The sequence below is a fragment of the Epinephelus moara genome, chromosome 9, assembly GCF_006386435.1.
Source record: "Epinephelus moara isolate mb chromosome 9, YSFRI_EMoa_1.0, whole genome shotgun sequence".
Classification (NCBI taxonomy): Eukaryota; Metazoa; Chordata; class Actinopteri; order Perciformes; family Serranidae; genus Epinephelus; species Epinephelus moara.
The window spans coordinates 17,687,064-17,759,152 of NC_065514.1; the positions used below are offsets into that span (position 1 = coordinate 17,687,064).

The 72,089-nt window shown below is 41.8% G+C and overlaps 3 protein-coding genes across 3 annotated transcripts in view; all 3 read right to left on the reverse strand.

Annotated features, from left to right (window-relative positions):
• Nucleotides 1-1,400: 1,400 nt before the first annotated feature.
• cdc37l1 (cell division cycle 37-like 1) lies at nt 1,401-16,323 on the reverse strand. The gene is made up of 7 exons (XM_050052862.1): nt 15,910-16,323; nt 13,305-13,607; nt 12,974-13,067; nt 11,493-11,608; nt 10,465-10,587; nt 9,675-9,848; nt 1,401-7,873 (listed from the first exon to the last, which is right to left on the reverse strand). The coding sequence occupies exons 1-7, from the start codon at nt 16,012-16,014 to the stop codon at nt 7,757-7,759; spliced, it is 1,032 nt and encodes a 343-aa protein (XP_049908819.1). The 5' UTR covers nt 16,015-16,323; the 3' UTR covers nt 1,401-7,756.
• Nucleotides 16,324-37,645: 21,322 nt separating this feature from the next.
• On the reverse strand, nt 37,646-41,300 carry nrarpa (NOTCH regulated ankyrin repeat protein a). Its single transcript, XM_050052871.1, has 2 exons — nt 41,141-41,300; nt 37,646-40,937 (listed from the first exon to the last, which is right to left on the reverse strand). The coding sequence occupies exon 2, from the start codon at nt 40,435-40,437 to the stop codon at nt 40,099-40,101; it is 339 nt and encodes a 112-aa protein (XP_049908828.1). The 5' UTR covers nt 40,438-40,937; nt 41,141-41,300; the 3' UTR covers nt 37,646-40,098.
• A 7,431-nt stretch (nt 41,301-48,731) lies between these two features.
• The window catches only part of exd3 (exonuclease 3'-5' domain containing 3), a 58,834-nt gene continuing 35,476 nt past the window's right edge, over nt 48,732-72,089 (reverse strand). The window contains exons 20-21 of the mRNA XM_050052848.1: nt 50,927-50,993; nt 48,732-50,747 (exon numbers count right to left, since the gene is read on the reverse strand). Coding sequence (XP_049908805.1) covers nt 50,392-50,747; nt 50,927-50,993 — 423 coding nt within the window. The 3' untranslated portion in view covers nt 48,732-50,391. The remainder of the gene's footprint in view (nt 50,748-50,926; nt 50,994-72,089) is intronic.

Consider the following 72,089-nt stretch of genomic DNA (forward strand, 5'->3'; position numbering starts at 1 on the left):
AAGATTCTGTCACTGCATTGCCTTTTTCTTTCCTTGAATATGTTCAGAAACATATTTTAGTGTACTGTTTATCTGTGATATGAGAAACTTTGCTCTAGCTTGTGAGTGGTGCTCAGTTTTTGCTTGACTGTTTCCAAAATGGCAGCCAGGTCGCAGTGCATTCTTGCAGGAAGGCCAGGAACTAGAGGCAGAGGAACATGATTTTTTTTCCAAAGATTATTTGTCTCATGTACTACTGTCAGGATATAGTGACAGTTTATCAAATATGAAAGTTATTTTTTATAAAAGTTACCACCTACAGCTTTAAGACTCACCCATTTTTAAATAGTCTTAAACCTGAATCATACTTCCTACTGCTTTTATTGGTAAATGTGTATTTTAAGGACCTGTAGCCACCCTGTTTGTATGCATTAGGTAATTACTAAAGGGATTTGTGCCATGCGCTACACATTACTGTAAATTCACTTTTGCACTAAAGTGCCTTTTGCTGCTGTGACAGGCAGCTCAGTGAATGTAGTTTTTAATGTTTTTATGAACATAAACCACAACCACACTCACTTTATTGAACATTTTTAAAGTTTTTATTAAACCATCATAGTGTAACACCTTATTGAAACCACCTTAAGTCTTAACAGCGTGTGAAATACGCCACATTATTTCCATTTTAACCAGGCGTTTCATGTGGTGACAAGGTCTTTAAGTGTATACTGATATTTGCCTTTTCAATGCCACTGGACAACTAAGAACCTAATTTTAAAAAATGTATTAACTTAACACATTTAAAGCACAGTTTGTACAGGACTATCATCTTGTTCGATGACATCATGGCATTCAAGGCTGATCAGCAGTTGTGTTTTTGCACTTAAGTCTTAAGAATGTTAGATTGTGTGATAAGCAACAGAGACGCTAACTTGCCTCGCGAATGTACTGTAGATTTATGAGTGAATGTTTCCTGAATTGTACTGTGTGTATGTCTTAAAAACTTGAAAGCAATGCTTAAAAGCACATCTCCTCTTCATAGACAACTTACAACTGTGTCGTGAGTATTTATAAAAAATCACAATAAACTTCTGATAGTAGTTTGTGTCTGTATATTACTGTACACCAGAGTTACACAGCTGGGTAGTCGTTGTTTTGACTGATATTGACAGTAATACATCTGCTGCTAAAACAGACAATTAAACAGAGATTATCTTTTATTTACTCCACACATGCTTCTTCCTTGTGCCTACATTACCCACAATGCAACTCAATCTCATCGAGCCTCAAGCAGCAATAAGAAGTGCGTTAGAGGTCTGTAAGCTCAAATTTCCAATCATGTCTCAACCAACGTTTCATAAACTTATCAGATGTTTAACAAAGAGCTGCAGCCGCTGACACCAGACACAAACATGTAGCACTTGTTTTATATTTCAGTTTTCTCACAGCAGCAGCAAGAGAAGCCAAATCTTACAGTAGCTCACTGTGAACGAGAAGTATATTGTTTTCCTAAAGCTCATAGCTTAGTGACAGTCTTACACTCACAAATCCTGTGATATCTTTAGATAATTTAGGACGTTCCGACACCATGGGCACTGGCCACAGGTTTAGGACAACAGCTTAAGCCATACAATATTTTTGCATAGTTGATAAGTCACTGTGGACAAAAAAAGAAAGACAAAGAAACACATTAAAAGGAACGGATCTTTAGAAATGTGATTGTATATGGTACTTATCAAAAGTCAAGGTATTAACTACTGACGACTGGTACGCCCTTAGTTTGGAGAAGCAGACAGGAGTACTGCCACAGACGCTAAGCAGTGCTCTGCTTTGGACGGTGGCAAGAGTAAAATGTACTTAGGCCACCTAAAAAAATGTGCCTATATTCAATGTATTTGTCACTTAACCTTGCTGGCAGCTTCAGTTCCCATCTATGCTGTCTTCACAGCCAGACTCCATTGAGAAAAATTAATTTTTATTAATTAATTAATTTAATTAATTTTACCTCACTGAACACAGGAGCTGCTGGTCTACCACTGCCTCAATTTATTGGTTTGTTCGTGTTATTGTGTGACTTCTGCTAATCCCAACTAACTGTTTTAAACGCCAGAGTCACACAACAACACAAACAAACTATCTGATTGAGGCGGATATAGACAAACAGCTCCTGTGTTCAGCCATGTTAAATTACTGTTTTTCTCATTGGAGTCTGGCATGTAGAGAGCGATAAAGAGAGTGATCGATAATGGCGGTCTGACAGCTAGGTAAAGTGGTGAAAATACTCTAAATATAGCATACACTTAAACTGATATTGATTTTTTTAGGTGGCAATCATGCCTGCATCTCCATCTGGGGGCGTGCTGACCGCCATCTACTGACTATACACTGACTATAGATAGGTACAGCATACAATTACACTTTAAAAAATCTGAACTATCCCTTTAAAACCACCACAGCACATTGTTTTAGCGTCACTGCTTAGAACACATCTGCCTTTGTTTACAGTATTCAAGATACTCGTTATATGTGCACTGCCCCCACACCAGCACTGCAAACATACCACACAGAAAATCTGCGAAATAACAGCTACACTGCAGAAACAACAACGTATCATACAGTAGCTTTAAGTCATAAACACACGTATTGTACTTTAATGCATCGTATGGTGTCTTTAATTCCACAGTCTGCAGTAGGAATCTCACTGATTGTGTCACTCAGCAGATTTTCACACTGATTTTGGCTGGCTGTTAAATAAAGGAGATTATTATCGTGGGGACAGTTAACTGGAAGCCTGTGAAATCTGGCAAACGCTCCCTTGAATTTGATCGACAAAAAAAAGTCAGCAAACAGAATACATGAAATAAAACAAAAAATGTCACACGATTCAAAACACAAGCTCGTCTAAAGTCTGCTTGTAACTTAAAATGTACAGAATTCGTGATTAAATTCTAGATGACTGGGAACACAACAAAAAAAAGGACAAATTCAAAATACGGTAAGGGGAAGAATAACAAAGTCAAGGGCTTCAAACACTCGACTTCGACCTCTCGGAGAAATATAAAGTGCAGGACACATTCAGATGCAGAGAGTTCCCTTCTGCGAACAAACGGTGAAAGTGTCTTTGTGGAGCGTTCAGCCCTTTTTCCCCTCCCCTCCATACTGGTGCTTTTCATCTCGTTCTCAGATGTAGAGCCAGGAACTGTGAACTTTATCTTCTACAGAGCACTTGTTTGAGTAAACTGACAGTTGTGGTTCAGTACAGATGGCGAGAAGCTGGTTGAGAAAAACCAGAGACAATAAATACAGAAAGCCCATTCAAGCTTTGAGGCTTTGATAGTGTGAATGCCTGATAAAATAGCTGATAAAATAAACATAGGACGAGGAGGAGGAGCATAATTCAGGTGATGAATAATAACCAACCAAACTGACAAACGAAGCGTCCTCCTTACACCTTACATTACCATGCCTCTTGCCCCCAGATAACACCTGGCTATGGAATTCACATTTACACTCGACACCCAGATTGTCTTAAATATCCTCATAAAATTGAGCTGACTGTGCCTCTAAAATGTGTGTCAGCATCAAAAGTGCTTTGTCATGTTAATAAACGCTGATCTGTTAAATTGTTTTACGTCCTACAAAGCATGCACTGCCGTCTTTAGCTTATTACTCGTCTTTGTCTTGTGTTAAGAAGCTTAAATCAATGAGCAATTGACTATTGCTCTGAAAGGCTGAATTGTTTCTGTCCCAGAGGACAATACGAGCAACCAAGTGAACAATTGCTGTCATCCTCTGTTATTGTACGTGATTTCAACTGATTCTCCAGTAGGCAATGCATTATGTATACTTGGTGGATTCGTGTGTGCACAGATACATGAAATCTGAACGTCAAAGATGCATGTCAATGGCAGATGTAAAGGAGGTAGTCGGATTACTTGCGCACTTTAATGGCTACTTTAAGCCTCTCCAGACAACACTAGGAATACTTTTTGTTTTTTAGAGAACCGAAAAGGAGCTGTATATGATATTCAGAGCATCATATAAAAAGAAGATACAGTGGAGTAATGGCGTCCTGAGCAGAGAAAGCTTCTCTGTTCTTTGTTGTCAAAGACGGCCCGGCCGTACATGAATATTAAGAGCATGTGAGTCCCTGCACTGCGCTCAAAGGCCAGTTACCGCAAATAGCGCTATCCATAATATCATTGTTGCGGAAGCCTAACGCACACCCTCCAGTCCCCCCCAAGATTAACACTGTTAGCTCTGTCAGCACTGTTACTTAGAGCTGGGTAACTGTACTTGATATCTTTAAAGTATCAACAAAGTTACCCAGTGCCAAGTAGCACCAAAGCTTCTCCAGTTAAACGATACCAGCATCCGATACTTTTTGTTTACCCAAATCTGCTCACAGCCAATCACTGCAAGCATTCTTCAGTTTAACACAACATGTGATTGGCCCACTACCACAGCAGCTACAACCCATACAGTCTGTGGTGTGATGAAATTAACCGCCGTGTGTTTGACAGAGTTTGCAGTTGAGCGTGCAAAAGTATGACTATACGACACACCTATAGCATCTGGTGGCGTTTTACACAACTGAATGATTCCATTCACCTGATGGGTAGTCAATATAAAGGGTATCAAATGAAGCACTCTGTTTGTATCAGTATCACTGTAAGGGTACTGGTATACCCAGCCCTCCTGTTGCTGTTGTTAGCACTGTTTGCGCTATTAGCACCCTTAGCTGCTAGCTGCCGGCTCAGCCACCTCTGTGCCGAGAGCCATGTGCGGGCAATCCCGGCTTAGACTCTCAATCACAGATGTGCTCTGAATATCATGTAGAGCTCCTTTAACATGACTCTTGTGCCATCTTTCAAGAAGCACATACATTACATGAACTGTACCACTCCTGAAACTATCACATGCTCTGACCTTCGTATATCTATCAACCTGCTGTTACTGTTCAAAGATAACCATTCATTTTTATTGACTTCAAGCAACAAGAGAGGCAGCTCTTGATGGCCTTTCCAGTAAAACACAGAGTGGTAACAGTAAGGTAATGACACGATAATGTGTGATAAATGCCAATATTTGCACCATAAGCTACCATCTTGAAGCATCCCTGTTGTCTGCTCATGTTGGAAAACTCTGAGTCAACTAACTGAGCTGCCCACACACTGCATTATTAATCCTCTCCTGATAATGAGCCTGAGAGACCTGTGGGTTGTACACAGCTCCATACATCCATCAGTTGTGAGACTGAAAGCTGTAAAAGCCAAGGCCCGCACGCAGGGTGAATCTGACCTTGTTTTTTACTCCTAGACTGTAATTTGATTCTGGCCTGATGGGTTATAATGTGTAACTGAACCTGGAACCTCTTTCCAAAGCTTTTCAGTCCAAGTTACTAATGGGAACAAAACTTTTTGAAACAGGTCCAGTATTGAGTGAGACTGCGGAACAGGCTGCGATGTAAACACTTGAACATGTTCGCACTCGTCAATTACGTACACTAAAAGTTCTTGTTTTTGCCACTGACAGGCTCAGATTATTCAAAGTGTCCAACAGCACTGTGGAAATGATCCCTACAAAGGCAGACCTTTTTGTTAAAGAGTAAAATCCTTTTTGTTGAACCAGAAAGAGCCCCAAAATCGCTACAGACAAAACCCACCAGACTCCATTTAAATTAACAGTAATTTTAGCGTGTATAGAGGCGGCATATTTTCACATCTAACTGCGTGAATTACGGGTTTAATTCAACCAAACCAGAGTTGGTGATTGTTGAAACAATGGAAAGACAAACCAAGTAGGTTTTTTGTTACGGTCGACTTTGAATGAAGTGTGTTTTACTACCATAAAATTATTGATTATTTAAAAAAGTCTGGTGGGTTTGGGGATACTGATTTCGGAGCGGTTTCTGGTAAAACAAAAAGGATTTTACTCTTAAACAAAAAGGTCTATCTCTGTAGGGACCCTTTCCATAAGCTGTCAGACACCTAAAGAAATAATCAGAGGCTGTCAGTGGCAAATAAAAAAAAGCACTTTGAGGCCCAGGTTGCAAAATGCGAGACCCACCACACTGCTTTTGTTTTTCTTTAGCTGAATGCCACTAATAAAAAAAACACTTGCTGCATCTTTTAACTGTTGCCAGGCAACCACCCCATCACGTCCTTACACTAACCTTTCTGTGTAATGAATAAATCTACCGTCTTTATTTTTTTTTTCTTCACAGTAATTAGTATCTAGTTCCTAAAATGTTCAGGCAGAGGGTACTTGCTGTAGCTCTGGTTGAGGGTGAGAAGCTGTCAGCAAATACGGAAACGGAGATCTGTGTGGGTACATGAGACTCTAAAAAAAAAAAAAAAGGGTGGATCATGGGGAGTACCACCAGTTGGTTCAGGAGCTTCTCCTCGATGATGGCCGTTTCCAGGCATATTTTAGGATGACTGGGGGGGCAGTCTGACAACCTGCTGTCTATCATCGGGGCGTATAGCTCTCTTTATCCACCAGTTTCTCCTCCATTGTGTACCAACTGTAAACTTGTCGTGCTTGGACAATGGGAAAAATGAAGACGAAAAAAAGAATGACGTGGGGTGCTTTTCTGCTTTTTTCAATTTGAGGAGTTCAGAGCGCTCCGGCAAAAACACCAAGTGCTTAGAGTGCAGAAACGCAAGGCGCGGTGCAACACAAAAACTGAGCAAAAAGCTTCAGTCATTAAAAACAATTACAAAAACGTCGCTAGCTGCTAAAACGCTTTCTGTGTGAGCTAAACTGTGAAGTGGTTACATTGCAGCCTGTCTCGCTCAGTACTAGACCAATTTAAAAAACTTTAATCCCTCAAACACAAAAACATGGAACAATATGGTCTAGGTTGAAAAACACTTAAGTCACCCTTTAAATGCTAAAGAAAACACAAACCCAAGTAACCTCAGCTGCATTTGTGCTCTCTGTATTCATTACAGATTCAGACATTAGGCTATAAAACACAGACAAGCTGCTCTTTGCTCATGAGTTTATAGTTTAGCTTTTAGCAACTCAAAGAAAAAATAATAAAAACATGTGAGGCGATAGATGTCTTTAAAAAAAATTCAACAGATCACATCCACCGCACGACCACCGTCTCTCTGTTTACAGTAGTTACTGTATACTGCCACATGATCAGTTAGTTAAATGTTACTTTAAGAAACTTTGCCTTAACAAATGTCAAGCACAGTATAGCAGGCCATCTCGTCTTGTTGGCCATTTCAATAAAATGTTCACCATTAACCAAAATTTGAACCACAAACAGGATACAAAGCCACTGATTTGTCAGTAATGTGTCTTATGATTAATTTCAAGCAGCAATAACGATACTCCTCAGACGTCCACCGACCTGAGTCCTACCTCGGGCATTGGATTTGGTACTTTACCACCCAAACACTTGGTTTAGTATTCGTTGTGTTGTCTGGATTTTGCTTATGTTTTTCAGGAGAAATAAAAAGGAACAGGCTTGAAGGATAAAAGAACTCCATCTGTAAAACCAGCGTTATGGCACAACACATGCATTTAGCTGGCGAGGGACACCGCAGGAACCAACTCATCAGTGGCCAACCACAGCGGCATAAAATCAAACACTGAGAAATAAGTCATCGGTAAAACATTCTTTCCTGCAGCGTAAGAGACCGATCACGTCTGCTTTTATTCCTGCTCTGTACTGGTGTGTTTCAGCCAGGCCTGCTTAGGTGGTTCCTAAATGGGGAGGCGATGGAGATGAAGGAAAAAGCAGAGGCCGATCCTACAATCCCTAGGAGGTCTCCATCATGCGTATATCGTCCGTTTCTGTAGCGTCGTCCTTTGTCCACCTCCCTGAGCTTGTCCACAGTCCAGCCTCTAAACAACGCTTCATAGGATACTCTGCCACCTAGTGGAGGGAGAGGAAGACACGGGGGTCCGATGACAATCAAAAACCATTCACAGGTGAGGATTGTCATGCACAAAACAAAATCTAAAACAGGTTTAAAAGGAGCTGGAGGACTCTGGGGGATTAACCTACTGTTGCCTTGTTAGTGGATTATGATGGTTACGTAACTGCACTTTGCCTCTTAAACATGTAGTGCCCTAATCTGAGATGAAACTACGACTCTGAACTTGGAATTCTGCACACATCTTGCCATGAAGGAAAACAAATCTGGGAGCTTCTCCTGCAAGCATTCTCCTCCAACCACTCCTCAGAGACTGCCTGAGAGTTCAAACGGAGGTGAAGGGGAGCCGCTAGTTGAGGAAAACAGCTCAAATTCAAAAGCAGGACCAGATGAGCCAAACTGCGCTTTCAACAAGCTGGATCACATTCCTGGGTAGCCATCTTTCCTCTGTGGGAGAAGGGGGGGAGCTTTACGCTTTTCTCTGAGTAGATACTTGGCAGCTCGTCAAGCTTTGGGGCCAACTGAGGGAAAGAGGCCTCATTCCGTCCCCAGTACAAAAGGCTCTCAAGCTACAAAGATCACGTTTAGTAGAAGAGCCTGTGGAATATGCTATTTGGCAACTTTCACACTCTACTTAACCTGAATGCTGAGACAAATAAAAATGTCTTTCATGTATGTTATTACAAACAACTCAGAGGTCAGGAGGGGCGTTTGTCACTTATGACACATCTGTCACATGCAACTCCTCTTTCCCTTAAAACGGCGGAGCGGTTAAATTCCACTGATACTTCTAGGAAAAATAATGATGCAGAGAAATGATATCTGGGTGGGGATTTTTTTGCTATACCTGACCAGCTGACATGATGGTTAGGAAGCAGAGACAAAAACTGATGGCAAAGGTAAGGATATTATCTAGTGTTTGGACTTGAAAAAGTACAGTACATGCAAACATGCATACACTGCATATTTAAGGGTAAAATAATTTATTCAACCTTGCAATAAATAAATTAGGCAGCACCCAAAAATCCAAGCTAATTTGGCTCAGCAGTTTCAGGTAAGATTTTAACCAAATTTGCTTTTCTAGTGATTAAAGTGATGCTAGTTTTAGCTGTGTCTGCATAAAGTGCATGTAGCTCAGCACCTTTGAAAGTGATTCTTCCCCTCAATGTGATTTAAAAGGTTTCATTTTAAAAAGAAGTTTGAGACACATGGTTTTTTTAGTAAGGAAAAAGACAACGTCCACTGTGGTGCTGTAAAATAGTGTCAAGGTGACACTGCAGTGTGATTTATGACGCCTGACAAATGCCATTTATCATCTATTCCTTATCAGCGAGCACATTTGACCGAGTCAGGTAAAAACTAAGAGTTAAGAGGTCCTATCAAGTTTCTATTGTGTGAGAGAGGTCAGGGTTTCAAATTAAGGAAGACAACAAAGGCTGCCTGGTCTCATTGATAACATCAGCAACATGACAAACTGCACGTCCTGGTTTGCAGGTAAAGGAATTTTGGCAGCTGCTGCGGCCACAAGTATAAACTCAGGTTTTAATAACTCCCATGAATCCTTACTTCGTGCACTGTCGTGATGTCACCACATGAAAATAGTTTCTTGCATATTTTGTGGGAATCACATAATTAAGAAATAGAATATAAGTGCTGAAGCTTCAATGCCAGCATCCAACTACAGATGACCCTTTTGAGTTCTATATAATCACAGGACTAACATACAATAGCTCCATGGTGCCATCTAACAGCTGTGTGGTGTAACTGCAATAGCCCATGCAAAAGAGAGGCAACACTTACTTGAGGTAAAGAGGCCAGGGCTTCTTTGGGCTCGAGTCTACAGTTTGTGCCAATTTTCTGTTGTTCAATGTTAATAGGTGCATCACTTCTAGACTTGACTGCGTATTCTTTCACTCTGTGTTTGAAGGCCTCGAGCTCTGTATGGAAGACTTCTAGGTAGACGTCTTGTCCTTCCTACACAGCAACCGAAACAACAGTATTAGGAGAACATGCTGCAACATATCTTAAAAGAAACATCTTTCTGAGGGAGAATTAAAGGCTTACTTGGGTATTTCTTAACCTAGACCCTTTTTTCCCATGTGTTTGTGTCTAAGTGACGAAAGGGAACAATAATTTTTGAAAGTGGTCCAGGATTGAGCAAGAGTCTGGGAGGTTTGCTGACCAGGATTTTGGGTCTGCTTCTGGTTAAACAAAACTGATCTTACCCTTCAACAAATAGGTCTGTCTCTGTGGGCTCCTTTTCATAATGTTGTCAGACACTTAAAATAATAATCTGAGCCTGTTAGTGGCAAAAACAAGCAATTATAGTGTAAACTGACAATACACATTTGCCCATTAACATTATATTGCAGCCTGTTTCGCCGCTGTCAGCAAGGGTGATCCTGCTCAATACTGGACCAATGTCAAAAATTGTCTCAATTAGTCACTTGGACACAAAAACATTGAAAACAGGGTCCAGGCTGAAAAAAACCAAAGTAAGAAAATCAATCAGGCAAAGAGCCTTGAACATGCCCCTGTATACAGCTGAATGAAATTCACACACAGTATTAACTGGATGCTCATGTCTTACTTTGGCTTTGTGGAAGAACTGTCTGAAACAGCCTCGAGGATCCTGCTGAGAGTTCGAGGCCATCTCCAAGATGAACTGCATGACTACAGCTTGGTGTGCCACCTGCTCCATCAGCGCTTCTTTCTGCAGGACAATACACAGTTTTTAAAGTCATGTCTCAGATCACTTTTTCTATCTATGTAATTACTGAATTCTAATAGCATAGCAAGTGTGTTTACAGCTACTGAGTGATATAAACTCATTGGGGCATCACTGCGAATGTTATTTGTCAGAATCTCACTAAAAATGACAGCACAATGGTCAAATCTGGACTTCCAAAATCTTTATATTCTGTGACACTGCATTAGTTTAAAATTGGTTTTGACAATTACAACCTACATATGGGACTAACAAAGCAGAAGAGGCCATTAATTTATTTGGAAACTAATCCTCTGAGCTGGCATTAAAAGAAAGAGGAACAGCTAAACATATCTGACACCTGAGTACCAAAGACCAATTTCAATAACCAAAAAAGTAGCCAAAATTGGTGACAAAAGAGAATGTTTAATGATGGATGAACTGTATTTAGCTTCAGTTACATGGTCCTGTTTTTTTTTTTTGCATGCTGCCTCACTGTCACAGCTTACTGGGACGCTTAAATAGGACAAAACCATCATTAGTTATTAGCAACATCTGTGCTTTTCCTACTATGACAGGTCATAATTTCTCACCATGCTGATTACACTGCTGTGAAAATAACCTAAGTCTAAGCTAAACTATCCACAAATGTTCTCTCAGTGTCTGCAAATGTCATTGCACATGCTCAGGCATGTGGCTCCATGTTTACACTGCTTTTCTAGTTTGACGAGCTGAGAGGAACCAAACTGGCCATCATTCATCACGATGTAGCAATATGCCACCTGCTGCAACAAGATGGCTTTTATGCCACGGAGGCATAAACTATATCCAGCTTTAATGACACAGACTATGAGGTTTTGTTAGTAATAAAAAGATAGAATAACACCAGTCTGATTCTTTCAGTACGTTACCCCTTCTTGTTGTAGTCTCATGCACCACAGAATTAAGTAGTTGGCCGTTTCCTCGCAGATGAGCTGAGGCCTCTCTGCAAGGAACCGCTGACTGTCGTCCCATCTATGCAACATACCTGACAAGCGGATACAAAGCAGTTCATGTTATCTGGAGACATGAAAATCACCTGAGAGTAAGAATTGTTTTGTCTTGTTACCTTAGAATGAGCCAAATGACCACCGTAGTCAGCAGCCCTTCCATAATGAGCCAAACAGTGGCAGAAAAGACTGATTTTTTTAACGTGAGACTGCTTTATTCTGGGGGGGTTTTAAGCACCAGCACATTTATTTTGGAGAAGAGACCTCTGTGGACAACTCAGCTCCCGGTAAAAACCATGAACACTGAGGGGAGGCTACAGGGGAGGTCAAACTTGGCACTTCTTCTTCCACACGAAAAGCCCATACATGTAGCCCATATATTACATTTGTCCACATAATGTTTCAAAGCAGTCTGTATGTTTTAAGACTGATTTCCTTCCCTAAACTACAGACACTTTATGCTTTTATGGACACTTTTTTGAGAGAGGCAATTCAATATAATGACTCTACAGTTTTTGTGAAAGTCACACTGCTGCTATGGTAAAAGCTGAGAGTACGGACTGTGACATGGACTCTTCTGTTCAACTCAAATGCAGTACAAACTGTCCTGCTGGCTAGAGGCACTTTTATCAAAAAACATTCATACTAAAGTACTGATAATTTTGACAAACATCAACAGCAACTGAAACCACTCTATAACTAGTCTCGCTCACCAGACCTTTCTCAAGAAAAGAAAGGTCTGGCTGCGCCGACTCTCACTTTAAGATTGGAGAAAAAAACGCCCCGGCTACTTGTATTTCTTTCCACCAATCACAATCGTTCTGGGCGGTGCCACAGCAACGGCGCGCTTGCAAAAATATTGCCGGGTGGAAACAGGTTTTGGTGTAACACGCCCACAAAAATATCACCTACACGACGCGAACCATAGCAGAAAAATGGCTACATCCCCGCAAGATCCAACACCGCAAAAGTTAGTAAAGGACGTGTTGAAAACTGCTACACAACTGGAGGTGGTAGGGCGGGACTTCAGCGGGTGGCTCGTTCCGCCCAATGAGAGGCTGATCTATGCAGCGAACTTCCGCCCACTCAGACTACTCTATAACTAACAAGGGTCAGGGGTTTGTTGAAAACCATAGGGGACCTGCATTCTTCTACCACAGTCGGGTTTAAAGTATGAAGAAGAAATTGCCGCATAAAACTTAATCGTTTATTTATGCACATGACAACTAAATATGATCTCTACCATTAAAACTGGAGAAGAAGTCTTGTCTTAACATGCAACAATATTAAAGCAACAAGTCGAGTAGCTAAATTATGACATTTTATTTAACGTTACTAACTTACCATTAGTCTGAGGACAGGACAGTTCTTATTAGAAACTTCAGATATGGTGCCTCACTTACCAAAATGCCTGAGCTCTTGGTCATATTTCTGGAGAAACGTCTTGCATTTGTCCTGCTCCATTTCCACAGGTTGACTTTGGACATTAATGATACTCTGGAATAGAGAGAAAACATTAACCTACTGCTGATAACTTTATTATATGGTCAGTAGACATTAGGTACACACAGTCAAATAAGAATAAGATAATGTTAACAGACATCAACACAATATAATTTGTCTTTTGGAATATTTCATAACAGAGGGTCAGACATCAGTCATGATTTTGTTTGCTTTTAATTTTTCACCACAATAGCTCACTTAATTAAGTAAAAAGCCAAAGTGTTTGCTTACCTTATCAAAAACGTCCCAACTTCCGACAGCTCCAAGCACAGGACTGCGGCTGGGTCCCTGACTTCCCAGCATGCTCTCCTTGCGGCGCCACTCCTCCTCAATGTGTGTGAGTTCGGTGGGGCAGGCCAGAGTCCGCGCACGTTCCTGCTCCAGGGACTCGGAGCTGTGGACGCCTAGGGAGCATAGCTGGTCCTGGGCCTCAGCCAGCCTCCAGCTGGAGACGATGGAGGCCTTCACACAGCGCTGCTGGCTCTGGCACAATGACGCCATGGGACAATCACAACGGTGCAATGATGATGACGACTGGTGTGAGGTGCGATGGAAGAAAAAGAGATGAGGACATGAGAGAATGGCAAGATACTGTCAGAGACTCAAGTCAAATAACAGTAAATCTTCAACATACATATTTATTACATACATATAACCCTTTGTACAAATTGGAGCATCATACATTTCCTGTCTAGCTACTCCAGTGTTTGGTACATCTCAAAAATTACCTGCTGCTTTCTATTTCCTCCTCCACAGGGCCATGATGGCGAAAGCACTTTGGTGTTAAAGGCCTTTTCGCACCTACCTTGATCGTTCCAGACTTTGACTTTTCAGTTTGATCCGAACTCAAATTACAGGTGTGAAACCTCCCCAGGACCACGGTGAGGACCATACAGCCGAACATTGGTCTGACAAAAGGAGGTGGTCTCAGTCTGGCTCAAACCGGACCATGGTTCGTTTCGTTTCAATGTGAGAACAGTTTTTGGATGATTCGGGCTTTCTATCCAAACACAAGTGAAACGAGTAGTGTAGCGCATCAGTGTATGGCGTGTGTGTGGTTAAGCGACAGAGAGAGTGGCGGTGGCTGTGTTCAAAGCAGACAGGTGTTGGTTTCAGAGCAGAAGGGAAATTAGCAGTTACGTTGTCAAGTAGTAGTACATGTCCAACGTAGGTTTCAGTTTGTCAATGAACATAACAAAATGAGCTGCAATAGCACATGGGAGGAGGAGGAAATTACTTTATAAAGAGTCCACTGGAAAAAAATCTCAAAAACTCCTAATATTTTCAATTATTTTCCAAGAGGATGAGTAAGAGGGGATAGGAGATGATGGGAGAGCCCATCTACAAATCAATCAGTGTCAAGTATTGGGAGACACAGCTCATGTAGGTGATGACCAAAGGAATCAGTAATGTCATGTATAGTTGAATAGTTTATTTTACTTGCTTAATTGCAATGTGAAACCAAAACAACCCAGACCAAATGTATACAGTGTAACAAAAACAAGAATCTTCTCTTAGATTTTCAGGTGTGAGGGGCGTCGGTGGCTTAGTGGACAGAGCAGGCGCCCCATGTACAAGGCTGTTGCCGCAGTGGCCCGGGTTCAACTCCAGCCTGTGGCCCTTTGCTGCATGTCATTCCCCCCCTCTCTCTCTTAACCTTCCTATCAATTAAAGGCAAAACTGCACAAAAAATATCTTTTAAAAAAAAAAAAAAAAAAAGATTTTCAGGTGTGAAAAGGCCTTAAATTTAGACTGATGGAAAGTTGACACTACTCTGTCTGAGATCTTAGGGATGCTTTCCTTTACAAAGGGGACAAAGGGTCTAAACTTTATTAGCAGAGTGTGCACATCTTGAAAGTTAATTAAAACGTTTACACATTGGGCACATGCAAGAATCCTGTGGTAGTGTACTATCATTTGTTTCTACACTGTCTGTCAACACCAAGTTTTGATTGAACATGCAAAAGCACCCACAAGGTGGGGTCCCATTAGCAACACCCCCCTTAGTTTCTCTTTTTTTCCCTCCCCAAGTTTTCTATACGGTCTGAATACATTTTTCCCACAGGATGACTTGAGTCAACAGCTGACACCTATAATCTGCCCCCTCACTCTCAATCACACACAAAATGAAAGCCATTGGCTCATTTGCTCCCATTGGCACAGGGTGGGGCAGAGAGGGCTAAAAATAAAGGCGTGTTTCCATTTTGTTCATGGATGCCAAAACAATTGAATCCCTGTTCTAGCCAACACAGACAGCAGACAGCTGTCAGTGTCTGAGAATATCGAGGGAGGACCTGGGGGAAAAGGGAAAGTGAGCTGCTGCTGCTTCATGTCTTGTTGTGGCCTGTTATCTTACCATACCACATATGGATGATCACTTTGAAGCGTTGATTTCAGCCATGTCCTGACAGGCTGATGACACAGCAAGTGATCTATTTTTTATAGTAACAACGCCTTAAATTAGACTATCTATTTTAACTCGATGAAAGCTGGAAGTTTACATGAGGCATTGAATGCAGCATGCAGCCTGGACACTGAGGTTGTGCACTAAGAGTTATTGGCTAAACATGATAGTTAACTTAGCTAGCTAGCTAATAAGATAATGACAACAGAAGGCGGACACTGGACAACAGAGTTTAAGTTTAGTTAGACTACTGAAACACACACGAGCCCATGCGTTGCTGTGGAAGTTGCCATGAACTCACTCCACTGATCCCCAAACAGGTTTAACGTTAGCTAGTTAGCATGCCTCTAATTCCGTTAGGTTACCTCAGCGATGCCAAGGAAGCTAAAGCTACATGTTCCGCCAACAAACCGACCGCTATGAGCTAATTACCTGCTGGTGAGGATAAACACCGCTGAAGCCGTTAGCTGCTGAAGCTGGGTCACTGCTCGACTCTTCATCGCTGTACACTGGAGCTCCGTTACCCAGCCACTCCATCACTGCTACGCAACTAGCCTGCTAGCTCCGCTGCTATGGGGTCCGCTAGCTAATGCTAGCTGTGTCTTGGGGACCACAAACAGTGTTGCTGTGTGTGGTTAGCTGTCTGTCAGAGTTGTCTATAAGCTAATCACCGGTCTGAGAAGTCAGCAGAGCCGACTGGGGGATAGGAGGCACCGCGGCTGTAAATAACGTTGGCTACAACAACAACAACAGACACTGCTCCAAGCAACCCGGCTGCGTCTGTTTAAGAGGTGACGCTCAGAGCACGTGGAAACACGTTGACCACGTGACACGCTGACGCCTGTCACTAAAATTAAATACTGACAGCTCTACTTCTTTCTCGACGTTTCAGCTTATTACTAGAGCTCAAAGGAGAAGTCGATTAATCGATTGATAGAGAATTAACTAATTAATAACTAATAACTAATTAACTAATACAAACAAGTATTTTAGTAACTTTTAAACACTTATTGCAAAAAGGCTATTTGAGGATTTGTTTTTATTTATTATACATTATTGCATGAGTAGCCTCCTAATATACGTTAAACAGCCACAGGGGCCATTTTTAATGCATTGATTACTTACTTTTAATACTTTAAATACTAGCTCTGACTTCCTGATATAGGTCTGAAACTCTTTTCTTTGCCTCTTTAAAATCTTACTTGATGTTTTGATTTATAATTTTACAACTTTATGATTTTATGAATAAGTTAATCCGTGTTTTAAACTGTTTTAAATGTCCTTTTTTATTGAATTGCCTTGTCTGTTTTATGTTCATCCTGTCTATTTTCATGTGAAGCACACAGGGCTTATACTGCCTTACAGTGTGTCAGAGGATAGTGAGGACAGCAGAGAGGATCACGGGAGTGTCGCTACCCTCTGTCCAGGTACTTTTTCTTTTCAGAAAGAACAGGCCTCTGCCATCAGGCAAATCTAGGACCAGTAGACTGCTTAACAGCTTCCTCACACAGGATGTTAGGATGCTAAACAGTTAAACTGCACCTTTTACATACTCACTGCACATGGTCACTTTAAATGCCAAATGCCAATTGTCAGTTTTTTTGAAAATGGTCACTGCTGATGTGTGATGTGTGAGTGTCATACTGGACTTTAAATTTTTGCTTGATAGTTAGGGTTTTATGTCTATTTTATGATATTAGTATTTAATAATTTAGTGTTGGAGCGACCCCCCCTGCAAACACTGTTTCATTTTACCTGCATTACTGTTGTATGTTTGGTAAGATGACAATTAAAGCCTGACTTGATTTGATTTGAGAATAAACTTGAATTGATGACACATGTCTGAAATTCACTAAAGAAAATGCTGCTGTTTGGGGTCTCCGGTCTCAGAGACCTCAGCTGTGAAACATGTTTAGACATAAAGGATTTCATATGCTCTGTAACTGTGATTGCTGTTGGCAGTCTGGTGTTGACTTTTTACGCAGCACGGCCCTTTCCCAAATCCCAAATAAGTCTTTGTGGATTCATCTTATTATTAGAGTTGCAAAAAAACTGGCACATTTGTCCATGAATGACTTCATCATATGTCGATGGATACATGAGGATTTTGTGTACTGTCTATATCTGTATGTTGCTATGTGTATATCTATATTTCTGTGTACTGGCAGTGAAAATAATTTCCCTCTGGGACAGTAAATCATTTATTTAAATGAAACATTGCCTTATTTGGTTTAATAACAATTTTGCAAGGTCATATCTACAGAACTAATTATATTATTAGTGTTATTATTGTCATTATTAAAATAATAATAATAATAAATTATTTTATTTCAAACTAAAAAATAAAATAAAACAAAATAAAACAAACAGTGTCCGAAAAGGAGTAGGCAGAAGTAACACCTATATAACCCTACCCCTTTCTTACATTTCTTCTTTTAACTCATATATTATTTCAAGAAAACAGTGTTACAAAATAAATATGCACTCCTCTAACACACCCATTCCTCATCTATATATCTGCCAAAACATCTTTTTGTATAGTTTTTTTTAAATTGATTTAAATTTGTGCTTTGTTTCATCTCAACAAGCAGTCCACTCCACAAGTCCACTTCAAACACTGAAATACACAGACTCATCTGAGTTGTATGAACACATTGTTTTTTAAAATTAATTTCTCCTCTTCATAATAATATAATAAGGGTTTTTTTGGGTTCTGTCATCTCCACACCTTCTGTTTTTCATTGAGTGATAGTAGCCAGGAGGGGGCGATATTGCTCCATTTACAGATGGTCCATATGCCTTTAACACCATCTGAATCAAATACAGAGCCACTATCAGCTGAATTTGCCAAGTAAGTGTGCACATAGAAGGAATTTGACTCTGTTTTATGTTACTCTCAGTGTACTTGCACAGAAATAGACATACAGCTAAAAATATAAACATTTGATTACTTTGTGCAGATATAAATATGTATATGAAAATATATCTATAAGAAAACAACACAATGAAATTTGTAGACAGATAATAGTGAAAAGGATGCTGGAATTAATATTGCAGCAGGTTGCTGTATGCATTAAGTACATGTATACAGTGAATCAGTGCACAGCAGCAGCACCACCCTCATTCCTGTGTTATTAGCTGGTGCACTTCCATGTTAACTCTCTCCCTGCTGCTCATGTTTGTTTTGTTTACAGAAAGTGAGTCATTCAATGCTGCTAAATAACCAGATAACCTCACCACTACTCTCCCTCTCTTTCTCTCCTGCGAAGGAGCCAGGCTTCCTGCTCTTAGTTCCCAGAGTTCCCGGCTGCTGGCAGTAGAATGCTGGGAATATCCGGAGAGGAAGGGGAAGTGACATCACAGCGGTGACCTTCCGTGCCAGGCCATATCACCTGGTGCTGGCTGGAGGAGAGCGACCAAACACGCACAAACACACACACACACACATGTATACACACACAGTTCACCAGAAGCACATACTTCTCTTGTTCTCAGCACACACACATTCACTGAGAGACTGTATTGACACACTTTGACACATCAGTTTGCTTTGCAGAGAGAGAGAGAGAGAGAGAGAGAGAGAGAGAGAGGGGGGAAAAACTGTGAGCCAGTTCCCATGAAGAGAGAGAGGAAGCGATAACTTCAAGTGCAGAGAACTTTGCATAGACGGGCTGAGCTAACCGCATGTTTGACAGGAAAGTTCCCGCCGCGCTTCAGCTGGTTCCTCACATCAGCTCTGTCTGTCTTCCTATTTATTTGCCAGCTTGTATTTGCTGACCATCGAAATAAAACAGAATGACTTCATTTAATTACACAGGATTCAGTCAGTCACGCAGTCTACACTGTGCTGTATGAGTCAGCACCCTCAAAGTGTTCTAAGTAAGATACAAAACTTCTAATGAACATGAATTGGGTTATAAGTTCGAGGAAGGAACATCCAAGAAGGCCTGTCATGAAAACTACTTTTGTTGGACGATATATTCTCACAGAAATAGTGGCGATGAATAATATTATCTGTTAATTCAGTTGCATCCAAGACTTATAATGATAGGGAAAACCCTGCTATTTATTCTGACATCGTGTTGGCTAAAGTTTTTGGTGACTTTCTTATGTAAACACACAGCAATATTGTACAATATACAGACATGACCTTGATCCTTTTTGCTGACACATAATTAGCGTGACAGGCCTAAATTCAAGACAGTTAGAAGGATAAAACCACATCTCAGTACTCCCCCTATACTGTCCATACAAAGCTGAAGACTTCCAGATTGTCCACTATGCTGTAGTGAGCATGCTTCACCCTCAGCCAGGCCTTCAGCAGTCCTTTAACACCTGCTCAGGGTCCACACTGCCAACATCCTGAAACTGCTTGTCTCAGCAGCCAGACATATAAAAAGAATGAGTGTGGGAATTTTTCTTTCTGGATAAGTATTTTTAACCAAGTACATCTACTCGACATTTACTAATGAAGTGCAGTTTGATGGCACATGTTTGTCATATTTCAGATCTCCATGAGTTGCTATTTTCCACCAAAAATGGAGAATCTAACTGAGCTAACAAAATGTAGCATCTCCATACTAACAAAGGTTTACACAAAAACCTGGTTCTATAGATCCAAAGAACTTCTATAGAAATGAACAACTTGGCAACCAGACCAGGCGTCTTATTGATTTTATTTATTTGTCAAAATGTGTAGCCACAATGGGCCAGTAAAAGGGACTGGGTGTCTAATTGGGACTAGGCTTTAAAAGCGAAGACTATATAGAAATGAATACACACTTGTGTAGCAAAACTTTGTCATTTATCTTCTTTCCTCCCCCATAAATCATCTCACAACATTGTGATCCTTTAGAGGATCATTAACGCTGCAGTTCAGACTGGCTCCAGTTCAACCAGCTGCATTATTAAAAAGCTGCATATAAGTAACTGCATTAGTATTGACAGTATAATAGTGAAATATATACATAATGGTCTGTCCTATGGGCCATTTGTCTGCATAATAAGTACTTTTATTGTTGATACTTTAAAGGAGTAGGGTGTTGGATCTGGTGGCATGGTGATGAGGATTGCAGACTGCAACCTGCTGAAATGTCTCCCATGTGCCGAGTGTGAACTCCCGGTTAGAATTCCTTCAGTGTTCACTGTTCAGGACGATTTTACCACAGAGGGCTCTCCCTCTCCAAAATGAATAGATCCCGGGCTTTAAATCCCTTAAAACACTGACAAAAGCAGCTTCACTTTAGAAATTACTTTTTCTGGGGAGCCAACTGACTTGCCTTGTGCCGGGGCTGTATCCTTGCCACGGTGGCCGTGGGTTTGGTTCCAGCCGATGGCCCTTTGCTGCATATCATCTCTCTCTCTGCCTCTTCCATGCTGTGTCTGTCCTGTCAGTTAGGGGCTCATCACCAAGGGGCTACTAATGGTGGCTAATGCAAAAACACAAGAATCCCAGAAAACGAATGGCCCTATCTAGAGTCAGTGTTTGGTTTGTCTGTTATGGGCTACCATATAGTAACATGGTTCAGTCTGTGGGCGAGGACCTGCTCCTTATGTAGATAAAAACAGCTCATTCTGAGGTAAGGAACCCACAATTTTTTTTATTTTCAGGTTATTATACACTAAACAAACATACATATTCAATTCCTCCACCAACCCAGAAACAGATCTAAGAAAATCTGACATGCAAAAACACTGTTAAACCTACAAATAGAGTGAAGATCCAGACACGCTGAGCAAAGTGAAATAGACATCAGTACATGCAGGTTGCACACAGATGGGAGCTAGATGTACACACAGTTAACATATGGCCTGTAGTGGAGATATTTGCTGAGTTTGGAGAGTTGTCTCAGAGGTTACATTCTTTAGGAGCAAAGGCTGGAAAACACATATACAAACCCAGATACTTGCACAAACACAGACACATGCACACAGCAGATAATATATAGAGAGAACATGTGGCTCTGAAGTGCAGAATGGACAGAGGAAGACGTAGAAGTCTACAGGGGAGTTTGGGTTGAAAGAAGAGAGAGGGGAGTAAATAGATGCCAGGAAAGAGAGAAAGAAAGAAAGAGAACACGCAGAAGTCCCTTGATGCCAAATCAGGCAGAGAGGGAGGAGGGATGAGTAGTGATGGGGTGAAGAGGGAGGGAGGGAAAGGGAGAGACACAGTGTGTGTGGTGGAGACGTCATTATACAGGATGACAAAAGGCGAAGGGATTCTCTGGTCAGCTGCTGCTGCTGCCACTGTCTTTTGTCCTGCTGACAGAGGACCCCCCTCCACACACACACACACACACACGCACAAATCTCTCTCATCTTGTGTTGGACATCACTTTCTTTCCTTCTTCAAGTTCAACTCTGATTACATGGCCAACCAACTGGCAGCCCCCAACGTTTAAAGACCCCGCTAACCCCCTCCCCTAAACCCCAGCTGTGTCATCTGAGTGCTTTCACTAAGTCTGAGATCCAACAGATGTTTCCTCTAAAAAGGACAGAATCCAGGAAGATTTGCAAAGACGCTCAGTCATGGAAAGAGAGAAAGAAAACCTTAATTACTTTACTTAAACATTACTCAAGTGTAAGTAAGACTGCTTGTGTTAAAAACTAGTCAAGGAAAAGTACAAAAATATTTGTTTTAAAGACCGTAGCCTCATCAAAGTGAATATATTCTATCAAATAATCTATTTGCTTGTCAACACTGCTCTCTAAAGTTGACCCAACACCTTTTTCTAATAAATAACTTAATGAGTGACAGGAGATAAAATAAAAATGGCATATCCTCCTGATTGTGTAAAAAAAACAGCATAATAGTAACAGAAATATTAAGCTCTAGGGACGACTAGTGAGGGTAGGCTTGAGGATCTCATTTCACGACTTGGAGCATCGGTAGTCAGAAGCTCAGCTATATAACTGGTGGCTAAACCACATTGAGCTTTAAAAAGTTATTAAAAGACTCTCTTGAAGTTAACTGGCAACCAATGGAGAGAGGCTAGAATTGGGGTGATATGTGACCTATGATTTGTCTCAGTTAAAGCATGACCTGCAGCATTCTGTACTAGCTGAAGCTGAGATACTGAAGATTTACTGAGGCACGTAAACAGTGCATTACTAAGCTGCACTGATAAGCTTTTCAGAAAAAGACACAGCTGATTTGAATTTGATAATATTTCTTAGGTGGAAGTAGCAGGATTTAATGAGATTATTGACATGTAGTTCAAAGTCCAATTGAGAATCAAAAGTGATGCCTAAATTAGTTGCCAGAGGACCAATAAAAGATGGTAATTTCCTTGCTAAGTGATCAGGGCCAAAGATGATTACTTCTGTCTTGTCTGAGTTTCTCATCCATCTCTTAATAGCAGTGAAGCACTCCATTAAAGTGCTCAAACAGTTAACAGTATCTGGCTTAAAGGACAGGTAGATTTGGGTATCATCAGCATAACAGGATACTCCATTGAAATGACTGTTAATGCATCCAATGAAAGCATGTAAAGTGAAAACAAAATTGGACCAATAATAGATTGTTGGTCAAAACTGACCCCATTAGAATATTAGTTTCTGTTAAATATAAATATATGCTGGCTCATCATTTAGCTAAACATCATTAGTTAAATTCTATACTTACATCATTCAGTGTGTTTACAGTATATTTGTCATTTTCAGTGTCAAATGGTCAAACTTAAAAATATTAGTCTATCTCTCCAAAGGCTGCTCTTTGACGTGATTGTAAGTAAATCAATAACTGAAATTTAAGTGTAAATGTCATGTCAAACCCTCTCAAGTCAGTCAAATGTAAAATTGTCTTGCTGTGTAAAATAATGTTGCCTAGTTGAGTGGTCCAGTGATGCATATGTGGTCAGCAGTAAATGCTGTGTATACCTGACAAATATAATTATTAGACCGAATCACAATGTTGGTTCACAATAACTTTTGAGTAGAAAACCCCGATGTCACGTGTAATGAAGCAGCCCCGGGCAAATGCTGCCTCAGTTGGTTAGTTCCTAGCCACCACAAAAAAGTCCCACTTAAAAAAATCAATATCAGTCTAAGTGTATGCTATATTTAGAATATTTTCACGGCTTTACCTTGATGTCAGACAGCTTTCTCCAACGGGGAACTGAATCTCAAAGCCACCAGTGTCCATTGACAAAAACAATTATTTTACTTGGATCTGGAATTCTCCTCCACTTGAACTACGGTCTGCTACAACAGTGTTCCCTTTTGAAAGCACACTAAAACTTATCTATTCTTCGCAAGCTTTTAGTTAGTTTTTTCAGTGTATTTTTATGGAATTAGTATCATTATTGTTATCATCTCCCCTTTTTATATAATATAATAATAATGATAATAAAAGTACCTTCTTATTTTGTTTGTTTCAAACATTTCCTTCTTGTTTTTATATACGAAATACTTGATTATCTTACATGATGTTTTATGTGAGTCATGTATGATGTATCTTAAGCACATTGAATTTATGCTTGTCGTATGAAATGTGCTATATTTATAAAATTGACTTGACTTTGTGGAACATGGGAGGTGCTGGTCTACTGCTGCCTTGACCAGTAAGTGAGTGAGGTAAAACAGCAAATTTTTTCCAAATTTAGCATACAGTCACACTGATATTGCTGAGTTTCAGTGCCAGAAGATTAAGTTTATCAAAGACGCTAGCAAAGCAACACAAGCAGAAAAGTCACATAGGGTTGGACCACTGGTGTTTAGTTGTATATCTTTAAATGTTACAGTTACAGCTGGAAATTACAACAGAAATAAACAAGTTTGCTGATTTTACATATCTCCACAACTGCCAGTTGTCTCCTCAGAAGTGATTGTTGCTGTTAGCGCGATGTTACAATGATTTAAAAGGAGGAAAGATTCCCCTGAATATCCATGGGACGGGTATATGAAACTACATATGGACAGTTGGGGTAATGATTCAAAACTGCAATTCTCCTAAATAAGAAACAACGTAAAAATAAATAAACAAAATAAACATTAGACTTTCGAGAAATACCATGAACCTTTAATAACTTACTAATATAACTTCATACATGATGTATTGATTGAAAGCCATTAATAAAAAGACATCTGTTCTAATGAATTGCATATTATTTATCCATTAGCATTAAGAAATGACTCATTAACTATTAATAAAGCTATTTACAACTTTACAACTAATGTATGCCTTAGTCGTCTGCCTAATCCAAACTCTACTTCAGTGAATACAGAGTTACTGATTTAAGAAAAAAAGAAGTGCATGAAAAAGCTGTTCAATTAAACGAACAAGAGTGCTTGTAATTAGTTGGTTTCCACCCGTGGAGAAGTTTGATTGTTTTTAAAGAGGGATGTTTTATAAGAAGAGGTGATAAATTCAGCCAACTAATAGAAGCAGCTATGAATGAAGCTCCTTTCTTCCCTTTGTGTGTGCGGCGTGTATGTATGCTCCTCACGTAGTCGCCAAAGGTGCTGAGCTCTGCATTATCATTTATCTACCTCCCTCGCGTTTGGGACACTGTGCAGTGGTGTTTGAGTGTGTGTCATGTTGAGTTATAATATCAGAAAGTGTTCACGTACAGTCAGTGTGAGTTCATAACTGTTTACACGTCATTTTTCTGCTTTCAAATCAACCCAGAGCAAATGACCCTTGACCAGCTGACCTCAAGAATATTTAACCCTCCACTGTCTCTGCACAGTGTGTGACACTCTAGTCCATTCTGCTTTGATTGACCTCTCTTTGACACACACACACACACACTCACACAAACACAGAGGCTATATGACCACTCGGTGACACTCGCAGACAGACACAATAGAAGACCCCAGTGCATTCCTTTCCCCAGGTGGCATAAAAGACGCAGCCAGATCAATGGCCTAATGGGCTCCAAACCAATGGCCGACGATCATTAACCCCCGACGAGTGTGAGTTCCTCATACCCGTAGCCAGACCATTGTGTGGCCACTATGTGTTCGTATACAGACTATTGTGTGAGGGTTTTTTCTGCCGTGTGGAGCTGGTTAACTGCTGGACAAGGGGGTCTAACTTAGGGCATTAGATGGTGACATGTGTTGTTGTGACCTGAGAAAACTGTGAAAAGCCGGACATTAACATGCGCCAAAAAAAGCTGTCACACACAGATGTGACAGACAGAGAGTGGGGGAATGTAACTGAAGTAATCGAGTAAAATAAGGAGATAATTGTACTTGAATGTTTCCATTTTATGTTACTCTGCTACACTTCCTGGGAAAATATTGTACTTGTTACTCTACTACATTCCTTTAACTTTTACTTAAGTCAAATTTTGAATACATACATACCTTTAATGATCCAGCGAGTTTTGCTACACCATGCTGTTGCTTCTTTTACCGGAGTAAAAGGTCTAAATACCACCACTGAGTCATTTATCACAGCGCCAAAACATTTGAAGCATTTGCAATAACACCACTCTTAAAAACATGACGTTCTTGCAGCATAATTACACCAACTTAAGTCTTAAACCTTTATTGGAAGAGATACCTGGGGGTCACAATTTCGTTTTCATCCCTGTCCTCCACACAGCGCAGCTTTCCTCCCCTCTCCTCCTCACTTCAACCCCCAACAGCTCTCAGATTCAGCAGGAGCTCACTCCATCCCTCTTTCTCCTCCAGGCCTCCACTCCAATTCCCTACAGCCGTGTGTGTGTGTGTGTGTGTGGAGGGGCTGGTGGTGGGAGGACAATGGGCAGTAAGGGGGCTGGCTGAATGGGACCATTGAGTCTGCTCAGCCAAACAGAAAAGCATCTTCCATCTCACTTCAAAACCCACAGTTTCACTCTGTACAACCAGGCCTTTATTCTCCATAATTACTCCCTGACACACATGTATACACACATGCTCGCGCACACACACACACACACACACACACACAGACATACGCACATACACATCCATACATATTTATAAATGTATATGAATGATTGCATATGCTAATTGCAAAAATAACACACCGCGCTGACTCTTGACAGTCTAGAAATGTGTCAAGTGTCAGTTTAATAATAATAATAATAATACTGTTAAATATTCCATCATTACAGCTGAACCTAGGAGTTCACTCACAGAAAAATCATACATAGGATGTGTTTTACATCATTTATAATGGAGTTAAACAGCTGTACGTCCTGCTGTTTTAAGTCTATGTATGGATAGGATGACTCTCAATAAAGAACGACAACTGTTGCAGTGTAGGTTAAGAGTTAATATGCAAGCACAAATGGAGCCTGTCCTTTCTTTATATACTGATGAAGGTGGGTAAATACACACGTATCGTAGCTGACAGGAAGGCAATGGAAAACAATGTTACTTGTTGCTTTAAAAAGTTTGTGCTTTACAGTAAGTTCAGTTCAGCAACGATTTCTTAAAGAGCAAAATGCCTTCATTCAAGTCTTGAGTCATTAAATCATGTTGTCATACTGTTTAAAAACTTCTTATGTCACTAACTGCTGACTGGTATACTGGGAGAATTTTGTAAAAAATATACAATCTATAAATGTTGTCTCGTTGTCTGTTTGCACATTGAGGTGAGACTGTAGCCAGAGTACAGAATATACACATCAATGTAGTGGTTAAGGTCCATGTGCAACATCTTACTGTTAGGGCCCTGACACAACAAGCCAACAGTCAGCCATCAGTCAATGTTGTGCTGTTGGTGAGCGTCTGTTAGCCTAGTTTTTGCGGTATGTCCCGCACTGTCGGCACTAGTAGGCCCTTGTCAGACCATGTCAGCTTTTTTTTGGCCAATTCAGCATGTTGAATCGGCGCAGGAGACAACAGTGCTCGTCAATTTATGAAATCACTCTGATTGGCAGTTCAGCTCAGTGCACAAGAGGAGAAATGCAAGTAAAGAAAGCAAACAAATGACTTGAGTCAAGAAGATGTGAGATCAAAACAAACTTGTAATATGAGGTAAGACTGTTTGCGCAGAAATGCTTTGTAATTGTTTTTGTCATTGTTCGCTAGTGCACAGGAAATACTACCCTTTGTTCTTTCAACATCATGTTGTGTTGCTAATGTACTAACTAGCTAACTAGCATCTTGAATCCGTCCTAAAGGTCTTCCAGTTTCCCCTTTTTTACTGATGACTACAGACTACCACCATCTGTTGGCACGGAGAGTTATTTCCTCTCATGCAGGCGCAGAACGTACATGCTAGTTGGCCGTCAGCTGCAGTCCTTGCGGCGTGTTCAAGAGTAACTTTCTGGCCGAGGCACAGGCAACATGAGGCAGCGCAACAGTTGGCCTTCGTCACTACTAGTTCCTTGATGTCAGTTTGGTTTGTCTGGACCTTCAGAGGATGAAAACCTCTGTTGACCCATTCACAAAGATGGCTGTAGTCTCTGTGGTGTGTTTAGGTGCAACTTTCAGCCAAGACACAGACAACGTGAGGCGATGCAACAGTGGGCGTTCATCACCACTAGTTCTTTGATGTCAGTTTGGTGTCTGGGCCTTATGGAGCAGTGTCAGACTTTATACTTGATGACATCACAAATTTGAGTTTTAGCACTCTTGCTTTTGGATTCAGAGGAGAGTTGTTCATGTTCTCATATTTTCAATCTGTCCTAGAACCATAGGAGTAACATGTGCATCTTAAAAATGGGTGTAGTTCCCCTTTAAGGTCCAGCAGCAATGTGTGCAATGTCTTGCTGTTAATGCTTAGAGACCTGTACAGTTTATTTTGGGTGTCTGATGCACTGAAGCAAATTGTGTTCACTCGGGTCAGCTGTGGGGGGGCCTCACGTGTTTCCGTTACGGCACTGGTCTTACTGTAAGAGTAATCAGTTTTATGCCTATATGCACTTTGCTCTTTGTCATAACATGGTAGGGTCATAATGTTGCCTGTTTTCAGTCCTGTAATGTTTGGATGCTATTCCAGTCAGCACATACTCTACTTCCCCCCTCTCTTCACTTGCTGTTCACCTGCACCTGACCTAAATATAGGGTGGGATGCGCTCTCAATCACCGAGCCAGAATGCAGCAATTCAGCCGATGCACACAGAGATTAATCTCCAAAGCCATTTAAGCCTCATTTTCTTCCCTGTAATAGAAAAAATAGCTGTAACAGCTGTGTCACAATATGTATTAACAACCTAATTCACTGTAAGCTCTTTAACAAGAGGTATTATCATAAACAGCCTGTCAGACAAAGGCAGCCGGCCCTGACAGAGAACGTGCTGTCACAGAGTGCGGTATCACCGACAGTTTTTTGTCAGTGTTACACTGGGCCATTTAAACTCCACCGAGCTCGTTAGCCTAGATCCAGCCCTGCGGCCAGCCTGCTCATTGTACACACAGCACACTGAATCATTGTGTAGGAGGATAATCCATACAGGGTAATTGGTACACCCTATCATGCAACACATAAGGACAGCAGGATTTAGGTGTGGATGACACACATGACATTATGTACACAGCTACAAAGGACTTTAAACTCGTAGAAAATAATCTTAAACACAAACTAAGAAGAGTTTCAATACAGAGACTCGGTTTCAAAGAAGTGCTATACAATAACTGGAGTGAATCTATAGCCTTTCACATGTGCTAATATTATCTAGACATTAACTGGAGGAGCTGCACGTGAGAATGCAAATGTCCAAATAAGCTGGATTGGACATGAAACAGACTTCACCCTGCCAGCTTCCTAGTACAAAGTCCAAGTTAAGTCCAACTGAGCACATGTGTGAATAGAGCAGGTAACTGTACAGAGAATTCTCAGCAAGCAAGCGGGCGTGTTGATGATGTTTCTATTATACAGACTTCGCAAAACTGGAAGAAAGGAGGGTCATTTACACAAAGAGTAACAAAAATGTCTAATTGGAGAGGTGACAATATTTGGGAACCTTCGTCGGTAAGGGCCAAGGTTGAAATCATCTGACAAATTCAAGAAACAGCAAGAGACTCTATTGTTTATGACGAAATTATGAACTGGCTACATGACCGCGTTGTAATCCACCTCATGTCCTGGCTCCTGCACGCTCTATCCAGTTCCCACCTTGTACCCAAACCCAATGGAGTATTTCCAGTAGATCCAGACCTGTTCATATGAGGAAACGGCGTGTGATTCAGAGGTTGTCTGCACACAGCTCTCATCATGGAGGTGGCTAAGCTGGTGGCTAGCAGCTAACAGTGCTAACAACCTCAACCAGAGGATGGGTGCTACACTTCAACAATGGTGCCATCCCAAAATCAGTGGTAACTGTTGTATGAGTGCAATGCAGAGCTGCGGCGATTAGCTAGCCATTCGGATACACACGAGATTCACATGCACGAGCCACCGGATTGTCGACTAAAAGACACAACAGAGAAACTTGAATAACAACACACACGAAGGGAGTTTAACGTCATACTCCACTGTATCTTTACATATCAAACAGTTGTTTACTGCTATCTATCTATCTATCTATCTATCTATCTATCTATCTATCTATCTATCTATCAGCAGGTCTGTGTGTTGGAATGGCATGACACACACACAGAGGAACAAAGGGTGCAGGCAGCAGGAGATGTAGTGTTGGAGTTGTGTGTGTGTGTGTGTGTGTGTGTGTGTTAGGGACGGGGGAAGGCTGGGTCGGGTGGGGTGGGGGGGTTGTGGGGAGGTGGAAGCTCCATATGGGCATCCCACCCCTTGTATCCCCTCCCTCCCTCCCCCCTGCAAACAGGCAGATGTCAAATGGGACGTGCCTCCCTGATGGGGCACAGGGTCACACTGCACAGGGGTAAATAACAGAACAGGAGGGACAGAGAGAGAGAGAGAGAGAGAGAGAGAGAGAGAGAGAGAAAATGCCTTCCTGCCAACACCCCCCCACCCTCCTCCTCCCCAAAACACACCAAAAGAGATGTGTACACATGCTACCAGAGAAAAAACCTGCTGACACAAACATGCCAACACACAGCCTTGGGCGATGAATTACAATCAGGCCAACAACTATAAGCTCAAATATAGCATCTTATTGATCCTGACTTTCCAAATTCATCACATTAGAATTGGTTTACATGCATAAGAAAATAAGAAATGTAAAACATATGAGAAATATAAGGAATATTGATAAAATGTATTTACAACCCTTTAAGCATCATTTTCACTGTGATTTAAAAAGCAACATCCATGTCTGATCCCTCCACAGATCGTGTTTTTTAGAAGGTTGTATCAAATTTAGTGGTGCATTTTTTAATATGAATTTCATTTTATTGTATTATTGCATGTTTTTATTGCACTGCTGACCTAGTATTACGCATTTTAAACTCAATCTAGGGACAAGCATCTCAAATAAGTTTATTTAAATGCCATAATATGTTGCATTAGTCCATTCACTTCTAATATTTAAGCCGAATGCCATTGATATAAATGTAGAGAACAAAATATTAACACATTTCAAGTCAAACTACATCCTCAGAAATGATAATGAAGTTGAATGAACACCTCTGAAACAGTTGAACTGAACATAATAACTTAAGATAGCTATTATTGTAGGGCTATTGAGACTGATTTTTTGCTAGGTGTACCTAATAAATTGGCAACTGAGTTTACTTAAGTATAAATTTCTCAACACTGAGCAATGATTGGTGTGAGTTAGTGTGTGAAGACTGCATGCCTGTAGTGAGCCCAGCACTGTTTGACTATGAAGGGAGATGCAACTCGACACAAGGACAGGTGTCAGTGCGTGTGTGTGTGTGTGTGTGTGTGTAGGTATGGGCTGCAGTCCTAAACAAAGCAAGGGAATGGACACGCACACACACACACACACACACACACACACACACACACAGGCTGTTCTCTGTGTATTGAGCCCTGAATGGTTACGCCCGCAGGGCAGGAGTAAGGTTACTTTACATACTGCACTTACAGCTCCCTTTACCACTGGGGTATAAAATGGATTTGAATGAGAAAGAGGGGAACAGAGGGGTGGAAGGAGGGGGGGGGAGGGGGGGAGGAGGAGGGCCGGGGGACTCCCTTTGTGTAACAGGAGGCGAGCTGCTGCTCTGGCATGGCTATGGAGATGGAGGAGCGGGGTCACTCTCCCTGCTCTCCCTCCCTCTGTCCCTTCACTATAGGCTGGCTGCTCTGTCTCTCCTCCTCATCCCTCCCTCCCTCCATCCATCCCTTCCTCCCTATTAGCATAGCAGCTGCCTAATACAGGGCGTAGGGTGGGGAATGGCCAGGTTGCTGTGTGCATATGTGTGTGTGAGGGTGTTTGTTGGAGGGAGGGATGTTGAGGGGGGGAGGACTGAGGGGGGGTCCAGTCAATGGCGGTCCGTCTGGCTGGTGAATAGCAGCTAAAGCAGGCCCCCGCGAGCTAGACAAAGGAGCCGAGAGGGAGGGGATGGGGTCGGGGTGTGTGAGGGAGATGGAGGGAGGAGGGAGGGGTGGAAGAATGAGGCAGTGAATGGAGCGCCTTGTCACTAGCGCTATGGAAAGAAGCACAGAATGAACTGGAAGAATGAAAGAAAAGTTCAAAAAGGAGCGGAGGGCAAGGAAAAGACCGGCCCGACCACCTGTCTCTCTCTCTCTCTCTCTCTCTCTCTCTCTCTCTCTCTCACTTCAGCTCTTTTACTCCCCTTCTTACTCACAGGCAGACTCTGGGGAGGGGGGGTGTTCACTGGTCGTGTTTAGCAACAGACATGTTTTTGTTTTTGGGGAGGAAAGTGTTGGATCAGCAGGATTTCAAGCTCACTGTCATCTCCCAACATCACTGACTCTGTGCTGATTTCACTGCACTCAGCTGGTACTCTGCTTTAGATGAATAATGTGCTGCTTTCTGTGGAATGACTGTGATCAAAAAAGTATGCAACATAGTGCAAACTGTCAAAAAGGACTTTACAAAGGATTCCTCCACAGAAAATGTGCTGACAAGTTATAATAAAAGAAAGCAGGGTGTGACTATGGACACTAGGTAGAGTAGTTGCTGACTACAGACAGAGGAAAGCTCAATCTGTTCATCACATCTTGTGAGCTAGAGTCTGGGTATATGGCCAAGTATGGCTAAGTATTGGTTAACTTTAGCTTAATGGTGTGTAGCTGACAACACTGAGTCAGTTTGTTGACTTTTAGACTGTGTTAAAGGGACAGCTCACCCCCAAACCAAAAACAGATATTTTCCCGCTTATCTGTGGTGCTATTTATTCATCTAGATTGTTTTGGTGTGACTTGCCGATTGTTGGAGATATCGACTGTAAAAATGTCTGCCTTCTCTCCAATATAATGGAACTAGATGGCACTCAGCTTGTGGTGCCCGAAGCACCAAAAAATGCATCTGGAAAACTCAACAGTAATGTCTCTTTTCAGAAGTCATGACTCAAGATAATCCACCGTCGTTGTTGTGAGCAGTTTCATGTGGGAACTATTTCAATCCAGTCTCACTCCGAAGTCATTGAAATCTGGTGCTTGAGCAGTGACTTGCGTTGTCAGACACTGGGGAAAAAAGACGTCCTTTAACGTTGGCTTGATGGCATCAGAGGTAAACGTGGCGGGACAAGAACAAAAGTTAAGGCGGCAAAAGTTCGAGTAGGGCAGGCGGGAGGGATGGTGGATAGGTCAAACACACACCGACTTTCACCCAGGAGAGCGCTGTTCTTGTTCCATAAGATTCTAAAGCCAAACCCTGTTCTTTTTTTCCCAAACCTAACAATGTGTTCTTGTTGCCTAAACCCAACCACGTGCATTACTTGTTGGACGAAAAAAAAAACGTCAATTCGCAGTGCTGTACCGACAAAGTGTGTTTATTTTGAAAGAGACTGTATGTAAACAGTAAATTTCCTGTGAAACCATAAGTGTTTTTTGAAAGAAGACAATGCATGTAACAGGCAGAACTTGACATGGCGTCCCAGAACGTCAACAACCAATGCACCCAGGGTACCTTGCATGTCGCATATGGATGTGGAAGGTCCATAGCCAAACGTCAATATGTGACGAGGTCGGAGTGAAAATGTGTTGACTGTTTTCGTTTTACTGAACTACACCCTGACCAAATCACTTTGCGAAGCTAGCTAGCTAATGTTACAGCTCAGCCGAGGCGGATATCATCAATCTATACATATTGCACTGTCACAAGCAACAGCCTCTTGTCCTTGAGTAGATGCACACTTCCTTCTCTGTGTTGATACAGTTGGTGGCTGTAGATCAGTAAAAGAAAATAGTTCCTACATGAAACTGCTCACAACAAGGTCTGCGGATTATCTTGAGTAACCAGGTCATGATTTCTGGAAAGAAACATCACTGCTGAGTGTTTCAAATATACTTTTTTGGCACTTTCAGAACCACATGCCGAGTACCATCTAGTATAGTATGTCACCGGTAAAGTTTTCCATGATATTATCACGTTCATAAAACAACAAAACAAACCAGAGAATTACCACTTATTATTATCATTATTATTAAATTATTGTTTTTTATTCTCCAGTGTTGGTAATCTGACTTTGCTGTTTTAAACAACTGTACTTGCCGAGTGCCAACAGCAGTTAGACGCTGACAGCAACAAGCTGGTGAACACAGTGGTGCATCTGGCTGCTAAAGTGGTAGATATTTCCAAGACCAAAACAGAGCTAAAAGAAAAGAGAATTTTGGATTTGAATTCATCAGGTGGATATACAACCCCATATGAATTCTTTGGCTGCTCTGTGTCTACGAGATCTGCAAATAAGCAACTGTTTGCTGACAGCCGGAAAACAAAACAAGTTAATGGCGTAATTTGACAAATTACAGGTGTCTGTCGCTAAAAATAAACTAATTACACGTCTGTTAAATAACCTCGCTGTTGTCGACCGAGCAGGTAAAGCACTGTAATGCCAGCCTAAGACACAAATTGGTACTTGATATCGTCATATGAAGGAGTCAAGCACATGCAGGATATTTAGGGCAGACAGGTGTGTTGTGAAATAATCACTTAACAAGTGTAAGCCATCAGTACATGCCAGGCGTGCTATACCTCTGTGCCACAGATCATTAATTACTGTCAACCTACTTTAAGGCCCTGCACTCCCACATCAGTGTTTTCAGTTACTCTGGCTGATTAGATCTCAAGTCAGGTGGAGCTATGATGGAAAATGAGTGACATCACCAAACTGTGTGTACCAATAAGACTGATAACAGTAAAAGTTGTCCCGCCTTAACAGGTGCAACTACACTACTGGAGCGACTGTTTAACGCTTCTTTAAGTTCCTCTTTGTGCGGCCACAGGTTCCTGCAACAACTCTAAAAGTTCCTCATATGTGTTCTCATCCTGAACGCAAAACTCATTCAAACAAGCCGTTTGATTATTACCCAATCAGACAGCAATCATGTCCTGGGGAAGTCATACACAGGTTCTCACAATCAAAAACCCACATTGACATACAGGGGCCGTTATAAAATGAGGAATTCAGTGTTGCAAGAGCAATTAAATTGTGTTTTACACACAGCACAAGATGTTCAGTTAATCTTGTGTCTTACTGATCAAGTGTAACCCTTCAAATGAGGGGTGTAAGCATGGATATGAATATTTTATGAGACGCGGAACAATGGGCTTTTGAATGGAGGTGGAAGATAATCACACAGACGCACTTGATTGCAGCTGCTGTAACACTGACAAACTAACAATGTTATAAGTTGATCTGTGTGTGAAATACAGAAATAGACAATACACACACACATACACACAGAGGATTGTAACCGGTTATGTACGCCAACGTGGCCTGTTCACTCTCTTTCATAAAGTCATGTCGATGCTTCCCCTTTAAGTTTTCTGGACTTTTCCCGAAACAATTCTTTATCTGATTTTCTCCCACTGTCCTCTCTGCAAAATTCCTTGTGTTGTCTGGCTCACTAAAGCAGGCAGCTCCAAGCACAGGCCAGACCAAGACGAGCGAGGAAAGCCAAGGCACATGAAGAACCTATTAGGGGGCCTAGCAGCCAGCAGCAACCCTGGGAGGCCAGCCAACTCAGTGTGTGAACAATAGGGAACCCAGCTCAACAAAAACATCCTGCAGAAGTGAGAGACTGGGAGGGAGAGAGGAAAGGACAAGCCAGATAGCCCGTTTTCGGCCTGCCACGGCATCAAAACACACAGGGGGCTGGTGTTTGGAGGAGCTAACTTTCCTGGTGCTGAGCTTGACAAAGAGATGCATCAGGTCAGCGCTTGGTGCGGTCAGTGCAGAACATTTGAGGTCAGTGATGGTTCAGCTGCAGCTCAGAAAGCAAGTTTAGCAGCCGCTCTGACAATAAAACTTTTCTTCTCTTTTCGAATTTAAGCTGAAGTAAAAACTCTCAAACCACAGCCGCTATTTAAATCACATCTGTAACCCTCCTTGCTCAAACATTTGCAGTTAACAGCAGGTTGACACCCAGCGAGTGTTACAACATGAACAGGTCAGACATGCAGGAAGATGTATTGTCGTCGTCGCTTTTCCCACGACCCTCCCATTGCCGCGCAATATCAGTTGCAACGCAGCATTTCCATGAAACGGAGAGAGCATGACTCAATGAAGGGTTTCATTTCAAACAAACAGGTGCGGAGCCTAATGAGCAAAAGGTAACCACCAGTATGTTGTGTTTTTATAGGCGCTACACTGAAGTACATTGAAGAAGAAGAAGAAAATGATCACTGAAAGACTTCACTTAAGATTTACATTTACATTTGTTAGTCAGAGCAAAATGCACCCTTTCGCCTTTTTGGCTGCAAATGAGTCAGCGTGTTGCAGTTTTTAGACTCATGATCGGTCCAAATTAGATGAGAGGCGATAACAGTTCAACCATTTTCAGAGTTATTTCATGCACCACCACAGGAAGCTTCAAAGTACATATTTCACAAAACAAAAACTCCCCCGCAAAAATAGACATAACAAGTTTTCTTCCCCTCCAACGAATCAGCTGATTGCAAATTAGCAAGTGTTTTTAGAAGCAGAGCTACTCAGCTTATGGGAAGGGGCGAGAGAAGTGAAAGGCACAAAGATAACTGGAGAAAAAGAGTGTAGATGATGAGTGGAAAGACACTCGAGTTTGCGCGAAAGCAGGTTGTTAGCAGAGAGCTGAATCGTAGCACAGGGCTCAGGCCTTATTCGTCAAGAAAAAGAGAGCACAAGAGAGGAGTGTGTGTTGGAAAGTTTTCGAGTGTGTGGGGGTAACATAAAACCAGCTCTCCCACAACACACACAGGGGAGGGGACCCTTCTTTAAACTGAGCCTACCCACAATGCACTGGGCTCTTTTATCCCGGCAGTGAAAGGATGAGGCCAGATGAATGACAAAAGGAGAGAATGGGGATCTGGGTTGGGCCTGGCTTGGAAGACAGGGAGGGAAAAGAGCGAGAGGAGGGTAGGGGTGTGTTTCCCAAACCAACCTTTTCTGTGAAAAACCCAGGAGGAGGGAGGAGGAGGAGGTGTTTGAGTCAGAGAAGACGTAGCTTCTTGCTTTAAGGGATGAGGAAGAAATGTATGCATACACGGAGAATTCGAGTTTAATGATTTCTTTACTGGCTTGTACACAAACGTACAAAAATAATACAGCACTCATCTCCACATGACATCACGTCATCATCACAGTGTTACAAACGTTCAAAAAATAAAAAGAATACAAACAAAATCAAACATGATGGAACATCTGCATCACTCATGAAAAATCAGCCGTTTCCTCTTGCTTGAAATGAAGCAAGACCAGAAACACAACTTGGTCCAAAGAAGTCAGCACTTTTTTTTTTCTCTTTAAAAAAAAAAATCATCTCACTCATGTACACCAATCCGGCGGCTGGCTCCTTACGTCATAAATGTTATGACCCTGGTATGCCAAACAACCACACAACCGTGCAATTTGTTTTTAATCATGTTACAATGATCTTACCATCAAATGTATTATTCCCCTTTCAAAAAAAACAGGAAGACAGCACTTCAGAAAAGAAAGTGCCCCAAGATATCATCATCATCATCATCATCATCAGCGTCGATATATATATCCATATGTATATATACATACACCCAATCACAGAGATACACGCATCTTTGTTAAAAAAAAACATCATGTTTTTTCCACAAAGTAACACACACATTAGGACATTATCACCTGGAGCATATATTTATACAATAGTATTTTGTTGTGTTTGTTTTTTTCTATTCAGAAAAAAATAAAATGTTGACACATAAAAGCCAACGTTTCAACAACAGTCATCAGTGCAATATTCAAAAAAAAAAAAAAAAAAAAAAAAAAAAAAAAAAAAAAAAAGAGAAATAAAACATCAAGTTTAAGACAAAGCGATGCATATTTAATTTGTGGCCTTGATACCAATCTATACCTTGATGTAGTGGATCTATCGCTTCAGTTTGAACTTGTGGTTCCAGGTTTTTAAAAATGGGAAGTTCTCTTGTTTGAACAACAGCAAGCGACACGGGGGCCCTCAGGAGAAGCACACAATCACACAGACACACTTCAATTAAAAAAAGACACACTCTCTTTCAGCAGCTTCTCATGAGGTACACCTGTGAAGCTTCTATATTGGCCATTTGAGCAGTAGGCTTTAAACAAAAAAAAAAAAAACATGAACAAAAAACAAGAAACATACAAGCAGCATTGATACAAATGTTAGGGTGCCATGACTTTCAAAATGCAGCAGGCAAGTTTATGAAACCAATTTTCCTTTTTTTTGTCTGTGAAATCCTGCAATAGTCATGTGTTGTTGTTTTTTTTTTTGTTTTATTTAAAGTCTTCATCGTCCAACAGTATTAGGGTCCTGCTCAGTAGTAGTAACTATTCCAAAGCCTTGGCTCCTGCAGTTACCCCGTACAAACACTGGGGGCGCACAAGGCTCCGCATTTTTGTGCAATAAAACTCCCTGCATTAAAAAGTCATGCGATACAATTCCATTTTTGTTGTTGTTGTATGACTGGAAAATGAAGACAGAGAGAGAGAGGAGAGTGGAGGTTTATAGGGAAAACAATGGCAGTGTGTGTGTGTATGTGTGTGTATGTGTGTGTGTGTGAAAGAGACAGACAGAGAAGCAGACTCCCTTGCAGAGAAGCAAAAACGATGCATTGCTTGACAGGTTTGGTTGTAGTGTAAAAATAAACTGTCCCGACTGAGGATGCAGGAGTGGGTTCATTGCATCTTCTGTACTGAAGTCCATCTGTCTGTTAGGCTACAAAATAAACAAGAAAAGGAAAACATACTGGCATGCGGATGATCACAGACAAATTGTGAATCTCCTCAGACTCCAAACAACGTGGCAGAGTGGTGAGAGAGCTGAACAACTTGAGAATACTTTATAGTCGAGGTAGCTGGCAAAAGGCAACCAAACAAAGTCCTTTTAATGGGAGGGAGGGTGGGAGGAGGGGGGGGAGAAAGTCCTCTTGAGGGTCAACAGGCTTCAACAGAGGGGTGGATGGAGAGGAGGGGAGAGGATGGGGGGGGGGGGGGGAGTGGCAGGTCTACCTCCACACGGGACAGTTTATACTACGAGTCTGAAGCAGCTTGAGTCACCCTACTTATATAGATTTTTTTTCTTAAGAAGAACCACAACATATTCAAAAAAAAAAAAAAAAAAATGCATCTTCTCAATGTACCTTCATAAATAAAAAAAAAACCCAGCCTGCTTTCACAGTGATGACTAGGATGTTAATAAAATACTGAAAGGAGATTATAAAGTGAATTCCAAATGCGACTTGTCTTTTTTTTTCTTTTGATACAAAGCGAAAGCAGCGGTTTTTTCTTAATAACACAATGACCATCGGCAAAGTGGTCGCAACTGGCCTGAAAAAGTTGGACGCCAGCATGGCAAGATCTGCATGAAGAGCGCATTCAGCTACTGTCTCTTTTATTCTTATCTCTTTTTTTAAAAAAAACAAAAAACAAAAAACAAAAAAAGTAAAGCTATTGTGTACAGTACTTCACAACAATGATGGAGCCACTTGTTGTTACATAATGATTACACATCTGAAAGCGTGTTGGATAGCCATAATGCCGCTCTTTAAGTAAAATAAAATAAAAAAAATAATCAATGGATCTATGAAAGAAAACAGACCTCTGGTAGCCAACAGAGGGCAACCCTTCTTCTCTTGTTCATGTGTCTTCCCTTTCAGATATTCCAGCATGCAGCCATGTAGCATCAAGTGCCGTGTTTCATATAAAATAACTTAAAAAGGGTTTTACAAGTGAACAATGAGGAGCAACAGCCCCCCCCACAAAGAAACTATTCAACTGGGGGTCATGGATAGAGAAAAAAAACTGGGCCATCTGCACTCAGGAGTCCAAACACACACACATGGGATACACAGACACTGGCTTCTTTTATAGTGGACGACGAGATCTAGTATAGACATTCAAGAGGAAAGCTTTAGTACCAACAAACTCACCGAAATGGCGTTGCTTTTGTTAAAGATTGAAGCGCTGTGTATGGAGCATGTGGTGCGCCACTCAGGAGTGCAGAGAGGGCCCCGTTTGGTTTACAATGAGGGAAGATTATTGTGCAGGTCTATTTTTATTTCCTTTTTTTTTTATCATTTTAATTTGGCACAACTATGTAGATAATGGCAGTTTTTTATATTTGCTTTGACAAGAGCCTGGCTTTCCCGTGTGTTGCAGTTTTTTTTCCACTTGTTGTTTTCTATTTTCTTATTTGTTTTACCTGACAGCAGAGACAGATCACCGGGCGCCAGAGGAGTACTTGGCCTTGGTGATGAGGTATAGCACAATGTCTTGGTGGCCCCCGAAGGCGGCGATGTGTAAAGCGCTCCACCCTTCCCTGTTGGCCAGTCGGATATCTGCACCAAACTTCACCAGCAGTTTTACCAGCTCCAGGTTGCCGTCTATGACAGACTGGTGCAGGGCCGTCTGTCCTTCTGGCCCGAAGGAGTTGACGTTGAACTCGCAGTTTGTCATGTTTTGCAGCAAAGAGTGCAGCTCCTTGGTGTTGCCCTTCTTCACCGCCTCCTGGAAAACTCTCTGCGGCGCGGAGCAAGTCGACACATCCGCCTGGCTCATGGTTGCAGCTCGCTGGAGGGTGGGGGAACCAGTAATCCTGCCTGGGCTCTAAAGCTGATAATAATCGTCTTCTCCCTGTTGAGCGTCTCTGGTCTGGTGACAATGCCACAGTTACACTGGATTATAACCAGTTATTAAGGCACTTTAAAGTACTTAAACAGAAAAAAGACCACTGTATATATCCCAAAAAGGACAAGAGAGGAAATAACACACTTGGTGTGCAAAAAATGTTAATATTTGAGAGATCCTAAAATCCCTAAACCATAAAGGGTGCTCTCAAGCGATCCAGGGGTGTCTAGACGTAGTCCCCCCTCTGTAGCAGCAGCAGGTAGCCTATAGCAGGGGATGGAGAAGAGAGACACCTCCAACTTCACTCGGGGAAATTGGAAGTATGACCACTATCTCCACAGGGCAGCCTCCGCAGGTTTTCCTTAAACGGTCCGACCTGATTCCTGGCTACACGTCCCGGCTATATGTCGCTGCTCATGTGGCCAGGATGTCTGAGAAAGGACAAAAAAGACAAGAAAAGTCCGCATGAATCCCGATTCCTCACCAACAGACTGCGAGAGAGGACCCCGCATTCCGCCACATCCAAGCGTGAGAGGAGACCTCCGTGCGCACACGGTTACGCACGGACACACTGCTTGGTTTTTGCCACTAAAACATGTCTGGAAATGAAATCCGCTGCTGATATGAGACTTACCTGTGACAGATGGACGGGTCCGTAGCGACGAAAACGATACAAATCCACCGTGTGGCCCGGTCTGTGTCCTCCGCGCGGTCCGTGTGAGTCTCTGCCCTGCGCTGCGCTCTGGGGGAGTATTTTACGCGTCCTTTATTTGCATGACAATACCATCCCAAAGAATCAACTGTGGAGGAATGGGCGGAAACCCGGGGAGGTTATAGGCTGCCGGCTCTGTTAGGGGGAGGGATCAGAGCCCCTGTGAATCTGCAGGGAGGAGGCGTGGTCTGCTCCGAGGAGGGAGCCAAATGTTGCTGCAGAAATATTAAACAAGCTGCCCACAGCAATATTATGGGGAGCTCTATATATCCGATCTCCTGTTGCCGACCCCAGGAAGCGGACTGAAAGCCAGAGGCATGGTGCTGCCTGAGCTGTAAACTGCTGAAAGAGAGGGGATGTTGCAGGGGATCATCCACTGGATTAAAATCAACAGGAACTTGGAACAAAACGTCAATCAAGCGTCTCCATGTCTCATGAAAGCGATGTAAATAGACTTAAAGGCATCGGGGAGGATTTATTCATGAGGAGCAGCTACTTAAATTGAAATAAAATGTGCACTTAATTAAATAAATGAATAAATAAATAGATAAAATGTGACAGTCGACCTTTAAACTTTCATTTGGAGTCTCACAACAGGTGGGAATTCAAGGAAGAAACTTTAAAAAGGGGGTAGTAATCAATGCCTCATTTACTGCGCAAAATATTAGTCAAACTGGTTTATTATGATGTCTTTAAAGGACTATCTGGACTCATTAACACCCTCTCATGCTAAATGGGAGCAGAAAAGGCGCTGATAATGACATATCATCCAGGGGAGAGTGTGTTTTGTCTGATATATATACAGTACATGTCCTAACTTTCACCTTGTCACCCTGAGACGACCTGTCAGTGAACATCTCACTGAATTTATGCACAAATATTCCAAAAAAATGAGCACAATTCAGGGTCCAGTGTGCGCTCCTGTGCGTAAAGGCAACAGAAGCTATCAAGTTAAAAGGAAGAGTTTTGTTCTCCACATAATTAAGGCTCAGGGGAGACACATAAATGTAGCTGTCTCAAGCGTGAACTCATCTAAAACCCACAGAGAGCCTGTGTGTTCTCTCAAGATTACCTCCGAACCAAATGGAAAAGGACAGTAAACCCCAAACGAGTCTCTGGGTCCGTCTAAAAACACCCCTGAGGAGGAGATTATAGGTGGCTGTTTGAATCATAAACTGCGGATATATTCCAGTTGTTTTAGACCGCGGGACTTCGAATAACAAAAGCCCTGCGCTACTTCCTTTTTGCAAGTGAAAAGAGGTGACGCTGTGCGCAGATTGACACGCCGCTCAGCCCCCACCACCACCGTGGGAACTGGGTGCCTGTGCATGTGTGTGTGTGAGTGTGTGTGAGAAAGACAGAGTGAAGGTGGTGACAGATATTGATAGATAGACACGGGGTTTGACAGAAAGAACGCATGTGAAAGTGACAGAGCTGGATGAAGAGAAGGAAAGGCAGAGAAATATGTGGAAACCGCACCAGGTTACATGTCAGCCTCTCTCGGGCCGTTTGCTCCATTTGGCGGCCCCAGACTTTATCTCATCTGTGTAACACTTTATAAACCGCTCTTCGCTCTGATGGTTTGGTGGCTTTCACACTGTCCTCGTTTTCCCACACTCTGAACTGTACATTTGGCGCACGTCTGTGGCCCTGTGGCTGCATCTGTCTGCACGACTGTGCGACGGTGCATTTGCGCGTCAGCGTGGGAGAGACGGTGACATACAGTGGATCCCACATATAAAGGTCACAACCTTTTTTTTTCATATGGGAGAAAAGTCAATACGAAAACAGGACTGGAGCAATATTTCAATTATTTCCTATATGAATACATTTGAAGATCATTATCATGATCATGTGGGATGATTGTTTTAGACTGACATTTAAGTTGTGTACTGTGGCACCTGAAACTTAAGTAAACAGTCAACCACAGATCAAAATAAAGACACAAGCTGGTTTATTGAACCACATGTAACCATGGAGATGGTATTCATGCTTGAAGTGATGTGGGAGAGGGGCTCGAGTTTATATGGTCGTATTTGACTAAATATTTTGTTTTTACCTCTTGCTGTCAGAGTTGTTATAACAGAAATCACCTCCAAAGATATCTACAGTCTGGGCCTCGTCATATCAACACAACACAGACGACACTAGAGTCCACCGGTTACATCAGGCTAGAGGTTGTTGTATACTGTACAGATTGAAGAAGAAGAATAAGACCAATTGACGTGCTTGGTCATGGACAAGTTCTGGGACGCCGTTTGAAGTTCTGCCTGTTACATGCATTGTCTTCTTTCAAATTACACTTCCATTTTCACAGGAAATTTAACGTTAACATACAGTCTCTTTCAAAATAAACGCACTATGTCAGTACAACACCGTGAATCGAAGTTCTTTTTCCTTCAAAAACAAAAACGTGGTTAGGCTTAGTAAAAAAAAGAACAGGGTTCGGCTTTGGAATCTTACAAGACATGATGATCACTCTCTCAGGTGAAAGTCGGTGTTTGTTGGAACCATCTACCACCATTCCCACCCGCCCTAGTCAGACTTTCGCAGCCTGAACTGTCGTTCTTGTCCTGCCGCGTTTCTCTCTGATGCCGCCAGGTGTCATTAAACTTTAAGGGCAACTGGCCTAAGATCACGCCGATGTTAAAGGACGCCTTTCTTCGTTGGTTTCTGATGCTGCAAGTCACTGCCCAAGCACCGTATTTTGACGACTTTTGAGTGAGACCGGGTTCTATGAACATGTTACGCACACAAAGGCCCAAGCACAAACAGGACCTAAGCACATGTATTAAATGGAGAGACATCAAAGCAAGTGCTGCCCATGAACTGGCACCCAGAGCGGTTGGGGGTTTGGTGCCTTTCTCAAGGGCACCTCAGCAGTGCCCACGAGGCAAACTGGCACTCTCCAGGTACCAGTCCACTATCCATACTTTGGTCTGTCAAAGTCTCCAGTTCCCAAGCCAAGATATGGACTAAGCCCAAATCCACTGTAGACACCTCAAGGCTTGACTTTAACCTATGCTTATAGGTGCGTACCTATGCTCAACTGCTAATGTAACTGTATAGTTATGTGCAGGCTAAAACACCACGCACACGGATCTAGAAACGTGGTTTAACTATTCGCCAGAACTATGTTTCAAGGGTCCCAGTACACAATGGAATCTCACCAGACACCTGCCGACTGATCAGAATCCTGTTGTTAAATCTTTCGTGTGTGTCATACATTTGTTGAAGTTGAGAACTTTGACTTTAGGACTTACATGGTGAACAACAGGCCAAACAATCTGTGTGGGAGCCTGTGATTCATCTGTTTTTCGGACTCTTTTAGGTGCATGTGCAGGTGACTGTGTGCTGTTTGTTCCTCTGCAACAAGTGGCCCACAGCTGCAAATGCTCCAACACAAAGACTGCGGCTCTGACTCATTACTAGAAATGTGGTGGATACCTCACACAGACCTTTTAATGCAAGCTACAGTAACAGTCAGATCTTTTAATGCAACCTTAACAGATGTGTGCTCCTCTCTACAGTTAAAATTCAAAGCTCCCACAGTATATTAGTTACTTATTCAGATTTGATAGCACATTTGGTATTTTAAGGACCATTAAAAGATTTTATTACATTTGTTACATATATGTTTTTTTAGGGTTACTGAATGGTGCAGAACATCTTCTGGAAAATCAGGAACATCTGTCCGCTATCAGAGCTTTGGCTTCAGTGCGTCTGGACACTTGGAAAACATTTGCACAGACCGCAGGAGCCAAACGTTTCTCCGATTGGATGAGTTTTTCTCCCCCAAACTCTGTGGCATTTGCTCTCCTCTCTCTGCCCCCCCTCCACTTCGCTCCTGAGTCTTTCTTGGTAATGTGAGTCTGGGAAGCAGCCAAAACCAGATACAATGATGAGGCTGTTGTGTAGGCATACTTCAAGCAGTGATGAAATACTTTTACAGTTTGATTTTCTCTTTGACAGGCCTAATTATTATTAACAGTCATAGTTTGCCATAACAGATCCTTTAGTGAGGGTAGTCAGGTATTGTGCAGTCAGTCTGAGGGGTCTCCTTGGCGCAGAGGCTGCGCTGGGGCCAATTCTCCTCAAACTTGTCACACAAAGATAATACAAGTCTATTCTGGTACTATTTGTGCAGCCATATCTCTGTTCTATTGCTGAGTGTTGATAAACAAGACGTGTTTTTGTCCCCAGCGGCACAGAGAGAACCCAGAGTAGCGCAGTGTGGTATGGCTGTCTTGCGCCGGACAGATCTGTGCGCTGCGCCGAGTTTTGGCGCCGAGACTCGGGGCAGCCGGGGCCAGACAAGACGGGAGGAGCCTCCAGTCCCGTCCGGGAGGAATGCTGCGCGCATGCATGTTCCTGCAGAGGAGAGTCCAGGTCGGAAAACTCAAACAGTGGGACACAGGAAAGAAAAACTGTCATGTAAAAATGTCGATCATTACGCATTGGCAGCATTGTTTTTAATTCATGCCAGAAAGCATGCTGAACTGGAGACGAGAGAGAGGAGAGGGAGGATGACGTGTTACCGGGAGGGAGGGCCTTCTGAATCCAATTCATTCCGGGCACCACGTGTCCTCAGAGCGTGGGAAAGAGGCGAGCTTTTCTTCCCAGCAAAGAAAGAGCAAGGATCAAATAACACGGTGCTGCAGCAGAAAGCTCGCGCTCTGCTCCGCGCAGAGGCAGGGGCTGCGACCACCCGGACAAGGACGGGACAAGACACACAGAGAGGGGCTTATTTGGGAGCTGGGGTGTCGACTTCATTCACAGCAATAAAAATACTTCAGGGTAGATTAATGTTACTGTAGTTATTATACAGGCTGCTTAAAAACAGCGCAGGGCGAGCTGCCAAGATTTTTGTATTCCTGGATGTATGTTTGAGAAGAAATATCTTACATAAAAACAACAGGCGTCTTGTTCTGCCCTCATTTTAAGGATAGAGATTTTTTTTTACCCTCCTATAATGTAACGTCCTGCAGATAAGAATCAGGCCAGTCTTCCCTCCAGATGATCTCAACGACCATCTTCTGCTGGCACGAACACTTACACATCCAGTTTATCACCAACCTTTTTGCACACCTGGTCCTCTGACATTGAATCATGTGTAATACCAAGTTGGAAACCGGTTTCCCTTATCTAAATGCATGAATGAATGGAGTATAAATGAAATGATGAATGAAACACATGGGTGTAGGTGTCATTTCAACATTGAGGAATGGTTTAGGGGTCCTCTGTCAGAAATTTTTGAGTATTAAAAAAATCAATGTCCTGCATTCTAGTGATTTTTTTCTGCATCAATTTATGGTGTAAATGTCTTTAAATTTGTAAAAATAGAAGTCCTCTGCTGCTTTCGTACGTTTTTATCGAAGGAAACAAATGGACATGTTCTAAATATTTCCGCTGATGACTAAATGGAACCAGATATTTCCATAATGACTATAAGTCTGACTGTGGACAAAGTCAGGTGTTTCTTTGGTGTCTTGTTGGAAAGTTGTACCAAAGTTTGTGAAAATTCACGAGGCGATTATGTTTAACATCATGAAGTGAACTTTAAAACTTAAGAATAACTAATAAACAAGTGTCATTGCAGGATTCTCTGCTTGAGAACCTGTAAAGGCCCAACAAACCAAAGTGACATCAAAGAACTAGTGGCGACGAACGCTGTTGCGTTGCCTAACGTTGCCTGTGTCAGCCAAGAAGTTGCACTTGAACACACCATAAAGCTTACAGCAAATGGCCACTTGCACATACGTTCTGCACATGTGTGAGAGGATTTAACTCTCCACTGTAGTAGGTGGTGGTAGTCTGTATTTGTCATTCAAAAAGTGCAACCAGAAGACCGAAGGGACAGACTCAAGATGCGAGTTAGGAAGTTAGCGCATTAGCAACACAATCCAATATTTGAAAGATCAAGGGATATTTAGCATGCACTAGCGAACAATAACACAAACAATTACGAACTGCTTCTGCTAAAGTGCTCAATGGATAAAAGAAATACAAGTTTGTTTCAATCTCATTTCGTCTAGACTCTTTTTGTTTACTTTCCTCACTTGGGTTTCTCCTCTTGTGCGCTGAGCTCAACTGCTATTCAGAGTGATTTCATTTAATGACAGGCTCCGATGTCTCCAATTCAACATACTGAATCAGCCAAAAAACATTCGACAAGAGCCGACTAGTGCGGGACACAGACCGACGGCCCGACACTGACCAACAGCTGACTGTCGGCCTGGTGTGTAGGGGCCCTAAGTCACGTCTGAGACGGTAATCCACATGATCTCCTTTGTCCAGGTTTGTTTCTCGTCATAGCCTTGATGTAAGATTTACGTACGACATCTGAGCAGCTCAACCAGCACTCACAACAATGAACAGTGAACTTCACATTCACAGCCACAGACACAATCTTTAGAAGTGACAATACTTATCCTTACCACATTATTGATGGTGTAACATTACTTACTGCAACAATACGCCCTGAGCCTACATTTTGTAATGTACCTATGGTTATGTAATTGCTAAATGGTGTTACATTACTTACATGTGTAGGTTCTGACCTGCCGTGATGTTGAAAAATGTCCACTTATTCCAAATTACTTTGGAAAGGAAGGACATTTGGTTAGATAACACCTCATTGCAGAGTAATTTCTATTTCCACTGCTTGTTGTAATAAAGGTTGGGCAGCAGCTCAGCTCCCTGCAAACTGACGGCTCGTGAACTCAGTGATCCAAGAATTCCAGCTGTCACACATCGAACACTTAACATCTGTAAACTCCATGTGGCTATTCATGATATGATAATCAGGTTATAGTGTCGCATGTTCTTGAGAAATGCTTTCACCTTTGACGTCCTGACATGTTTTTTATTTTCCAGAGTCACTACTGAATCATCCCGAGGTTCAAATCTCTGACTTAGCGTGGCCGCGATGATTCAAACACACTGAGAACACATTTACCTCAGTGATCCACAGTATGACCTGTCTCTGGAAGTGGCTGTGGCTTTTTTGATGTGAGTTAAGTGATCAATTAAATAAAGTGCACATCTGGCTGTGGTTAGGGTTTCTTGAGATTTTATGAGTGTAAAAAATTTTTAACTCAACCTCCATTGCAGGCTTAACAAAATGCATTGTATGCACTTGTCCAGAAAATCTTTAATTGCAGAATTTTCCACATTAGATCTCTTAAACTCCTTTTGGGCAATCTCAGTTGGAATCACACAAATCCAACGTGGGGTTTGGAAGCAGAGGAGAGTTAGAAAGAAAGGTATGAGAAAATATGAAGGGATTCAGGCGGTGTATGTGTTGGGTTACTCTTCTGACCCGTCTGCTCTTCAGCCTCGGGGCAGGAAACCCCCACACTGTTAGTGTTACACCTGACAGACATCAGTGAAGCTTAGATGATGTCATCAATCTGGCCACTCTTAGTCCTTCACCATCTGTTTCGTGAATTCAGAAACACATTAAAAAAATACCTGCACACTGACAGAAACATTGTGACTTCTCACAGATAAATAAATGAAACAAATAGCACTTTATTAACACACATTTAGCTTCGAGCTAAATGATTCAACATTGTACAAATGTAATCACAGAGAATGAAAATATACAGTACCACAGACTGCTAAAAAGGCCAGAGAACCATGTTTTGACTTTATTTAACTGCAGCTTTAAATCTAAACAATTTCTGTTGTGTGAAACAGAACAATCTTAAAGTGGAAATATAAAAGATTTTAGCTTGAACTTATTATTGTAAAGTAAATGTTATGAAGTAAATTGCACAATGTAATGGCTAAAGAATGAAGGCACCATCTACATTTAGATCAGTTCCCTGTAAACTCTCTTTCACTACACAATTCTGTCCGCCACCAGGTACGATTTTGAATATCAATGTAAATAGTTTGCAGTTACTACCCCCAGTCGTGGAAATAGCGGACGGTGGAGCAGCCACAGTAACTGCGGAAACTGGTAGTTTCTGGGGTCTAAAAAAGTGATGAAAAGTCTATTTCTACTACAGACTGTATATAAAGATGGGCGACATGACAGCTCCCCGAAAATGAAGCCAGAACACCTCAATCGCTGCCAGTAGCTGACTGCAGTACAGGTCATTAATCCCACCCTTCCATGTTAGAAGATGGGACATGGGCCAAACTAAAATATCAAAGTACGCGTCAAATAAGACATTCCCAAAGACTGGTTCTGTCATTTTAGGTAGTTCTTATCATGCAGATTTACGCTCAAGTCTTCATTTGTCTTGTCTAAGTTTAGTTATAAGTAGTTATTTGATGCTATAGAAAGGGGGAATGACATCAGATGTGTGTGCCAGTTGGTGCTTATGATCAATGGTGCTGCTCATTACTGGTTGGACGGGAACTCGATGCCGTGGAGATCGTTACTGCGCAGACTCTGGCTCCAAAGGACATCACCGGCACAAGATGGAAGCAGCTGTATCCGGGATATTTTGGCTTCATTTTTATACAGTGGGAGGAAGTGGAGACGCGTCGTCCATCTTTATATGCAGCCGTGGGTTTCCACTTTAACAAAGTGCTTTAAAGTCTGATGTAAATCCCTGGTGAGCAAAAGTGTTCTTTAGGAACAATTCAAATGATTTCAATACGATCCCAACTGTTAATCACCAAAAATATGGTGTACTAGTGAATATGATCAACAACAAAAATTACCAAATCAAAACGTGATCACAGCGTGACCTGTCTTTGGTTCAGTGAGTTTTTAACTCTTATAAACGCAATAGGTTTAAAACTGTCAAAACTATATACACATAAAAAGAACGTAAAACCCTAATCCAAATAAATTCTCAAACCACCTTTGTTTTTTTCTATATGACTGTCAAATTATAATACCTGATGGTTAATAGTAGATTCAACCTCTGAGTGAAGTCTGTTCATTCCGGTTTAAGAAAAATATTAACTCACTTATCACAGGAGGAATAGTGGGCTTATTTTTATATTTCATCTAAACTGATTTGTTAATTCAAGAGATTTGAAATTCTCAATTTATGCCTCTTTCAATATTTGTATTGAATCAATTAAAAAAGGGAAAAATAAAACTCCTATATGAGGCAATGTCATTGGAGTTCATGACTGCGAGGTTCTACATGTGTAAAATAAAATGATGGTGTTAGAGGGTATGGTAAACTGCAGTAGCCCTACATCAGTCAGTCCTGCGGTGCCGCTGCAGCTGATTCAGTGTCCTCATCCGTTATTTGTAAGACGTCCTGAAACATGGAGAGGACGCGGCCAAAGTGAGAGCCTTCCCAGAACACCTTGCCACATCTGGTGCAGACGTAGAAGAGCGGTATCCTCGGCAGGAGGGCAGGGGGCACAGTGTGGAGCTGTACGGGTGCACCCCCGGGAAAGGTCAGGGTGTCGGGGTCCAGCCCTGAGAGGGGGGCCCACTGACACTGAACATACCTGGGAAAGTCAGGGGTCACACCAGGGGTCAGAGTGTCACCAAGCTTCTCCTCCTCCTGATGTTGTGTGTAGTCAGTGTTGTCCTGGTCCTGGAGAAATCCTACAAACAAAATACCAATGTTTGATGACTGTATTCTGGAAAAGCCAAAATAAAGTGGGGTCCAGCATAGCAGATTAAAAACTACACTAAACAGTGGCAAAGACGTGAGACGTGATGGCATGTTATCATAAAGCGTGCACTAACAGTGAACCCTCTTGAAGCTGTGTGGTTTGACTGACCTTTCTGTTTCAGCATCTTGACCATGTCCTTCCTGGGCACTGCCACGTACTCATCACAGTTACACGCCTGGACGAACAGATGAAGGAGAAGGGTTAAAAAACAGTGTTTCCAAGAGCTTTCACTCATCACAGATGTATTGAAGAGAAAATATGCGGAAGAGGAGCAAGAGGAAATATGTCACATATTTCACCTATATAAGCCCATTTAACACTGCCTGTTCAAGGCGGGAACGTTGCGCTATTATTCCGCCTCACTGTTTTTTATATAAGGTACACTGATGGAATAGGAGGACAGAGTCTCTAATACTGACGTTTTTTTTTTCCTTTTGACTCTTGGATCAAACTGCTCAAGTTATGTGAGATGGTAAACAGATATTTTGATATAGTTTTGCTGATTGGTCCCCAATCAATCAATAACTGTGGGGGCATGCAAGAAAAACAAAGTTCCTTCACAAATTCAAGATAACACACCATGACTAACTGATTTACAAATGGTCATTTTTTGGGTGAAGTATTCCTTTAAGGCCCTAGTTGGCGGCTTTTCTGCCGATTGAGCGTGTTGAATAGGTGTCAAAGTCTGTCAGTGAGAGGAATCACTCTGATTGGCTGTTCAGCTTAAGCGAATCAGTGCACGAAAAGAGAGACGGAAGTGAGGAAAGCAAGCAACTTAAGTTGAGAGGGCACACATAGAAGGCTTTGCTCTTTTATTTTTTTGTCTTGTTCTCGTCAGATTATTCCAATGAACAAATATTTTTACGACAAAGTAGCCATCTGGAATGAAGCAGCTGAGGTCAAAGTGGTGAGCAGCAGTGGTGTGAAAATGGTAGACAAACGCTATGTATGTATTATCATCAATGTTTTATTTATCAGTCCTAGGTCTTCTGGTTTCCCTTTTTTAATGACAAATACAGACGACCGCCACCTGCTGCTATGCAGAGTTATTTCCTCTCATGCAGGCGCAGAACATACATGCTAGTTGGCTGTCAGCTGGGGTCTTTGCAGTGTGTTCAAAAGCAACCTTTTGGCTGAGACACAGGCAACGTGAGGCGGCGCAACAGCTGACCTCTGCACCGCTAGTTCCTTGATGTCATTTTGGTTTGTCTGGGCCTTCAGAGCATGAAAACCTCCGTTGACCCATTCACACCGATGACAAAAAGCCATTTTCTTTAGTGGTTGCTTTGGTGTGAAAGAGTGTTAAGGAAGATCAGATCAGTGTGTGAAGGGACAGCGTTTACGCCTCAGTAACGTTCACATGCCCGTGCTGTCCTGGCTCTCCATGGTAAAGGTCTCCTTGGTGGGACATTAGTGACCTCTTGTTTGCCGGCCCCTAACGTGCACACACACACTCGTCTGTAAGCCGTCCTGACAGCGTGTCAGTGCTAAAAGCCTTGTCAACACACCTGAGCTCCACCCAGCAAACAGCATTCCACTTAGAGGTGGGCTGTAAATCAAACCCGAGCTCACAGACCTCACAGAGCAAGATCCTTGAGCGGCTCACTTAGAGCCAGTGTGTCTCTCTTTATCTGGCAAAACTTTAATGAAGACTGCAAATCAGGAGTGTACACCCACCCAATGCAACAGTATGTCCCCTCCTCTGTGTGCACATGCAGAGCGGTGTTTGCCTCTGTGGTAACTGAGGTCGGGACAGGAGAAAGCGGCTAGACAGTGGAGGTGTGGGAATAGCAGAGGTGTCATCTCCTGTCTTGTCTGTGGGAATGAAGCTCATCTCTCCCTCAGTACACTCTGTATTCTCCTCTTTGTATTCTGCCTTACACACACACACGCACGCACACAAATTCACCATACAGACAAAACACTTCACAATTCGCACGGGCTACACTACAGTGCACATAGACCACATGCATACAAGTGCTCGCAGCGCATACACATGGCTCACACATATGAGTGTGGCGGCAGCCAGGAAAACAGACCCAGCTATTTGCTCAGCTCAAAGTTTCCCAGAGTAGAGCAAGCCAGAACCTGCTCTGAACTCTCAAGGCTAAGCCACGGACAGGCAGGCACACACGCACACTGTCTCACACACACGCAACCTGGATGGAAATAATTCTATCTATAATTAATCAAAACACAAATGCATAGATCACGCAGAGATCTGTTAGACGAGCCAATAAAGCAAAGAAGTGACACAGACAGTGAAATGACGTAAGTGTAAAAATGTCGCAGTGATATTAACACACATTATAGTGATATTAACAGAAGTCAGTGCTTTAAGTGCATTGACGGTTCTCATGGAAATGGACATGAAAAGCTTGGTCAAAGTGGTGAGGTCTTGCGGTGCCTTGTATTTTAATGAACACAGATGGTAGCTCTGTGCCGTCATTCAAGATTTGAAGCCGGGTTGGAGCGGCTGATTTCTATTACATTTGTTCTGTTTTTGGCTCGCTGCGGGATATGAAGACTTGATTTTTCCACAGCACCACTTAACTACTGGAGTTTTCAGGCACGCAGTTGTCACAGAGAGCCAGAGAAGCACAAACATATGAGGGTGCCTCCTCTGCAGCTCCTGCATGTCTAGCGACACAGGGAGCATGACACTGACAGTGTTGTCAAACCAATCACAGTTCGGCGTGTTTGCAGAGGCAAAATATCATGTTTGTGATCATCAAGACGCACGACATGTCATTCAGTCACCGCAGTCTGTGCAGGTCGGTCAGCTGGACTATTTGAAGTTTTTATAGAACGGATGCACGCAGTCCGTGCGTACTGCCATGTTATTGATTGTGTTGTAAACATGTGTCTTTCGGGTGCATGTCTTCTCTCAACCGCAACTCACAAGTTTCTTCCTGTGGCGCTAAATTTACTGAGCAAGTTGCAGTGAGGATGCTGGATTTTCCTCACAGTTTGACAGCATTTGCAAACAAATTCATTCAATACTGGCTTTAATTCAGTGTTCTCACCAGGCATCTTTTTGCAAGTTAAGGCCAGAGAAGGAAGATCAAAAGGCCACTGTAAATAAAATCAGCAAACATAAATGAGCAGTTTTTATTTTTAATTAACTGTATAAAGTGTTAGAGAGTTGCGACATTGCTGCTTTTGTTCTTTCTGTGTTTTTCAGGGAACCTCCTGCATTCTCACACTCCGCGTGGCCGCGCCAGAGAAAGAATGCTCCTTGCCGTGACAACAAAGGCTATCTAAAGTGTGATACTGTGTTTCAAAGGATGGGAGGTGGTGGAAAAAAAAGGAGAAAGGGGGATAGCGGAGTGGAGGTAGGAAAGAGAGGGAGGGGGGGTGGGAGATTTTTCCCTAACGTCCTCAAACACACACACACACACACACACACACACACACACACACACACACACACTGCACTAGCTCTGTAGGCAGCTCCCATGGGAAAATCCTAGACCAATCTCAAAAGGCGGTGCTTTTAGGGCCGATATAGGTCACATGGTCAGAGCAGCCAATCGGGCCCTGGTGATTTGATTCAAATTGTGGTAAGTCAGGTAAGGGGCAGCGTGGGAACTGGAGAGAAGAAGAGCGAGAGGGGAGGAAGAACCGCACCACCGTTTCCCTTTGAAAATGTTGTCTTTTCCTTCTTAATGTGTCTTCAGAGTCCAAGCTAAGGTTAAAAATACTTAATTCCACTGCCTGGTGTTGCTGTGGTCTAAAACATATACACAGTACGTAAGAAAAGGACAGATTTCTCTAGAAACTGCATAGTATTCCTTCCAAGGAAAGAAAATTAAAACATACAACACCAGAGATTCATTGTTTGCTCCCATCATCCCATGTCTGGGAAATTCTGCCATATTCAGTTCCCTGTCATTCTGTTGGGCAGATATAAAATTTTCTTGCCACTATGAAATGATGTCGGCCCATTATAAGTGGGATGGCACACTGAACTGGAAAAAGCAGCCTCACACTACTGTAAAAATGATGAGTAAGGAGAGGTGAAAGCACTGACCTTTTTTCACTGCTTTCCCACACAGTCCTCAGGTCATGTTAGGTGATTTGGACACCTTCCAACAGCGATCGACAATCTCACACAAGGATTTTTTACTGACGGATGCAAACTGTGGAAAAGTGACCCGCTCTAATTTTCTTTGGCTGCACACAAGGAAGGAGAAAGTGTGGAAACGAGTGGAAACATCTTGCTTCATTTAGCACTCTTCCACTAAAAAAGCTGACATCATTTCCGTGTTAATCATTAAATCAAGTTATCTTTGAGTGGAGAACGAAGCCTGACTACCAGTCGTCAGTCTGCAGTGTAATACTGGTGACCTGAGAGGTGAGAGCGAGTCACGAAATTCTCTTAACTGATGAAACAATTACTGGCAGACATAGATATGTTGATTTAAAATAGAGGCAATCTTGCGGTTTTAAACAAGGACTAAAATATTGTGCTCTATTGGGCTGACGCCTTCTGGTCGGTTGGTCGATATCCTCATGTCTGACCAAATTCTAATTGGTCGGACAACCTTGGTGTTACTTTAATAAGGGCGTGTGTCCATCAAAGCGTTTTTTGTCCAGCTGAAAATGGTAGTGCTTGTTGTTCATCACTTGTACATTTATGTGACGGTTTTACAATCTCTCCGAAAAGACCCCACAATTTAAGGGTGGATTACAAATGCAGCGTTCCATAGATATTTAATGTTAGTAACATTATGTTGTATAGGACATTGTCAACCCCAAAGTTATCCTCTTTTGTGTCCAGTATGTCAGATATTTCTCAGACTCGTGAGACAGACTCGTGCACGCAGCTCAGCTGGAAAAGCTCAGTTTCAGGGTTACGATACGCAGTTTATTTTCAGTTAATGTTACATTAGACATCACATTTATTTTTTACTTTACGATCAGACAACTGCATGAGATATTCCACTTGTCCTAACAGATTAATGCCAAGCTCTGAACAGCACTACAGGCAGAGTGCACTCAATGCACTGCAAACATTTTAGTTAATCCAGAGATTACACGCAGATATTTTCCCTCCGTCAACCAATCGAATGGTTAAAGACTAATTAGAATTTTAGTGAATCAAGATTTATTTTCTTTGGTAGACGACAGCCCTAGTGCTCTACTGTTGTTTATGCTGCCAACAAGCTAAAGGCAGAAAACATTGTTTTTATTTCTTACATTTGCTACAAAACACCATCAGAATTGCAACCACTCTTCTCATGGTGAAAAAAGTGAATGATAAGATGAGCATTAATGGATAAATAATTTAGTAATTCACATGGGCTGTATGGCCATATTGTTGATTTAAAGTTACTCAAAACATGGGTGAAAAAAAACCAAACGTAAATTAAGTGTATAATGTAATGGACAAAGAGACGGGATTTCACAAAAAAAAAAAATCAAAAAATAAATCTCGGGGTTTACGGCCAAAAATTTGTATCGATTGATATTTGCCTTGTTGACTGTCACTGGCTTCTCAACAAATATAATTGCTTTACCAATGGCAGTGGCCGATGTTTGGCTGCTGTGTCACATAAATTTTGCACAAGGTAAACAGCAGAACTCAAAACAAACATCATACCGTCATCACAGGGACAATAGAAAATGGTTCTGGGACTATTAGAGATGTTCTCTGGAACGCCTTCGGGACAAAAGGACACAGTGAACTCACCATTGATGCTTCAGGAGACACACCCTATTGTTTATCCATTGTAGAAATAACAGGGTGTGTAATAATTCTACATTGTGAACAACAAATCTGTGATGAAATCGGCAGGAGGAGAGCTAGTTAGTGGCTCAACCTAACAGCAAACGTAGGTTGCGTAGAGTTACATTATGATGCATTCTATCTCTATTCAGTAAAAATGAGTATTGGGCGAAGGTAAAATATAACGTTTACATAATGTGTTCAAATGTAATCTTGTAAAATTTAGTTTTTGGCAAGAAACTTGAATAAATTCAGTTGTTTAAAGGAGAAGTTTGTTGATGTTCTCACAGCAATATAAAATAGATATTTGTCAGTTTTTTAAGTAGTTTGGTACGCCATTTTAAAATAAATTCTTCCTGTATATACTGTATCTAAACACCTGGAGAAGCGGTCACTCTTCTGCTGCAGCCTGAGCACAAGGGAAATACAGCGGTGACCTACTAAATGTACTTTCCCACAGTATCCTGAGGGTATCTGGCCAGTGTCTCAGCCCGACAGTCTGAGGTAATTACCAGCTCTGTTAACTAACCATTACCACCTGACAGCAACCTGAACTTGGACCACAGCAGAGCCTGTCTGGGCTTGACATCACACACACCTTCCTCTGACTCACTTCACTCACACACATGTACAAACATACACACTCGCACATACTTATCAGGCATGCAGAAGATGTAAAAACTTGCATGCAACTCTGTCACACACGCACTCACGCACACCCTTCCCTGACTCACGTTTCACCCACTCATTTCACCTGCAAGTCACACTGTTTCCTTCTTCATTTTCCCAGGGATACATCCAATATGACTGCAAGCTTGCTGTTCATTTTATATTGTGCATACACACTGTGCATGTGAGAAATATGGAAATTAGCATGCAGAAAGACCATATTACAAATCCAGTGACCTTTTCACCCAAGACAGATGTGCTGTGGTTTCTATGTCAAGTTGTTTTATTATTTCAACACGGCTTAAGTGCTCCTTGTGCTCTACTCAGTCAATTCTCTGAGGGTTTAGGGGCTGTTACCCCGTCCACAAACATCTTATTGGCAATAACGTCCAAGAATAAATTCCGTAAGCTGTTTTAGTTTTTGAGTTGTCTCTTTGAACAAGCAGGTTTGCAGTGAAAATATATTTCTTTCACTTTATATTCTAAAAGAAATCTATCAGAAATCTGTTCATGTTTTCCCACTCAAATAACTCAGGTCCTACATGTATGAAATGCAACATTTACTGACTGATAGTCATTCAAGTGGTTGTGTTAAGGCTTTTTTGGACATTCAAGACACACATGTTTATCAAAGCTATTTTATTTTGTCCTTTTTTACAGTACACGTAGTTGACTTAGTTAAATCTCTTTTCAGGGTTCCTACAGCTTAAAGCAAATTAGATGTACAACTTGTAAAGACTTTTTCATTGCCACTAAGACTGAAATTTAGGCTGAAGTAAAAAAATAAAGAAACGAAAACAAAAAAACATGTAGCTACATTAATTACTTAAAAAAAAAATAAGATTAATAAATTCCTACTTCCCATGTCTTAGCATTTTGAAGACTTTTAAGAGATTGATTTAAGACATTTTAATACCACTTAAGGCCTTTTTTAAAGACATTTTAAGTATCCATTGGCAACCCTGTTTTTAGTTTAATTTTAAATAAATCTTTTAAATAGAGCTGCAACTTTTAATCAATTAGTTGTCAACTATTAAATCAATCCTCAACTAATTTGACAATTGATTAATCTGTTAAAGTAGTTATTTTAATGGTCCAGTGTGTATGATTTAGGAAATTACATTGGCAGAAATGTTAGGTAATTAAATTATGTAATTCAAAACAATGTTTTTATTCGTGTATAACCACCTGAAAGAATCGTTGTGTTTTAGATACCTTAGAGTGAGCTGTTTATATCTACATATGAAGTGGGTCCTGTCCCTCGGAGTCCACCATGTTGTTTATACCGTAGCTCAGCTACATCAAGGCCTCAGGAGAGAAAAGTCAAAATTCCCAGACTGAAGCTTATTTTATCTTAATATTTTCTGGTTTCTTAACTCCTCTATGACAGTAAACTGATTACATTTGGGTTGTGGACAAAATAAAACATATGAGGATGTCATCTTGGGCTTTTGGAAGACCCTGATTGACATTTTTCTACAATTTACTGAGATTTTAGAGACCAAAGAATTAAACGATATATCGAGAAAATAATTGTCAGATTGATAGATGATGAAAATAATTGTTAGCGGCAGTTCCACTGCTAAAAACCCCCAAATGTTAACATGACTGGGTTCAACAATACGGGTTGCCCGATTGCCCTGGCCAAGTAAAATGCCACATCCGGCTAGGAAATCCAGCAATGCAATTGCCTGAGCGGGCGAGTGAAAAAAAAAAAAAAATGAACACAGAGTTTTTTCTGGAGCTGATAATTGAAGTAGCTAAATAGTGTGCCATCTCGCTTCCTTGTCATCTCCGTTCAGAGTTATATATGGGCATCACTGATGGGGCACTTGAAAAAAAAGGGTGTTGATACAGACAAAGTTTATGAGCTGAAGCGCAAGCAAGCATTTAGGAGTTTAGTTGGGTGTTGTTAGAGGATGGGGGCAAAACTCCAATCATGTATCACGCTGTTTGCTTCAAGTTTGAGTTGTTATTTGACAACTGATCAAACAATTTGTAAGTAAAAACTGACTTTGGTCAAGTTGACTTCTGATTCTCTTGTCCAATCGGGCAACTAATAAAAAAAACAACAACTTTGAAACCTGCAAGATATTAATTACTACATTAGGTTATGGTAGGTGACATTACATGTGAAATGTATTACACTGACTGTTTCATTCTTGTCATAACATTAATATTATATACATTTGAAGTTTTAATAAGACATCAGTAGCAACACGAGATGAGCCACAACCATGACTTCATGGCTCTGCCCTTCAGAATATGCAGAGAAACTTTTCTAATTTTATGCATTGCTGGTTTAGTCCCGCTCCCTCTGTCTGTTTAACTCTTGCTCAATCCCTTTTTGTTTCTTTCTCTTGTCAACTTTGTTTTCCACTTTCGACCGTTTTCTCACCCTCCACTTGGCCTCAACATTTCTGCCTTTTCTTCCCTCCCTTAGTCCGTCTCTATTGGAGCTCACTAAAAGGGGTAATGAAGAAGATAATAGTCTAGAGTCTAGCAGATAACAGTCTAGCCGTCACACAAATAGCACTAATGCTTTCCTTTGGCTTGGCACAGTCAGTTCATTCTGTTTTTTACCCACTCAACCTTCAACCTCAACCTCTATCTCTGCGTCTCTCCAACTGAACCTATGTCTTCTCTCTTGTTCTACGTCTTGCTTGAAGCTCCATCTACCCCCTTCCAGTGCTCCCTTCAATCTCCCTCTCTCCTTCTCTCTAGTTGTCTCTCACCTCTAACCTCTTTCTTTCTCTCCATCCCCAAGTACTCTTTTTTTCTCTCTCTTCAGACGCCAGATAGCTGGGGCCGGTCTGAGCCAAACAGCTGAGGAAAACAGCGTAATGAAAAGGTCCGTTGACAATGCTGCTCACTGGGCAGTGGGTTTTGAAGAGGGATAAAACAGCTCATCTCAAAAACATAAAAAGATGGATTAAACCGCCGGCCAGCCTCTATTGATGTGTTGCTTTTTCTGGATTATGGGTTGAAATTAAAACAGCCAGACTAAACAGTCTAAGTCGGAGGGGGCAATGCGATAGGTCGCACATGACATTCAACACTTGCCCTACTGTGCTTTTCAATTGTAGTAGTTAATTCGCATGTCAGTGTTGGGTTGGGTCACAACTATGAAATGCTCTGTGCTTCAGAGAGAGCATCGGCCAACGGTTAGATAATTAGAAAATGAATCTGCAACTACTTGACTTATCGATTAATTTTTTCAGTTATTTATGAAGCAAAAATGTTTGCTAAATATACAGTCCCTCCTCAGTTGTGTTTATCAGCTGTTTTTAGATGTAATGTTTTTAGATGTAATGATTGATTATTTAGTCGAGAATGTAAACAGCACGTATTTTGATTATAACAATAATCGTTATTTGCAGCCCTAATCACTTGAAACGATCCTGGATCTCTTTCCAGATCCTAGAGGTGTAAATTATGTCATTAATTTATGAGACAAAGAGAAACGTTCCTGAAAAGTAAGACAAAATGTATTTTTTTTTAAAAATCCCACTGACATTTATAGAAATGCAAATGACTAAAAACCCATCCTCAGAACATAACTTTGCTCAGTTCTCTCAATTTGTCTGGACAGCAATAGACTCATTTTTTCAACAACAACTGAAAAGGTGGGCATTTTTAGAAAGCAGAGACTGCAGCTTTATAGATGTTGGAAAGATGCTGGTGGTAGAAATGATTGCTGAGGAACAAACACTTTAAGATCATGTATCATATGTGTTATTCTGAATTTTTTTCATGGAAGCTGTAGCTTTTTGAACGCCAACAAATTAATTATACACATTTATTAACATCACTACAGCCCCTTCACCACGGGACAAAAAAATAAACACTTATGTCCACTTACATCTATATTTTGTATTTAATGGGAAAGCCTGCAATTGGCATTCCCTCCCAGGACAAATGACTGCAGTAGTCGGGCAAATTTTTGACCGGCTGCCACAAAAAATGTCCGTCTCCACCCAAGCAGCCCTTGAACATTGTTCAGAGTTTAGTTGGCACTGAGTTTGAAAGAGAGACTAAATAAGTAACAGATATAAAAAAAAAAGAAAAGTAACCACCGCAACATTTTCACTGGCGTCCATGCTGCTTTCTATTGTTTACTAACCTGATTCCCAGCCTGTGTGTGACACTGACTAACTTGCCACGTGACAAACAAAAAACAAAACAAAACAAAAAAACACAAAACAGAAAGGCATACTTGTCTACTGCGGAGCCATGTACATGACAAAGGGGTATAAGGACTCTAATTGCAAAAAGCTGTACTAGACGGTAATATAGCTTGGAATATGGATAGTAAACGCCAAAGTGGTAGACCTGTAATTTAAAGAAACCCTACATGAGAAATTACATGAAGTTACAGAAGTCAAAGAAACAGCAGTGACGCGGCTATTACTATCTGGTGGCAACCCTCTACATTAAATTGCACCATCTATGCCATACAGCGGCAAACAGATCCAGGGTTTAGGTACATGTCCATACAGGTTACATACCGGTTCTAACGGTACTATACGAAAAGTGTGGGTGGTAAAGCAGCTTTAGCCTCTTTATTGTGACAGCAAATTCAAGTGTTAAAACTGAGAAAAGAAGTTCCCTTTAACCACACTCTGGTTTGACCTGAGAAATCAAAAATAATCCTTGCTTGGAGATTCACACATGAAGCAAAACAGTACTCTAAATTGTTCTCACAACCTACTGAAAAGGTTAAACTGAGGGAAAACTCCACATGCTCAGCTGCATTTGGTTGGGGGAACCCTGGGATCCTTCTCTCCCTGTTTTCGTTTGGAAAACACAATTGTTGAGGAGACAAATGGTGGGCTTTGTGCTGCTGTCATATGTGCAATAAAGACAACTGGCTCTCTCCAAGATAAAACATCCATGCAACTGTCAGTTAACATTTGTCTTTGTAAGGCAGACCTGGTGCAAATGTTTTCCCCACCTATGCGGTGTGACATTTACACACGCTCACACACTATAAGTGTCTAAATACGCTGATTCTTCCCATGCATTCACTACACCCTTTCAACCCGATATGATTACGACATCCACATTTTTCCTCGACATGCGCAAACAGCTCTCAAACTGTCATTACACCCACACACACGTTAAACTGAAATTCCACCCACTCAACCTGTATCCATCAACCTGAACTACATCTGCGCGCACACAGACAGACAGACAGACAGACAGACAGACAGACAGCTCCGTCATGGGAGAGCCCAAGCAGATTCCTTTGCTAAACATTTATCGCTGCCGGCGCATATTTCACCCTCCAGCCCCCCTCTTCACCCCTTCTCTCACTTTCTTTTTTTCTCATCTCTTCCTGATGTAAAGGCACGCAGGGAATGTTATTGTAATGCAGAGTGATTCATCCAGGACTGTAAATACTGACAGTGGTGTTAGCGGTGGCTGTCACTGCTGGTCTGGTCTGCTCTCTACTGAAGAGCTATGAGAGGAAACGACTCTCTCACGTGCCCTTTTGACAGACAAGGTGTTGGCATCAGGGTTGGGTACCAGCAAATTACTTTACATACCAGTCGGCCCTTTAATTGCCTAATTTTGTGGCTTGAGGCATGCACTGCTGGACAGATTCAGACAGGTGTGGGCTGGTTTATTTGTTCATGTCTTTTATTTACTCAGAACCAGAGCAGGATCCCAAGCAGAAGATCTCTCATTTTGTTGCAATCTGAGAAGTAAGTGCGCAGCCTAAAGCCGGGCTCACACTACAGGAGTTTCAAAACCCTAAATCAGGTTGCATCACGCACATACGGAGAAACTTCACAGATGTTCTCCTCTCTAATCTGAAACACGCACACACCACTAGATTTGAAAATAATCGCGCATCACACGCTACAGGATATTATTAGGATTAACGTACCAGAGGGAGCATGAATGCATCACCTCACATAATCTCATGGGGAAACAGAAGTAAACATAACGGAGACTGACATGGTGTGACTTGCTGTAATGTCAACAGAGCTTTGCAGTGAGAAAAACAAAAGCAGAGAACTAAACAAGTCTGGATGAGAAAATGGTTGAGGAGATGCAGTCAGCGCAGGTTGTCTTCTTCAGTGAAAAATGGAGGTGAGATTTCAACTGTTAGTTTTAATATCTGTCAACAGCAGTATGCTAGCTAGTGTTAGCCTCAAGATCTAGAATGCTTACTGCCGCTTGCTAACACCATCAGCTGCTTCAGGACGATAATCGTAATCACCCGAATTTTTACTCCCAAATATCAAAGACCAAGTGAGTCTGCGAGCATTTTCGGAAGTTTAAGACTGGATCTGATCCCAGAACAGATTTCTCCTCCAATTGTTGGGAGAGGTGAATCAGGTATAAATCCATTCAAAACTCCTGGTTTCTGAGCCTGGCTTAACTGAGATAACTTTATCCTTTTGTGTGGGTGCAAAATTGCATCATCTTCTACCTAATAATGTCAAATACAGCAACAACATCCCACACAGTATGAAGCGCAGTTTATAGTTTCTGCATCCATCTGACTGTGAAGGTCCATGTGACTGCCCATTTCTGTGAGGCTCTACACAAACTGTATGTATGGACTATATACAAGGGATGTAATGATTCATCAACCTGGATCAATATATCCATATCCATATCATCATCTTTTAGGATACGGCTTTATTTTGAAATTCTGCATCACCGTCAAACAGCGCAAGGCAGATAATGGCAAGCAGCCAAGAAAAGACGATGAGGAAAGAGTTATTTACTCTGGAATAAATCAGCAGCGTGGAAGTATTTAGGATTTTGGAGAAAATACAGGTCAGCAGACAAAGCCCATGCTATATGTAAACTAAACTGTTAGGAGATAAAATGCTCAACACTCAATATGCAGCATGACGAACCTGCGTGACCGGGCATCTCACCCTGCCAACTTAGTTGCTCTGTTTCAACAATGTTGGGCTGAAAAAATGTGCATGCAGGCTGAAACAGTGAGTAGGAAATATGAATAATACATGTAATTTGTTAAGCTATGAGTAGAGGAAAACTCTGCCACCCGCTAGGCTAACTTATGCAATGTAGAAGTGTATGGAGGTATTTTTGTGTCTTTTTGTTACAATCATATAAAACTGTTTTGAGAGCATATTTCTTAAACTGCAATCAAAAATCAAGTTTGTAAGTAAAAACGTTTGATCATTTTGCTTATAAATCAGTACTCTTTGCTTGCAAGTTAAAAAGTTTTGCTTGCAAGTTCAACTGCACTTAATGGGCGGGGCCTACGCTGATGGGTGAGAGAAGAGAGTCTATTGGTGGGTTTGACGTGGCTACATACGGAGCGGGCTACACCCACGATTCCCTCTCTCCCACTGGAAACGCTCGACAGTCAGCATTACTGCTACACCCCGGGGCATCGACGGTACTGACCGTTATGCCGTCGAATAGTTCTGCCCTGGCTAAACAAAAGCAATCTACATGCACCATTTCAAATAAAACATTCTTGCTATTATTAGTTATGTATAAACATACCTGCTCATTGATTTTCACCACAGCTCCCACACTGAATTCCCCTTGAACTATAGAACTCCCATGTTGCTTTGTAAGCTGTCATTCCAATCGAGACTGGCCAATAGAGACGTGTCTTACAGCTTTTAGTTTAGGCCCCGCCTACCAGGTTAAACTTTTTACTCGCAAAACTTTTTGACTTGCAAACAAAAACAAAAATGACTCGCAAATAAAACTTTAGGATTTGCATTTTTGAATCAATCATTTTTTACTTCCAATAAAACATTTTTTTATTGCAATATTGATACTTTTGCTCTCAAATCTTTTTTTTTGATCGCAAAACCTACTCTGTTTGATTGAATAATAAAGAAACAAATGTAGCTCCATAGCAGTGCAGAAGAAGAACTAGTAATGGGTGACTAGCAAAAAACATTTTGGTCTGTGAACCTCGACAGTTATTACTGAGCTGAATTTTATACTTTTGTTAAATGATCTTGTTGTTTAATGGCAGTTGGGAGAAGTTTGCCTTCAGGGCTTTGAGCCGGATAGCCCTGAAGTTCACGAAAAAGATCACAGTTTGGTTTAAAAGGGAAACATTTCTTCCAGAACCGACTTTCTGACAAAAAGCCCTAAAGGCTAACTTCTCCCATGTGCTGTTTTATGTGTGTTAGGGGAGTCAGTTTAAGGTAAACTTAAGTGCACTTAACCAGTTACAATTAATTACATTATTTTATCTGTTGTTTTTATCTTTTACGGCCAAAGGCAAAACAGAAAGGAGTGGCAGCTTCTTCTTTAACAGATTGTGTTAAATGGGCATCATCTCATATTGGTCGCAGGCTCCTGAAATGCACTGAATCGAAATCGTATCGTGGCAGACTACTGTATCATGGTCCAAAGAACCAATATAATATCATACTGTGATGATACTAGTGATTTATACTCCTACTGTACAAGCTTGTGAACACATCTGTGAATACAGACGTGCATGTGCGTCCACTGTCCGTGTCCGTTTTTGGACTATATCCGGCAGCCACTGTATATGGTACCCATCTTAGGACTAAACCAGCAGCGGGGGAGTTTTACATCACAGTTACCAAAGAGAGAGCAAGGAGCCCAATCACATGCAAAGCCGAAGACCATCCTCGAATATCAGTTAGGATTTCCCCTCCATGTATGACCACCACTTGTCCTGTGACTAAAGTTTCATCCTCTGGCTCATGTGATGAACTGAAACCACTCCATTCACTGAATGAAGACCATGAGAAGTGACTAAGAGCTCTGTAAGCTTGTAATCTTTAAGCTAACATTATTTAGTTTTGATATTTATCAACTGAACTTCCATGCTCACATTTTTAAATGCTATTACCATGGTGATTACTATCTTAAAGAATGCCCAGTTGTTCCAAGCTGCAAATGTCTTTCCTAAATTCATTATGGGCCATCAGGAGTTTTAAGTGAGCATGAAATTCCCAACAGGCTCCTTTAGTGCAGCAGACGAACTGAGGAGGTCAGTGAGAACGGGTGATTCACAAATTTACAACTAAAAGCCACCACATTAAATCTGGCCCAGCACCGCAGCTGAGCACTAAATGGGTGTAAGAGGAAAAACTATGCACTGTGTGTGTATCTCAAGGACAGTAAGCTGTGTTAAGATGAGACCACAAATGACCAACTGGTCCACGGGACAATGGAGAGAGATGCTGAGCAAGATAGTAACATCATTACTGCTTCAAACCACTGCTGAGCTTGTGAACCTTCACAGACAGACACACCCACACACATCTATGTCTGTCTCACATATACATTATCAGGACACACACACAAGCACACGGCTCAGAGTGGACGGGCTATGGGAGGGTGAGATAAAGGCAAATAAAAGAGGAAAAGGGCTCGGGGTTAAGTGGCAATAATGATGCAGAATAAGACATCAGTGTGTGTGTGTGTGTGTGTGTGTGTGTGTGTTCAACCTTACATCAAAGTGTCTCTGGGAGTCTTGTTCATGTCAACAGGAGACACAGGAGAGGAACACAGCATTAGAAACGCAGTGAGGTAGAGGGGGAGGTAAAGAAAAAGAAGAGGGGGTGTGGGGGTAAAAAGGAAGCAGTACAAGATGGTGAACAAAGGCTGAAGGGAAAGAGAGAACTGAGGTGGAGGAGGGTAAGGAAGGGTTAAGGAGAAGTGGGTCGGAGGTGAGAGGTTGGGGTATTAGGGCAGAGGAGGGGGGGAGAGGGGGCTCGCGGTAAAGGGGTTCACCTCTAGCGTGAATGCAGTGAGGTAAAACCAAAAGAAAGGACGATGGAGAGAGTTCCTGTGTCATACACCCTCTTTAATTCCACCCTTCCTTCCCTCCCCTCCTCTCCTCTCCTCTCTCCCCTTCCCTCCCTCCACCGCTGCTCCCGCTCTGCGACCGGCCCCAGCAAATTCCCTAGGGCCAGGGGCAGTCCCCTTTCAGTCTCCAGTGACACAGTAATTAGAAGTGTGGGAACTGAATCCGTCCCTCTTTCTGAGCCCCGCACTCCCACCCGCACCCCTCCCTCCATTGCTCCCTCCTTTCGCTGGCCCTCGCCACCACCCCCCCCCCTTACCAGGTCTCGGCTCCTACCCTTCCCCTCCACTTCCTTTGCCACCTCTCTTTCTGCACCTCACCTCAGCTCTCAATGTCAGGAAGTAGCATCTACACTTAGAAAGAAGTCTCACATGCTGACATGATGATATTGACCTTATATTAAAAATAAAGTATCCGCAAGTCTGCATCATCCACATCGAATATGACGGATGCCAAATTCATATAATTTGTATTTAACTGACAATCAACAGGGTATTGAAGATATGAATATCACCTACTACCAAATTCAATTAAAAATCTAATGAGAACCGATATAGCTTAATCCTCACGGGCCACCTGTGATGTCCATGGGAGCTACACATCACACCTCACCCCCGCCTCCTCCACAGCCACAGAGTCCCCTATCTCTTCGAACAGAGCAACGCTGTCTCTCCCGCTCTCTGTCAAGCCCACCACCACCACCCCAACCCCCATTCGCTATCTCCGCGGCGATAACCATGGGAACAGCAGCACTGTGGGAACGGGCCACCAGTTGACCAAAATAGACAGCAGGAAAATGGAGGGAAAGAAAGAAAGAAAGGGCTCCCTGCATCCAAGGAGGCCTGTGTGTGTGTGAGCGTGAGTGTGTGTGTATGTGTGTGTGTGTGTGTGTGTGTGTGTCTCTGAGGTCCATGGGATCATCCAGACAGACAGGTACTCAGGCACTCCAGTCACCTCTGGTTTCCACCGGCAACAAAGGGGACGCTGGGTGGCTTGAGTTGCTACATTAATTCATTAATGGATATGCGGCTTGGAGTTTGAGTTGGTGGGACATACTGAAAGCTCTCCTTCTCACACACTTTTAACGGTCCTACAGTTGCTAGATAGCAGCGTCCCATGCAAAAAGGCTACACCCTTAACCACAAACACCCACACCCTAACAACACACTAATATTGCACCCTCACACGCCCAGTCACACCCGCAACCACGCACCTCTAAAAGCACACATGCAAACACAAGTATTCAGTCTAAACGTTTACATAAGTCAGGAATGAGATGACTGGAATGATCGGCATTTAAATAATGATACAAAGATAACTTTCAACTAATACCAGGCTGAAATGTTTACACACTGAAATCAATGCCAACACTAGAAATTAAGCACTAAAATGCTCTTTAATGATGATGAATCATGACTGTGATAAGTCACAATATTATTTTAGCTTTTTGTCTTTTCTTTAAATTATGGTCACTCTTCATATTCATCATCATCTTATGTATTTATCTTTGCAATTGCTCCAGTCTTTTCTCAATAAAGCACAAGGCACCTACATTCTATGAATTATAGTTGTTATTTCTAGCATTTGATTATCTGTATTTTGATACCATAAGTTAGGCATTTTTTATTTAGCATGCACCAGAGCCCTACTGTGCCCTTAATCACAGGAAAACATGGCAGGCAGGATCAGAAATTAGCAACCACCAAGCGTCAAATGTGGGTCGATTTTCCTTTTGGTGAGTAAATCTCAGCGGACTAATCACCACAACGGTGGGTATATGTTTGCAGCAAAACAGTCATTCAATAAAAAACTATGCCGAGAGTCTGTACGATTTTTTGTGTGATTTACGGGCAAGCTACTCTGCTGCTTCTCTGCTATCAGTCACTATGTTTTCATGCACAAAATATTCCATTTTTTGCCCTTATTCTGAAAAAGACAATATTCCTACTAAGCTGTTTCCATGGCCACTGACAACGAATATTCCACCAGAAATTCCTGTTTACATGCAAATGTGCATACTCCAATTACCGTATCCTAACATGAAGTTTATCACGTCAAAATATGGAAAAATTTAACAGCTGGAGCTGCTTGTGCAATGTTGCTTCTTTGCATCATGACAGGATTTTTACCGGAAGCCTCCTTCTTTCATTCCTTCGACTACCTTCTTGAAAATGTCGGCGTTGCAGTGTGTGTTGTGTGTTGTTTAGAAGTAGGTGTGTTTCTTTTTCTGATCAGTAATGTGGGCTGTTCTTTTGATTTTTCGTAATGCACTGTACACATGCCCAAATGACGCTATTAAAACCCAAATTATACCGACATATCATTCACGTCCTTATCGGAAAATGCTAAATATTGCCATATTTGGAATAATAGTGGAATATTAGTGCGCATGCAAATGTAGTCAGTGTCTATTGGAGCAGCAAGGCTGTCACAGACAAACATATGGACGCATGCACACATAGCAGATAGGGATGCACCGAAATGAAAATTTGTGGCCGAAGCCGAAGCCGAATAATATTAAGCGCTTGGCCGAATACCGAATATCGTTGTTTAGTTTTTCATTAGTTTTTGCAGATGAACCCCCTCCAGATTAGTGTTGTCACGGTACCAAAATTAGGACCCACTGTACGATACCAGTGAAAATATCATGGTTCTGAGTAGTATCACGATACCACAGCGAAAATGAGACAGATGTGCCTTTTGTCATTTATAAAAAGATAAATCACTTTTCTATAATACATCAATGATATTTCAATGGAATAAATTACTTATTGACTTATTCATACTTCAAAAACAGCATCAATAAGTTATTAACATAGGGGGGATCAAAATAAAATAAATAAATGAAATAAAAATCAACCAGCCACCCTCCTCCCCTGACAAGTCCCTTCATATGTAAAGAACAGTCCCTAAAGTGCGGTGAGGTTTGTGGGCCGTGAACAGCTCGTTTCTCCTCTGACACATCACGTACGGTCTGTGTTCGGCTGGCTCGGCTGTTCAGGTACTTCTGGGCAGTCCACACGCCAAGAAAAGGATATTATTGGAGCTGACTTCTCCGTTGCCCGGTAAGCCGATGGCCGCCGTAACTGACAGGAATACATTACTGTCTGTGTCTGTGACCCCCGTTCAACCCACAACCGATGGGATTCGCCGCTGCTGGTTGAAATCTGTAGGCTGCTCGCACAGCGTGCTGAATGATTTAAGCCTATTTTGCTCGGTCAAAACTATTTTTAGTCGCAAATGCGAGTCTGGTGACGGGCGGATCGCCACACTGCCGACATTTTACTCCGCCCGTCAAGGCCAGCTGTTTGATTGCGTTATCAAAACACGCAGCTATTATTCGGCCTTGCTTTTAACTTATTCCACCGAATACCGAATGTGTGTTTTTTTGCAATATTCGGCCGAATATATTCGGTTACCGAATATTCGGTGCATCCCTAATAGCAGATGTGATTTTACGCACGTCTGAACATCGTTTCTACCTGTCTCAGGTGCTATTAGTTCTGCAGTACTCTTTACCATGCATCAGATCTGATTCTCGAAACTATCACTTGGCCCATGCAAGAAAAGGGTGACTGCAGTAGAGAGTAAGGGGTCTGACGAGGAGAATTAAGTTGATTAAAATCAATGAGCAATTCATTTTTATGTTTGATTTTGAAGTACATTTAATGGCAAATACTTCAGTAGAAATTTGAGATCAAGTCTTTCTTGGGTTCTATTCACGCTTGAATCGATGAACTGTTGGTGAATATATTAAAATACTTTTGCTTTGGTCTCTTCTTTAGATTTATATTACACAATAAGTCATATTATCTCAATGAAATGTACTGAAACAAACCTATATTTGAGACAAAAAAGGCAACTTTTTATTTTGGCTGTTAAAAAATCTGCTTGGCCGGTGAAAAAAAGTTAATTTCGGACACTAACGGCAGGATATCGAAGTTTTGATTCTCTACAATGACAACATACATACTTCTTTAAACATCCGGATTAAAAAAAAACAAAACTACTGTACTACTCAGCTGAGCAGCTGTATGAGCATAATCTGCTCATAATTATTGTTTGATACATTTATATTTGGTGCATAAGCAATGCCGCTGGTCTCCAGAGAGTACACACAAGAATACATGCATGCAAACACATTTGTCAGACTTCGTGGCATTAGTTAAAATGCTGGGCTGCAGTTCCTATGAGAAACATCGGTTTTCCTTGGCCTGAAAGAGGAGGAGGAGGAAACGGGGAAAAGACGCAAGTTGCGCATCATCATCATCCTTCTTCTTTTTTTTTTTTTTTTTACCTACTGCGGGTCTAATTTTCCATCCCATTTATATCCCGCGTGTCTCTCAGTAGCTTAGAAGTCCAAAAAATCCAAGTCTTGGCTTCCGCTCTCGTTTTATCCCCCTTTCTCTCTCCCCAAACTTATGGTATTCATCTATCTTCAGCCTATCTCCCTCTTTTGTGTTTATCAGATATCTTTTCTCTGTACTCTCTCTTTGCTCTTTTCTCTTCTGATTCCTATCAATCCATCTACCCTCTATCTATCCCCTATCCGCACTGCCCCCCTTTGCTCTCTCAGGCCTTTCCCAGGCCAAACAGCCTGACCTCTCCAGCCTTCTACCTCTTTGCTCCCTGAGGGGGGGGCGGGGGTCTGCTTGTGACCATTCCCACCCCGCAAGGACTTTCACTTTAATCTGACTCTGTGAGTAACAGAGGAAAAGAGAGAACAAAACAGAGAAAATGTGTGCGAGTATGTGAGTGTGTGTATGTGCCTGCCAAGCCTGCAGCTCCCAAAGCAAACAGACGTCTAACCTCCTGATAGCATCACATCACGCAAACTGCAGGCTTTGGGAAGAACCACGGTAGGACTTAGTTTAAAGTTTTAAGGCTGAACCGGCCTCACATTCCCACACATGCACGCATAGGCAGCAAAACACCACCCGAACGCATGTCAGACATTTAAAGAATGTTCGCAGAGACCTACACTCGGAGCATAAACTGTGAAAACACACAGTCGCAATGATGATGTACAGAGTTTCACACATCAGAGACAAGACACAATATATCACAGT

Excerpts from the sequence above, each read along its gene's own strand:
- cdc37l1 (XM_050052862.1), bottom strand. The coding sequence starts at position 16,014 with ATGGAGTGGCTGGGTAACGGAGCTCCAGTGTACAGCGATGAAGAGTCG. Across the intron at positions 13,068-13,304 it reads GTTGGGACGTTTTTGATAAG|AGTATCATTAATGTCCAAAG; the intron begins GTAAGCAAACAC and ends TCTCTATTCCAG. Across the intron at positions 7,874-9,674 it reads CCCTGGCCTCTTTACCTCAA|GTGGCAGAGTATCCTATGAA; the intron begins GTAAGTGTTGCC and ends TCCCTCCACTAG.
- nrarpa (XM_050052871.1), bottom strand. The coding sequence starts at position 40,437 with ATGAGCCAGGCGGATGTGTCGACTTGCTCCGCGCCGCAGAGAGTTTTC.